The sequence below is a fragment of the Argiope bruennichi genome, chromosome 8, assembly GCF_947563725.1.
Source record: "Argiope bruennichi chromosome 8, qqArgBrue1.1, whole genome shotgun sequence".
In the NCBI taxonomy this organism is placed as follows: Eukaryota; Metazoa; Arthropoda; class Arachnida; order Araneae; family Araneidae; genus Argiope; species Argiope bruennichi.
In genome coordinates this window covers 30,001,843-30,062,790 of record NC_079158.1, presented here as the reverse complement: position 1 = coordinate 30,062,790, position 60,948 = coordinate 30,001,843, and the positions used below count along the sequence as shown (strand labels likewise).

The 60,948-nt window shown below is 28.1% G+C and overlaps 2 protein-coding genes across 2 annotated transcripts; both read right to left on the bottom strand.

Annotated features, from left to right (window-relative positions):
* Positions 1-4,063: 4,063 nt before the first annotated feature.
* Positions 4,064-25,015, bottom strand: LOC129981850 (prostatic acid phosphatase-like). The gene is made up of 10 exons (XM_056092885.1): positions 24,715-25,015; positions 22,949-23,044; positions 19,877-19,957; positions 17,687-17,836; positions 14,795-14,890; positions 13,627-13,716; positions 12,804-12,924; positions 12,631-12,716; positions 10,326-10,649; positions 4,064-4,172 (listed from the first exon to the last, which is right to left on the bottom strand). The coding sequence occupies exons 1-10, from the start codon at positions 24,922-24,924 to the stop codon at positions 4,077-4,079; spliced, it is 1,350 nt and encodes a 449-aa protein (XP_055948860.1). The 5' UTR covers positions 24,925-25,015; the 3' UTR covers positions 4,064-4,076.
* Positions 25,016-31,376: 6,361 nt separating this feature from the next.
* LOC129981441 (cyclin-K-like) lies at positions 31,377-47,736 on the bottom strand. Its single transcript, XM_056092280.1, has 3 exons — positions 47,672-47,736; positions 36,748-37,115; positions 31,377-32,710 (listed from the first exon to the last, which is right to left on the bottom strand). Exons 1-3 carry the CDS (start codon positions 47,699-47,701, stop codon positions 32,239-32,241), a joined length of 870 nt encoding a protein of 289 aa, XP_055948255.1. The 5' UTR covers positions 47,702-47,736; the 3' UTR covers positions 31,377-32,238.
* Positions 47,737-60,948: the final 13,212 nt, after the last annotated feature.

Genomic DNA, 60,948 nt, shown 5'->3' with positions numbered 1-60,948 from the left:
CTGCTGATATAAAACTCTGAAATTTTATGCAATTATTTATTTCCAGTGATGGTACCACATTGTTTTCAACTAAATTTTTTCCAAGATGAATGCGAATTTGCAAAAAAAAATTTCTTTACAGATTTCTACAAAAATTAAAAGAGTAAATTACGAAGTATATCGGAGATTAAAAAGTAGAAACTAATAAAAATAAATGTTTTAGAAATGCATTCTTATTGATGTATATTAATCCCGAATCTAGCGGTGAAAAATTTTTTAAAGGCATGAAGTATTAAAAGGGATATCATAAAGAAATTTAGACAAATATGGTAAATAAAAAAAATTCTAAAAATTTATTAAAAATTTATATTACGCATTTTTTTTAAAATTCCTACTTATTTAAAATATTTTTGATAATATCTGGTTCAGTAATGATTTTTGATTTGTTCCTAGGATTTTTCATAAAAAATGATTTCTGACTCTTTAATTATAAACCAATCTTTATAATTTTTTTTAAATATTGGCACGTTATCATTTGATTTAAAAAATTATATACATATTTTTTTTTATTTTGTTGTAAACTGATTATTAAAATTGTGCAAACTGATTATTAAAATTATGCCAAGTAACATGAATATTTAAAAAAAACAGACTATTATAATTAAATGGAATATTCGAAAGATAATTATCTACGCGATTCGTGTACTTAAAGTACTGCTCATTCATTTCACAGAATAAAAGATTTATATTTCTATGAAAGTAACATCGCTAAGCTTATATATCCATAATGATAAAATATGCAGGTATCCAGACTGTATCCTAACGCATTATTTCTTAATTATATTTAAAAAAATTAGGAAATATTCATTCAAATATTATTGCATTGGAAATAATTATTTTTTCTATAATTTCTTTTTTTAAAATTATGTGAAAATAATCATATTTTTTTTATTCCTAATTTTATAAATTATTGTTTGAAACTTTGAATTTGGTAATTTATCATATAATTCTTGTCACTTAATTATTTGAACTAACATCATTTTCTGATCAAAAACTTTCTTTGAATTAGGAAAAAAAAAAAAAAAAAAAAAAATGCGTGAAGAACTCTTTCTTTGTGTTAGCCGTTTCTTATAAACTTAATCTTCTAACACATATGGGTTTTAATCCCCAAGTCCTTATAGGAATGAGTTGTTTATATTTTAATTTACCAACTTTTATTTGATAAAGAAAATTAAATATATGAGAAAAAATATCTGGCTGAAAATAACATATGTTGTATTGCTGTATTTATAAAGAATTAAAAATGTAATGGAGATCCTATACCCCCCTTCCCCCCGGGTTTGAATTTTCATGCGAATCTAGTTACCTTCAGTAAAAAGCAACATTAATATATAAAATGATATTTCCTTCTTTAATCTTAAACGCCACACCAACTTGAAAATCTACGAAATCTACGAAATATTCAAACAATTTTCTATTGAATTTTCTCGGACATCAAGCACATTCATAGATTTATTAACAGGCAATAATGCAATTATGATATTAAATCCATAATGAAATTTCTCTTCCATTAAAGTAACCACTTGTTTTCTATATTTTTTATCCAGTGAGAAAAAATTATATCTCCCTCTTCCCTCCGCTTTCAGCATCTTTCAGGACATTTGCCTTTCTTTTGTTCTGGGACGCAGGGGGAGTTAGGAGAAATACAGAGATATTTTGAGAAGGTTTTCTCAAAGTGTTAATCTTCTGCTCGTAGAACAAGATGACAAATGTAGCGGAAGATAAGGAGGAATGTCAGAGATTAACCACCTGTGGCTTAGGGCTAACCACCTCGAAGAGGATGCCAGTTCAGAGAATTTGTCAGTAATATGAATGGATTATGTTAAAGGCAGCAATCGGCCATTACAAATCTTGTCGATACTGCCTCGTTCAGTGGTGGCGGGGTGGTCGGTTGTACACAAGAAGAAAAAGTATCTTTCAGAAAAAAAAAATGTTTATAATTGCTCAAATCTCTGACTTCCCCTTAGTTTTTTTTGTTCTTTTATTTCATTGGTTAAAGTTTTTGTAATTACAAAAGGGCACCAAAAAATTCCTTTTGATTAATAAATTTTCTGTTTACTCAATCGTCATTTTAAAATGGAGGATAGTTTAGGAGGAGCATAAATTATTTTGACGAAGATTTAGAAAAATTTCACAATTTTGAATTTCAGACGTTCAGGAAGTTGAAAATCATGTTGCGATCAAAATAACGCAGATTCTAGATGTCACAAGATAGTGTTTCTGATTTCTTATAAAATGCACCAATCTTTGTGAAAATGCTGCTAATGTTATCTAAACTTTAAAATTTTATTACTATTTTTTATTTGTTAGCCTTTTTGCTTTATCGAACAGCTGAAAAGGAAGTACCAATGATATAAAAAGAAATATATATTGTTTTTTCCCAGTTAATCTTGATAAATAATGAAAAATGACTAAAACATAAATTTTATAAGAAGTATATTTGCTGACTTATTCAACTCATAAACATAGTATATAAAAATTTCAATGTTTGTATAAAAACTTATTTATTTGTTTTGACCATGTTTAAATTTTATTTTGGAATTTTACTGTACTACGAAGTCAACTAAGCAAACACGTCACGACAACAGTTTAAAAAGTTAAATAAAATTGAAAATATTTTTTTATAAGTTGTGGGGTAAAGTTGTGTGAGTAAAACGAATATATACGGAACTTAATACTGAATAATATTGCTCTTTATTTTTTGATATTTATAATATAAAAAATATAATTAAAATAAAGAATGTTATCTATTCTCTATCTTATTATGAAACGATAATAAAGCTCAGACCGTGGGTCAAAAATATATTTAAGTCTTGTAAAGATGAATAAATAAAAGTAACAAATAAATTGTTCATTGAGAAACTAAAGTAAAATATTGAATTGATTATTCTGAAAATTAGGTAAAGTGTCTTTTTTATTAAATATCGAGATTATTATAAATTTACAGAAATGAAGCAGAAGCAGCTAGAGTTATTCAAAAATAAAACGATTGAATTACATCAATGTCAGATATTTTATTGAAATATATTTTTGAACGAAAGGAGTTTTAAAGTGCAAAAACATTGAAATGTGTGACTACTGTTTAAAAATAGTATAACTAAACTACAGTTATACAGCACAACCTAATTTCTTCTTATTTGATGCAGAATTAAAATAACGAAGTAAAATAACGAAGTATTAAAATAAAGAAGATGGATATCTTTAATTTCAACACTCTTCATATGCTGGCCGCGGTGGCCTGGTGGTAAGGTCTCGGCTTCGGAACCGGAGGGTTTCAGGTTCGTGACCCGATTCCACCGAAGAACCGTCGTGTAAGAGGGTATGTTGCACGTTAAATCCGTCATGACCAAATGTCCCCCCGCTGGTGTGGCGTGGTGTGGAGAGGGGGGTGCCAGCTCAGGTGTCGTCCTCGTCATCTGACCGCGGTTCAAAATTACGAGGTCCGTCCCAAAATAGCCCTAGTGTTGCTTCAAACGGGACGTTAATATAACCAAACCAAACTCTTCATATGCATGTGTTCTCAAACGAAGTTTAATTTGAACTCGGTAGAAAAATAAATTTCATATTTAGAAAAATAATTTTTTTCTAAATACAATATTTTGCTTTAATATGTATAAAAGAGGCTAGTTTTGCAATAGTTGTGTGTTGCAGCACAACAATGAATTACAGGAAGCTGCATATTGAGATATGTTCATAATTGTACAGTAACCACTTCGCCAAATCTGGGTTCAGTTATTCATTTATATGTCATTGGCAAAAAATTATTTGAAGTACATACTAGGGCATCGTGCCCACGAAGTTAGATACTGGCAGTTTTGTGGTATAACTTCGCACTTGATTTAAATGTAGAAAGTGAACTCAAAATTTAATATTTTTCGATTGAGTTCTGTACTTCATTTCCAGTTGATCTATTTATAAAATGGAATTTCTTAACAAAAGAGCTCTGTTCTTAATGCACAAACCAAAATTTTGAATAGTTCCAATTCTCTGAAAGGGCATAATATATAAACAAATACACAATAAAGGCATTATTTTTTTTATTTATTGTTCTGAAGTAGTAAAACACAAAGTAAGAGAAAGACAATTGCTGTCCATTGAATGCCAAGTTTTTCAGAAGATGATAGTCCAGGAACCTGTAAAAAATATAATACATTTCGATTATGAATATATTTTCTTCACGATATACTTTAAATGCCATTAATAAATAGGAAGTGCTATAAATTATTCCTGCATTAAAGTATAACATGTCATCGAATTTTTAATACATTTGAGATATTAAAAGATTTGAATCAGAAACATTCAACTATAAGTCTGCTGAATTATGCCAAAATATTAAATATCTGTTAGACATTAAAAATCACCCAAGAGTTTTGAAAAAAATACATACGATATATATTTTTAATATATTTTATTGTTATATATTATTACTATGTATCGATCATCATATGATAAAAAAAGGAAAGCCTATAATTTCAGTTATACTATTATCTTATTAATTTAATTGGAGATAAAAATTGTATATTTTTATTGAACAGCGTTTATTGTGATTCACAGGATAAGTTGATATTTATGAAATACAGTTTTCACATCTCATTATTAAACGATACATTATTTATTATTTACGGCATCTGAAACAAAATTAAGGCATGAGTTCACAAATTCTGTGTTCAAAATATTTGATTTCACGGTAAATTGGACATCTTATTGGAAGATAGAAACCATAACATTATTTGGTATGAGATGATTGAGCAGGTAAATAAATATTAGATCATCACATCGATTATGTTCATCACGTGACAATTATTTGAAACATTTTGACGCATTTGCCATTTTTATTGAACTAAACTACTTCTTCCTGACATAAAGCATTTGTTCCGATGTAATTCATTGGATTTTCAAGATTTTTTTTAAATTATATATTCTGTAAAAGTATGCAACACATTTATCACCGTATATTAATTGTGGAACGATATTGTTTTAAATCTTTTATTATTGTTAAAATTGTATATTTAATGATAAATTTCTTGTTAAAATTGTTTATTGTTTTTTTAACCAAAACGAGGTCAATCATGAGATGTAATACAATCGGTCTGCTAAAGGTAATATGTCTTATACAATCTAGTGATGCCCATTCTTTTTCGTTTTAAAAATTCGAAATGATTTCAATAAAATAGAGAAACGGACATGAAATGTTTCAAAAGATCCTAATTTTACCAGATAATTTTTTTTTAATTTACAGCTTTTGATCAAATAATAAATAATTCGATTTTATTTTATTGGTTATATCTGAAAATTAAAATAAAATCTATGTATAATAATTTAATTTATAAGTTTGTTTAATATAAAAACAACTTATTAAATTACTAAGGTAGTAAATTCTATATATTTTAACTTTCTTTTTTGGCATTTTCTCAAAGAATACATAAACAATATTATTTGTTTTTAAGAATAAAACACGCGCTTTTCCAATTTATTCTCATGAGGACTGTGCACGGAAAGTGGAACTCATACATAAATAATCCGAGCGAAATGAAATGTTGGTTGCATGACTGAATGATATCACGCAATATTCTATGTCATTTATTCTATGTCATTTATTCAATTAGTAAATTAAAGTCACCAAAAATATAAATAATAGAAATGTAGCTCAGCATTATCAAAATTGATCTCACAAAAACAGTTAATGAAACTGATACTGCGCTTGCGCTAGCAGTTTTAGCTTATTTCCGTGTATTAAGATAGTTTTTCGTTTGTCTAGAACATGATAAGCAGCGCATAAAATGAGTCAAAAATTTTTCAAGACTGATAGATATTACAAAACTTCTGTTTTGACTGGCGCAAAGTTTCATTTCGTGTCACTTTTTGAATTACGAAGGTAGATAGTCCAGTCTTGTATTTGATATTCAAAAGAGAACCTTTGTATTGACTGACTTTTGCAATAATCATTGCTCGATTTGAAAGCTAAAAGAAGAAATTTTTTCTCTCCATCAGTCGGAAAACAGAAAAGTTTGGTAATTAAAGAAAGAAGTATATGAAACTTATAGAAAGTACAATTCAGTGTAAGGATTAATCTAGACGAAGTTTTATAAATCGAATTTAGTGTATTATATAAGTCATAGCTTCTAAAACTAAAATTTGTTGCTTAGCAACAAAATTTTATTAATTTTGTGAAAGAAAGTTAATAACAATTATTTTGTAAGGAAACACTGCTAAACTTTAAAAAAATTTTAGAAGAAATTTCCATTATTATTTTTTTTTATCTGGAAATACTGTTACGATTGCAAAATTTCCTAAAATTTTGGATTTCTGTAAAAAAATTTCTAAATGAAGAAGATAATTGAAATTTATAACTTAAAGGACTGATAATTACTCATTTAACTATAACAGTGTATAAACAGAAATTGTTAAAAAGATCTTCTGTCTTCACAATTGCTTAGAAAATACAATTTTAAAGATTATTTTATCTCAGAAAATTTCCAAAAGAAATTTCGATCTCAGACTACTCAATTATGGAATTTCATAATAAGCCTACAAATGACTTTCCAATGCAGAGAAGAACGAATGAAGCTCCACGTGGAAGTATCGATACCTTTTCCTCTCAAGAAGAAAATGAAGAAAATAAAATCAATTTAAGGTCACTGATTGAGAGAAGATTAAAGAATTCTTCTGTTTATGCTGTTGCAAAAATCGGACAATCTCAAAGCACATTAAGAAGATTCATGTGGCTTTTAGCAATAATTATAGGTCTCATGGGTTGCGCTCTTCAAATTTATCGATTTCTCAGCTTATACTTCAAGTATCCCATAATTGTGAATTTAGAAGTAGAGCGCAAAATAGTTCTAGATTTTCCTGCTGTTACTATTTGCAGTTTAAATGCTGTCAGTTACCATTTAGATGATTGTGCTGGCAGGGATGCTTCTAAATGGTACTGCAAGGAATATACCGTAACAAGCAACTCTCTTCAAATATCAAATGGATATATAAAATTTGACGATTCTCCCTTAGATAAAAGTCTCAATAATTCTATTATTGTTCTTGAAAGCGATGATCAAAATAAGAATACTGAGGGGATTAATTTGGAAATTACTGCTAAGATTACACCAACCAATATATTTAATAAAACTAATCAATATCGGAGACAAAGGCCAAATTCAAAGTATACTCGAAAATTTAGCAAAGGGAGAAGTGAAAAATATCAAAAAATACTTAACACCAAAGTTTTCATTCAAAGCTGCTATTTCAACGGCGAAGCTTGTCCAGCTAAATATTTCAACCGCTTTAGGAGTTTGAAATATGAAGATTGCTACACATTCAAAAGTGTGGATAATCGTGGTGAATCATTGAAAATATCAAAGACTGGAATTAATAGTGGCTTAGAACTGGAACTGAATATGGAATATGGATATGAAACCCAACAATCCGATTCGGTTGGAGCTAGAGTAGCAATCCACGATCGCACAGAACTTCCAGATCTTGAAGGTAATGGACTCAGTTTAACTCCAGGATTTGAAACTTCAATATCTTTAAGACAAACTCTTATTCACAGGTTGCCATCTCCGTTTAAAGACAAGTGCGTCCATTATAAGACAGGATCTAGATATTACCAAACAGATCAGAACGATTGCATGTTTTCTTGCATGCAAGAATGGAACAACAAAATATGTGGTTGTTCTGATCCAAGCCTTCCGATGAAAAGTGACTTCGTGCATTGTGATACCACCAATGTGTCCCTGTCCAGCTGTTTGAAATTCATCTATGAGTCTGCAACTGTTCGTGAAACCTGCGATTGTCCTTTGCCATGCATTTCTAAATCTTACGATGAGATTATGTCAAAAGCCCTGTGGCCAACTGAAAATTTACTTCGGATGAAGTCTTTTCAAGAGATAGAGCAATTTAGAAGAACCCATGCTAAAGTGAAAGTGTATTATTCAACATTAGAGCAAAGCATTTTCCAACAAAAGCCTATGTTTCAAGAATCAGAACTTTTTAGTCATTTAGGTGGAGAACTCGGACTGTGGCTTGGACTTTCACTTATTGCATTGTTTGAAATAATGGAAAGTTTGATTTGCTTTCTTAGATTTCTCGTACGTTATTGCTGTACATCAAAAAAGGAGCTGTTTTATTAAACCATTTTCTTTTTTCTTTCAAACCTTTTTTTTTTGTATTTATCATAGATTTTACAATAATCCTGGATCTGTAAATTGCAAAAAAATTATTATCAAAATTATTATATATATATATTTTAATTTTAAATAATTTTCTAATATTTTTTGGAATTTTTTCTTTCAATTTCAATTTGTTAAATAAAATTAAAAGTTCTTATGATTTATTATTTAAGATACATAAATTGATTAGAAGTCATAGTATAATTTATACTAATTGCTCTTTTTAAAATTTGTGTTGCAATTGTGGAATATCTGCACTAATTATTTCTTTTTACTAGCCATAAATGAATGAGGTAAGCATTTTTTAAATATAAATAAGCATTAATGTAATAAAACAAGTGACTATGCTATTAATCATTTTTTCCAGTTCATTTTTTTCACTGTTACTTCAAAACAGCTTTTTGTGTTTTCCATTGTGAAAACAAATTATTTGCAAGTTACTAAGTCGTACTTTGAATACTAATATAAAAAGAAATTTATCTTTTAATGAGGATCTTTGGTGTGGAAATATTTTTTTATTTCATTTATTATTTCGTAACCAAAACTCACGATAAGAAGATTTTTTATTAATTCATATTCTTTCTCTATTGCATAAAAGCTTTTAATTTATAATTCGAGTAAATTTGATATCAAAATAAATTACTTTGGCTATTATGAAGCTATTAAGTTATTTATCTGCAAAAATAATGTAAAATTGAAAAATATCTTTGCATTCTGTTTTTTATGTATTAAATTATATGTTTTATTTAACGTATATTTGAGTGCAATAATCCTCTAAGTATATTTCAACTGAAATATTTTTAAAAATTTATATATGATTGAAATATAATGTAACAAGATATGTAAAATATTTAATAAAAATTATCTTAGTCATATTCAAGATATAAATAGATCTTACCGTTTATTTTCTATATTATTATTATATTAAAGAATTTTAATTCTTCTTCTAGATAAAAAAAAATTTAATTCTTCTTCTAGATAAAAAAAATTTAATTCTTCTTCTAGATAAAAAAAAAAAAATAATTCTTCTTCTAGATAAAAAATAATGTAAAAACATTTAAATGATGTTATTTCGGTTTCTATACAAATATTTTAAATGTTCATTATAAAATTTATTTTTATGCTTTGATACTCTGATTTAAAAAAAAGTAATTTTTAACTAATTAAAATGAATCTTATTTTTGAATTTTTATATGGAAATAAATTAAAATTGATGACGCTTTACTTCCTTTTGAATCTTAAAAAACTATTCTTTATTTTTGCATTAAAAAACTATTTCTTAATGTGAAAGATAAAGTTAAGGAATTTAACCTAAGAAGAAAAGTTTTTCCAACTTAGACTGTGGAGACTATTCCTGTTTAAAAGATAAATGAAAGAAATAGACACAATATGAATTCAAAATCTTTCCGATTGATCGTCAAGTTAAGAAAAACTCCTTCATGATATGAAGTAACCATTTCTTTATTTATTTTGCCTTATACTTGTTTGGTTTGAAATAGGAACTAATTTTTGTATATATTTTTTTGTAAATGAAACTCTTTCATTGGAAATATTAATGATTTTTTTCGGCTTGTTTAATTTTTTATCTCTTTCGATTTGTATTAGAATAATTCTTTAGCAACATTACACTAAATAATACAAATTGCTTTGAAATTTGAAATTTTTTGGTTTGTATTTTATTAAGTATATTAAAATCAATTATTACATTAATTCAATTTTTTATTTTTTGTGAATTAATAAGTGTATTAGAAATAAATTTGTTTGTTTGTATTTTATTAAGTATATTAAAATCAATTATTACATTAATTCAATTTTTGATTTTTTGTGAATTAATAAGTGTATTAAAAATAATTTTAGGATTAAAAAAATTTAAACATCTAATTTGCAAAAATCTAAAATATTCTTTCCCATGTGGTGCATAAGGTAGATACCTCTTATAAGAGAAAATTGTTAAGGGTGAACTTAGGATGGTTCTATGAAAGTTATTAGTTCACCGGGAAAGTCAAAAATGAAATGAAAAAATGAATGAGGCACGGTATTAATGCATATTCTGAATAATCGTTTTAAATATCAAAATGGCTTCTGTAATATTTAGAAGCTGTCAGCAATCTCTCGACTTACATGAACAGGACTTTCAAAAGGCTGGAACTTAAATTTCTCTGCAGTATCATTGCACTCTTCCCTCCAGTTAACTGGAATCAACCTGTGGGTGATATTTTTGTACTTCGACAGAGGACAGAATTCACTGCCGCATCCATCCAGTACGAGAGGGACGGGCGGGTCAATTTGCTTTTCAGGGTTAGTTGAGTTGTAGTAGAGCCATCGGATGGAATAATCCTTGTCTTCTTCTTTCCATAGTTCAAGGATTATGGTTGAGGCATAAGGAGGACCTTTCCAATTGTATTGATCCAAGGCAAGAAGCAGACAAGCGATGTTACTACCATGCTGATAGATAGATCAAAGAATCTGTCAGTAATTAGTAATTACGGAATACAAATAAGAAAACTAAAAATAAACTCATTATATTTGATAACTAATGAGAAAAACTATAAAAAATTGCAGGCATAGAATTATTGGCATTTAAAGGAATGTTTGAACTCTTCCTCTTTCTTTACTAAGAAAGTTAAATTGACCATTCTCAGCGAAACTTTTATATATAATTTAGGGGTGTTGACGACACTTTTCTTCAAATTTAAATAGGTTGTATATCTAAAAAGTTTTATACAAATAAAATATACCTTTCTTACTATTCTGTAATGAGTTGTTGACAATATTATAATAACAGTATATTATATATATATATTATTATATTTGTAATATATATTATTTTTACATTAATTGTAATTATGATATAATAATATATATATTTTTTATGTTTGTTCAATTAACAACAAACATAAAAAATATATTATGTAAAAGGGTTATTTTCAGTAAACAGGGTGATAAGAAATTCTTGACATTTAAAAGGGTATTGGAATCCTTTTCCCCTTTATTGAGAATGTTAAACTGACCTTTCTCGATTAATTTGTCTCAAAATTTATATAGACATATATCTAAAAAGTTCCATAGAAATAAAATATGCCTCTCTTACTATACAAAAATGAGTTGTTGGCAATATAATAATTATATATATGTATATATATGTCTATTTATATATTCTATTTTTACATTAATTGTAATTATAATATAGTAATATCAATTTACAACAAAGGCAAGAAAATACATTTATATAGCATTCAAAAAATCAAATTCACATCAAAATTTATATATCATTCTGTATATTTTCAGTATACAGGGTGATAAGTAATTCTTGATATATGAAAGGGTGCTGAACCCTCTCCCTTTTTATTGATAATGTTAAATTGATCATTCTCGACGAAATTTTTCAAACAATTTAAATACATATATATATAGATATATATCCTAAATGTTTCATACAAATAAAATATACCTTTTCTACTATATTGAAATGAGGTATTGGAAATATTAAAATAACAATATATTATATATATTATATTATTATTACATTAATTATAATTATAATATAATAATTATGATTATATGAATTCATAACAAACACAAAAAAATGCATTATGAAAGTGGTTAATTTTCAGTATACAGATTCATAATAAAGTCCTTTCCTAATATGGAAAAATTGTTACAGAAAAAACATTGGATATTATTGCAAAATTTTTATGATGGGATGTCAAGTTTTTAATTTTTTTAGTTCCAACAGATAATATAATTAAAGCAGAAACAAGGGATTCTACATTCTATTGTTATCAAAATAGAGTCAACGATGAAGAAAGTTCCATGTGTTCTTTGACTTCATGAACTAGTATCGACAATTACTGTTCTGCGTCAATTGTCGATATTTTAGCTTTTTAAGTCATTTTCCATCCACATACATCTTAAATGTATTTTATATATTTCAGGTGTATAATATATGTATTTTTAGTGGAATTAATTTTTGGGTAGTGATTGCAGACCAAATAATTACTCTACCTTGATATATTTTAGGAATGTTAGAAAATATTAAATTGCTAGTTCTAATTACATGATAATAAATATTAGAATAGTTATTATCATGTTCTAATATTCAAATATTAATTCATATTCTAAAAAGCAATAATTATTCTAATAAATATTAGAATATTTATTGAAGGAATAATTGATTTAGTACTTATCCAAAAAATAATCGAAATGAGGTTTTTAATATTGGCATCATTAAATTCTTTTTTACATATCAATATAAATATGTTAATTTAAAATAAAAGTTAATAATGAAAGTTTAAAATAAAAGTTAATAAAGTTTTAAATAAAACCTATGTCATCTGCCAATTAACACAGTTTAATTGGTAGGTGATATATTAAGTCACGAAAGTTTTACATTTAAAATGTGCGCGAAAATAAAAGCTTTACTCACAGCTGAGTAGATGTACACTTTCTTCTCTGGTATTGTTTGGTTTATTCTATCATCTATTTTTTCCAACATATAACCAAGTAAAGGTCCTAGGAAAAATCATGTGTAAGAAAAGCATAAGTTTTTATTTAATTTCTGAAACAAACATTTTGTCAGTTGATGCCTCGCTTCCTTACCTATTCGATATTTCTGAATAAGTTTAGTGCCATAATTGAAGTAATAAGCAATTCCAGTCTGCATTGAAAACTCGTCCCAGTATTTGAGGCCCCACTCTGGAATGGTTAGGTTATATTCTTTCTAGTAATAAAGCAAATAAGAGAAAGAATATTGTTAATAATAATTAATGTGAGGGTAATTTTCAATAATTATTAATTGTTAAAAAATGTCTTCATCACAAAATTAAAATAACAAAATACTTCATAGTAGTAAAATGTCTTTTAATACATTTACTACTATGTAATATAATTTTCCTAGTTATATTACATAGTAAAATGTAATATAACTGGCAAAATTATATTCTTGCCAGCTATATTACATTTTAATCCAGAGTTTTCAGTTAAAAAGTTTTTTTCAGTTTTCCTATGTTGATTGCGGTGAAATAACGCGATTTTATATGCAAATTTCCATTTAGTAATCCATTATTAATTGTTATTAACATTTGTTTTAGACTTTATAAAATTAGAATTTATACAATAGATACAATTAGAATTTATACAATAGATACAATTAGAATTTATACAATTAGATGTTAATTAATATTCATTAGAAAACTAACTTGTACTATGAATTATGCGAATCACTGGAAGATAAGTTTTGAGTAAGGCTATGACATCATGCGTGACACTTGTAAATAACCAATCAGCGTGCTCGCAATTCCTCCATGATCCAAATTTAATCAAATAATTTTTATACAACTGAGCTGGATTGGCCTAATGATTGTTTTGGCCTCTAATATTCCAGCTAGGTATGAAGAGAAATGGTTATGAGGTGGAAATTTACCTCACAAGCCAGTGTTTTTCCTAAATCTGAAGCCAGGACCCAACTATCTATCAATCGTCCAGAATTCCTTGACCAAAAATTGTAGAGGTCCTAAAATTAAAAAAAAAGATTCCACATTTCAATCTTTTTGTCTATACTATTTTATATTACAATAAAAACATTCATTCATTTAAAGGTCTCATCTGATGTTTTAATTATAAAGGAGAGTTAAAAAGATTTTTAAAATTTTAAAATACCCCTCTTGCCTTTCAAGTGATTCTGAAGTTCCAAAATTAAGATTCGATGAAAATGGAAAAATATGACAAATGTATTTTAAAATGCAAATGCATAATTTTTGTTTCAGTTATCTGGAATATAATAATAAATTATCATCCATATTACTTGCAAATATTTTAACGTGAAAAAGCACTATATTAAGTATAATTTGGAAAAGAGTATTTAAGTAAATGTTTTCAGAATCAACAAAACAGTTTTTAAAATAATAATACAAACCAAATTTAACTTCTAAAAACAGAATAAGAATTTCAAAACTCAACAAAATCTTAATGAACTTAGCCAAAGTGAAAAAGAAATTAATAAAAAAAATACCAATATTTAGTAATTTGCTTACGCATATTCTTTGCCAATAAATATTTATTATTTTTTCTAATTCAAAATTAAGTTCCTTTTTAAAATTATGTATAAGGAATGATTTCCTTTGAATATCCCCTCCCCAATCAGAAAAAAGTGTATAAATCCATACAAAATATTAAATTAACAGATGAAACCATGTTTTAACCCTTTAAACGGCAATTTTTTTCTAGTCATATTATGTTAAAATACTTTTAGGCTTGAAATTAGAATAAGAAAAGGGATTAGCTTAACTTATTAGATACATTTAATTTGATTAATTAATTAATTTGTAATTAATATTTGTAATAAATAATTTAGTAACAAATCAAGACACATCATTTTGTGGAAGATAAAGAACTGAAGCATCTAAGTTTTTGCCTTTCTAAAAACATTTGTCAGAACTTATGCCAACCTACGTAATTTCATACAAAGATTGATAAATTTGGTGGGAAGCATACCTCCCACGGCCTTAGAAAGGGTTAAATTACATTAAAACAATTATTAAAAGATTAACTGAATAAAATATTAATGAAAAATAAATATTAGTATAGCAGACATGGTACTTCTCTTTGGTTCTGTTGGCTTCGACGCTGCGCTTCAATGCATATGATTCCTCATCAGAAATCCTGCATCTTCCTCTTGTTAAGACTGCCTAAAATAACGATTTAATAAATATAAACAAAAACTATTACCAGTTTATTAGGGGAATGAATACCAAAACTTTTATTTCTTTTTACTTCTCTTATCTTGAAATCTGTTGTTTCTCGAATTCAATACCGAGATGTGAGCTAGATATTATTCGTTATTTAATTTAATTACTAATTGCAATTATATCACTGAAATATTACTGTCCTTTTATTTGGAAATCATAAGCACAAAAAATTCCGTTCCTCTAGCAAATCTGATGAAACGGATTACGAAATTCCATCTTTTAAAAAATGAAACAAGACAAGCTAAATAAAGCATTAAAAAAATCTTAAAACTGCCTTTTCATTGAGTACTAAAGAGAGCCGGCGTCCTAGCATAGGGGTAGCGCATCTTCCCCGTGATCTGGGTGTCCCGGTTTCGAGTCCCGGTTTGGGCATGGTTGTTCTTCCTGTTCTATCTGTGAGATGTGTGAATGTGCCCTCCTGTAAAAAGGGGTAGTGCAAGCGAATGAGTGATGCGTGAGTAGCAAGGTCGTACTCTTGGCCCTAGTTGGCGCTACGATAAAAAACAAGAGGCGTCCGTCCCCCTTAGGCTTAAAATCGGCTGTGTTTGAACAGCAGGCTTGTCCGTGGCAAGTGCCATAAGAAACAAACAAACAAACAACTAAAGAGATCCTGACAATTTTTTTTTTTTAAATTTTAGAAGTTTAGAAGAATGTGTAGGGATGAAAGGACTTCAAATATGCTACTCATCTAATAAATTTGGGATAAATAGGTAACATTTTTATATAAAAGTTGTCTAAGTTAGACTTTTACTGCATAAAATATAAAAAAGTAGAAAGTAGCACAGTGAGATGAAAACAACAAATAAAAAGGTAATATGAAATATTTTCATTGGTACTAAATCTTTTTTCAAACAGAAAATATATTATTGCAAAATAGTACTGCATCGACTAAATTTAAAATGATTTTTTTTTCACTTTTTATAAACCTTAATTTGAATTTTATATTTATGTTCTCTACGTACAAAAATATTCATACATCTTACTTTCAAATTATTTGATATATATTATTTTAATTTCAGTCTTTTTTTTCAGCAAATTTCACAAAATCAGGAAATATTCGTAAAGTGCAGAAATCGGCAGAATTCGAATAGTAATAAAATAAACTACTATATGTTTTATGTGAAAAAGGTGTTAACAAAAAATTAAATATTTTGATTCCTCTAAAAGGTAAAACTTTTAAATCAGCAATTAATTGTTGATTTTTAAAATAATGAATTTCATATCACAATACAGTTGTTCTCAAAGTGTGAGCTTCGGAAAATTGTGGAGTCTCAATTTCCTCACAGAGATATTGCAATATATGGTATAATTTTATTCGTATTTTTTACACATCTTCATAGATTTAATTCATTAGATTTTAAATTAAATTTAAATTCTTTCTTTCAAGACAATCATTTTTTGGTTAAAAATTATAATTTGTCATCTTATTTAAAACTAAGTTCAAAATGATGCTGTCGATAAATTTATCTACGGCATCCTTTTCTTATACCTATAATACCTATTATCATGTGAGAACACAATGTTGTTTTGGTTAGGAGGTTTTGAAGCTCAAAATTGCGTAGGCAATAAATATTGAAACTCGCAATTTTCATCATCATCTTTTAATCGCATATATTTTTTACCTGCTTTTACCAGTATTGTATTATTATTATACATGCTTCGCTGAAAGTAGATGTGTTTTTAAAAGGTTGACCTGTTTTTTACTAATATTGCTTTATTATCGTGTATGTTTCTTTGACAGCAGATGCGTTTTTAAAAGGTTGATGTAGAAGTATGACATCATAGTTGTTATTTTCGAAGTTGTTGTTGTTGTTAAGTGTTATTGTTGTTGTTAAGTTCGAAATCGCATAGGCAATAAATAAAGCATAAATGACAATTTTCATTTTCAATTTTTTCTTGACTGGCAAAATTTTTGGAGCTCTCTTTGGAGCTCAAGTAAACCGGTTTAAAACTGGTTAAAGACTTAAATTAATTAAGACAAATAATGACTTAAAAATAATAATGTTCTCACATGATAATCAGAAATTTGCTATAGTAGATTTCATTTTTTTTATTTACTTATTTTTTTTATCTTTATCTCTACTAATGCCATTGTTACATCTGGATTTATTATTACTGAAGAAAAGAATTTGATTGAGTTGCTTTGTAAATATTCATTAAAAAAAACTTAACTTGTTGAAATAAATTAAGCGTTCTTCGTCAGAGAAAAGAATACATTTACACCTTTAGGTATTACAGTTTAAAGAATTATATTCCTGTTCATTGCTTTCTATTTGCGGGAAATTAGGATTTTATCAATTACTGACAAATAATAGTGGAAAAAGAAATGTGAGTAGCAACATTCATTTTAATTTTATTAGTTAAGAAAATATGATTAACAGATTCATCCAGTTCACTAATTAATGTATTTATTAAATATTTTTCAATCACTTCTTATGAGACCTAAAATTTGTTTCATTTATTTTAATTTAAACGACACAAAAATAAATAACTTTTAAACAAGAAAAAAATTGGTTAGAGTTCTACAAAGAACGTTATAGATTTACATTAGAGCCTAGAGAAAAATCTGCATTTATCAGTCTTGCCAAATATAGAAAAAAAAAAAATTTGAAGCCCCGTCTTTCCATTTTCCCATTACAAAAATTGGTAAACAAGCCCCATTGCCCATGCACAAACATGGATTCTGTTTTTTGAAACTAGTGAGAGAAACACAATAAGTGATTGAATATAATATACCTTTCCCTTGTAATCGGCTTGTCTACTGATGATTGGCTGCCACCTAATCTCATCAGTGAAACTGAATTCTTTGGTTGGCGCATACATCCCCGCAATAAAGCAGTACACACCGTATTGGCATCGGAAATTGTTCGAGTTAATCATTTCGACCTGGGAAAAGAAATACAAATATTCTTATGTTTAGAAAATTTTTCTTCCATTCTTCTCATTTCAAAAACTCTAGGTTATCATTTTTGAAAGATTTTAATTCACACATTAATGATAAGCATGCAATGAGTTCAAGAATGTTGTACAAAGAAGAATGTTAATACTTAGTGAGTTAAAGAATTTTTTTTGTTAGATTTTGGATTTCGTCTTTTTAAGTATATTAAAAGATATTTTATTTTAGTTCTTTTCTTCAGGTTGCCAATTTGAATGCCACTATATTATTTGGAATTTATTTACACCTCTTGTTAACATGGCTAGTTCAATTTTGCCAGCTATCTGAGTTTGCTACATCGCCTAGTTCTGCTAATAGTCAGAGTTTATTACATGGCTAGGTAAAATAGAAATATCTCCTTTTCCATATTTCACCGCATTTTTTTTAGGTGAAATCAACATTTTCTGGCACATGCACTGAAGCGCTCAAGGTTTCCATATCTGAGATTGGATAGTATACGTTGATAGCAATTTATCTATGCATGCTAACTTAATACTTTTTAATATTTATGTAACATATATTATAAATTAAAATCTTGAGTTCCATTTTATAAAATATGCAATTATTCTTTCGCTAACAAAAATGCAAGCATCAATTGAAATTTCATTTTTAAGTTTATTTGAAAGTAGCCATTTCCCTATATGGCGTTTCAAAGATTCGAAAACATGCTAAAAAGATTAGGATTTGTTTTTTTTCCCATTAACTTTTTAGAATGTTGGCAATATTGTATTCTCATAAATAATAAGAATATAATCCGACAAATATAATCAATTTTTATAGTATTTCTATAGCCCAATAATTAATTTCTAAACAATTAGTGACAGATATATATTTACACGGGGAAAATTGAATGATACCTCAAATAATTTTAGGAAATCGAATTTTATATTATCAATAAATAATCGGATCAATATATAAAACTTTATGGTGCCTAACATTTTTTACTGGTCTTCGGTCTTATTAGCTTGCTATATATATACATAATATATATAAAATACTAAAGAAGTATTCCACAGAAATAGCTTTGATTGCTTATTGTGTAATGGCAACAGTCAAAAGTAAATATATCATTACATGAATTCCACATTGCTTCATCCAATGTTTTTACAAATGTGTTGAATTCCACGCTTCGCTTATCTGATTAAAGAAAGTGCAAAAATTATCAGATATGATAGGTATAGGACTCATCATGTTACCAAAAATTCCATTCAATCAGAGAAAAAAAGTTTTGTAAAAGAATTACATGAAAGATTTAGGCTTCAAACAGAAAGTTTAATCGAATACAAGAATAGGTTTAACAGTCTCCAGGAAGGAAATCTCTGATAATTTCTAAAGTAATTTTTGTCTATTTTATTATTTAAAAAAATGGTTTTTGCATTATCATAAAGTCCAAAAAATTACTTTTTTAATAAAATTAATTTCATTTCCTCCTTATTAGATCAGCTATGCCTTTATGCAAAAGGAAAAGTAAGAATTGGTAATATCAATCAAAATGTATCGCACAGAAATATTGTAAATTTCACTCAGACAAACTCACAGGATAGCAAGATAAAAAAAAATGACTCAACAAAAATTTAATCTGTTTTTCTATGTCAATTAAATGAATGAGAAAAATGCATCTGTCAAAAACACTGTGTATATCACAAGCATTAACTCAAAATGGAATGAATCTTTGAAACTTGATGCATTTCAAGGATCCAGTTACCTTCAAGAGATCAATAAAACACTCTTTTAGACTGCTTTAATTTCATTATAGTAATCTCTAAAAGGGATATTCACACTTTGCATCTTATCATATTCAGACTTAGATTTAATGTATTTTATCTCGCAGAAAACACAGAACTGTTTTCTTCATTTTCATTTGCAATATTCAACTTTTTTTCTTTTCTACAAAATAAGGTCATAATTTCACATCGAACTGATTTCTTAAATATTTCTGTTCTGTAAGTATGCAAATAGATATTTTTAAATAAAAATATAAAGCAACTTACCTCTTTAGGATTGGTTGTTATGAAATCTTTATATCTATGCTGCAAGTGAACGCCCATTGCATAATGTTGAAGTCTTCCTAACTGGCAAGAAATAAAAAAACCCGTTCTTTTAATTAATAAAATAGAAGAATTTTGTTAAAAGAGATAAAATATAATCGTGTAGCGATATTCGTGCATTCATTGAATGCTGTTTGTTTAACTTTTGGCTTAACTCCATATAATTGTCGAATTATAAGCTTACCGCTTGTCATTGGTGAACATAGTCAATAGGCACTACACTTTTGATGATAAATGATATATTTTATATTACACATGACATCTATAGCGATAACTAGTTTACATATAGTCAATATATAAGTGCTTTTTATTCTAACGAAATCTATATGAAAATTTAAAATTTTACTTTGTGATTAATTGTTCACACCTTAGACAAAACGAGAAAAATCCTCCTAAATTATTAACACTTTTTAATCATGCTATTGAAGTTAATTCAAATTAAACAAATAGCAATCACAAATTTACTAACTTTTGACCAAGAAAATGGTTTAATATTTTTAAATATTCAATAATAGGGAATAGAAATAGGGAATAGTAAAAATGCAAGTAAAATAAATAAGATAAAAATAAATTTGTTGGGAGATATATACTTTATTCAATGTATATTCCACTGTTTCATATTGTCATGGATACAAAATTGTTCATAATGTAAATTAGATTGTGTAATGAAAAGCGCAACGAAACTACATATTTAGAAATATATTTATTATTTTTTAGAAGACATTATAGAAAAATTCAAATGTTGTATTTGAAAAATTAATTATTGTAGTGATGCGCCACACGTTGTGATTGGTACAGTTTTTATGTAATTCACTTAAACAATTTTCAATGCATAGCTCCAAATTAAAATATATATATATATATATACAGGGTGGTCAAAAAAAACTTCCCCTATATATGAAACGCTAGCGGCCTATCCATTGAACCAATCGAACCAAAATTTCAGACATGGTTGTTTGAAGGTATACGCTGGAGATTGTGATGATTCTAAACAACGCAGAGCTCACGGTTACGGTTACAGTGAAAGAATTTCGAAATTTTCGAATGGCAACACCCACTTTTTCCTTGCGCAAATTGATCAGCGTATTGAAAAACCACAAATGACGTTGGAACGATTAACGTGTGACAAAAATTGCTGGCATAAAGCATTTGCAAAGAAGAGCATTATAAAGGACTAATGACAATACAGAGAGGAAAGAAAAAAAAGCTTTTATTGGAGTGGAAAGTTATAATTACGGGTTTTCAACGTGTTCGCCTTTGCAGGTGACAACGCATTGCATTCGGAAGATTGTGGACAATAATGTCGAAAGTAACATGAAAGAAGGAATCTGCATAACTTCACACGTGTTATTACATCTTGCAATTCTGACACATCTCGTGGACCAGGCGTGTACACCTTAGATTTCAGATAAACCCAGAAGCAGAAATCCATAGAAGTGTGGTCGGGGATCGCGGTGGCCACGAAACCGAGAGATGACTCTATCACCAAAGTGTTGTTGCAGCACTGATCGAACAGATTGGGTGACGTGTGGAGGAGCCCCATCTTGCATCCATACAATGCCACTAATGACATTTCGTTGCTACTATTTAACCCTGTGAATTATGCAAGGTGCGTCAAAGTTCCTCCTCTCTGTGTTGTCATTAGTCCTTTATAATGCTCTTTTTTGTAAATGATTTACGCCGCTGATTTTCGTCACACGCTAATCGTTCCAGTTCCATTTGTGGTTTTTGTCAATTTGCGCAACGAAAACGTGGGTGTTGCCATTCGAAAATTTCGAAATTCTCTCCCTGTAACCGTAACCGTGAGCTCTGTGTTGTTTAGAAAGAGGCCAGTTTTAATTCAAAACATTATGCTTATTTTTAAATATTGCTGCTTAAACTAATCGTAATTTTCAACATTAAATAACTTTAACAATATAGTAATCCATGCTTCCTATAAGTACCCATTATTGGTAAACTTGTAATTTGTCAGCACATTCTTGAGGTATTTTTGGCTTCATCGTTTCTCTTCTGTTTAGAGGTTTTAGGAATTTATAGATGATGGAAGTACAGAAGCTGGAAAAGTAGATAAAATAAAGGAGGCAAAGAAGTTATAAAAAGAAGGTAAAAGCATCACAGAATTAGTAAAACGGGGTATATCATGTTCTCTGGTGCGCATGTGTGTGTCAAATTGACCCGTACATGTGCTAGCGTTTCAGATTCATTGACCATTATGGCTATGATAGTTCACGAATAGGAACAGCAAAAACTCAAAGCCATGTTGCAAGTGTTCCTACTGATAATGAAAATGATGATACCTTAGATTCAAGTGATATTGATGAAACTTAGGAAAGTGATTATGATAACGATTCGGAACAAGACAGAGATTCTGAAAAAAAATAATATAATTCTGAATGAAGAATGATAAAGGCGTTTTTTGAGCAATTAAAAAATTAAGGGTGAATGTTATGAATTTCCGAAGTTGAATGTTTAAGCCTCTTTTCTTTCGTTCTAAAAATTGCATATGTATACTATATTTAAAATATCGATTTTATTGTAATTTTAAAATTTTTATGAAGGAAAAAAGCTATTTATTTTAATAATACTAAGTATAAGAATATATTTTATAATGATACTAAGTTTTATATAAATGGAATGAGTACAGGAGAGTTATGGGGGAAAATGAAAGCTCGATTTTCATCATTTTTATTAAAACTCACAATTCCGTTTTTCGTTGAACATTTTGGCATGAAAAATATTCTTTTACTCTGATTTTAATTTATTTTTAAAGAAATAGCTAATAAAATTAGAAGCAAATGTCTTACAATTTGGAGGGAAAATGATTCAGAGAGAGTACTAATATTCCAAAAATGGATCCATGTTCTTAAAGGGTAAAAAAGGATTACAAAATACCTATAATTGAACATGAAAGCAAAGAAAGGAATGTTTACTCTTATCACAGACAATTTTGTGAATTTCAGATGCAAGTTTCAGAAATTGCCAAGAACATCAATAAGCAAATGCATGACCACTGACCTGCGTAAGCATTCCCATTCCTTCTTTCCAGTCGTCTTCGCTGTTGGGATCGTATGGGTACAGCATAAATGGGGCACGGTGACCGTGACGGAACAACTACGATAAAAAAAGATTTAGAGAGTCATTTATCCCATTAGAAAATACATTCGAGTTTCAAAATTTTTGAGTTCAGTTAATTTATATGAGATTTTTTTTACCAGAATAAAAATAATGTAAACAAACTATTAAAAAACACACAAAATTATGTAAAGAAAAGGAAATAATAAATAATTATTTAGCACAGAAAATTATTGAACGTTAAATACATTTTTATATAGATGTGCAACTTTTATCTTATTTGGAGAAAACATATGTGCAGATACACAGATTTAAATCGCAGATTTATTTGCCAAAAATACAAAATTAATTAATAATTGTTAACATATGTTAATGTTTTATATATGTTAACATATTTTTATGTTTTTAACATATGTTAATTTAATGAATTGTAATGAACGAATACAAATGTGTATGTTTTAAAGTTAGAGATGGAAAAGATTTTTAAGGGAATAATAATTAATACACACAAAACTATGCAACTAATACGAACATAACTTCATTTACAAAAGCAAAAATATAGTCTGTGAATGATTATTGCAAGGAATAAAATCAACAAAATAAAACAAATCAAACAATAAAATTAAATAAATAATATGGATATATGGCTTTAATATATGAAACTTACAGGAGTGCTCCTTTGCAATTACATTTCGTTATTTACATTTTCGTTTTTCATGATGTATGCCAATGTTAAAACGAAATTCAAATGCCGTTTAAATGGAAGCATTTCCCTAGTTAAACACGAGTTTCATACATCATCAAAATTGTGTAATTTTAACGCCTTAAAAATGATAAAATGCAAATTCGATTTGAATTAAATTCAAATTCTAAGACTGAATTCAAATGTCGTTTAGATCGACGCTTTTCCATAAATATTCTTGTACGTCAACAAAATCGTATAATTCAAATTATTTGCAAATCGGAAGTCAAATGTATTTATACATGGAAAAAATTCATTTCATTTGTGTAATAGAAATTTAAAACAACTTCTGATCATTAATAAATTCAAATAATATTGACAGTAATGAATTATTGAAATGAGTTCGGTAAACTAGAAGACTTATTATTGGTAAATTGTTTCATTTGTGCAGAAATTCATATAAAAATATATGGAAGTTTCAAATAAATTTTACGAATATTTAATTTCACAAGTACTAGAATTAAATGTTTAGAAAATAATTTTCACTTTGAGTTAATTTTCTTGCATTTAGAATGCAATTACGTATAAACAAACCATATATATAATTTTTGTTTTGTTTTTATTTTATCCAGTAAGTTTTGTTTTTAATTTCCCGTTTAAAGTGATGATATAATGAAATAGTATCATGGAATTTATTGCAATAAAAATATTTCCATTCATTAATTTCGATTTAAAATTGGTCCTTAAATCTCTAAAATCCACACTAGCAAATAAGCAACTTTATTATGCAAATTCTGTGTGCGGTAAAATTAAAAATAAATAAATAAATATTGCACGATGGTAATTACAATCTTCATAAACACTGGTTCTTATTTATTTATTTTATACCAATAAATAAATTAACACTTTAAATCGAGTACTTAAGAACTGACACAAATAGCTGGTATCTGTAATATCCTATTTCGAACTAAGAAATCAGAAATAATAAAATAGCAGAAATAATAATAATAAAAAAAAATGGAATTACCATTTGTACAAGCATTAACTCTCGTTTCGTCGTACTTTTCCCCGTAGAAGATTGAGTTGTTGAAGCATGTTTATTTAAATCATTGTCATCTGGAAAGAACGACATATCAGTCAATAATTCAAAGAGGTTGTCTTTGATGCAAAACAAAACCACGACCGTGATTAAAATCAACAAAGAATTCCTGATGAGTGGCCGTGGGAACACAAACATGGCGGAAGCGTGAATTTTTTAAAAATAAAATTTGTGAAAGGTGAAAATCTTTTACCCACTGTGATTTGAACAGAATGGAGAGAAAGGCGATGGATATCGAGGATTGTGATCGTTTGCGCAGCTGTTTTAGTAGGTGTAGAACGGTAAACAATCGTTTAATATTAACGATAAGTCGTTTGCTCTTTCCGTGATAGCAAACGTTCGATCATAAATCCGTCACATTAAGTAAAGAAAACGGTTCTACAAACAGAATTAACGAAAAAATGTATTCAAGAATCAGCTGCAGTTTCTTTCTAGAAAAATCTACTATAAAAAATGTATTTCAAGGCTTTTGGCAGTTTGCAGATATATTATACGATTACGCATGTCTCAATTTTTCATTATTTAAAAATATTTGCTAAGGAAAAAAATTTTTTAATGGGAAAACTTGGAAGCTTTTATTAAAAAAAAATACTGAATTATATATTTTTTAATTTGTAATATAAAACACTTTGTGTTTAATGGTAAGAATGTACTCTTGTTGGATGGAATTAGTATTTGTAATAAATAATATACGAATATAAGACACCCAATATTACAAATACAAATGCCGGCGTCCTGGCATAGGTCCTGGCCGGCGTCCTAGGCATAGGCGTCCCGGGTTCGAGTCCCGGTTTGGGCATGGTTGTTCTTCTGGTGTTCTATCTGTGAGATGTGTGAATGTGCCCTCCTGTAAAAAGGGGTTGTGCAAGCGAATGAATGATGCGTGAGTGGCAAAGTCGTACTCTTGGCCCTAGTTGGCGCTGCTATAAAAAATAAGAGACGTTCCCCTCAGGCGTAAATCGCTGTCTTCGTAACAGCGGGCTTGTCAGTGGCAAGTGCCATAAGAAACAAACAAACAAATACAAATTTAAATTGATTAGTTACAAATTAATTAAGTTTATAAACTTTACAAACAAATTTAAGTTAATAAGAAAGAAGACATTGCATCGATTTTCTAATTCAGAAAACCTATGAACCATTATCTAAATTCTTTAGTCTTTATTCGTTTGTGAGACAAAAATGCAGCAAGATATGACATTAAAAAAAACGAAATTCTAAAATTTACAAAATATGTTTTTGGTGAATCGTATACTACAGCTCTCCTTCCACTTTTTGTATTTCTAGTTTCTTTTATAAAACAAAATAAGACATTTTCTTTCAGCATGTTTATCATATCTTGCAATAGCCAACGTACTCGTAAAATGAAAGAGTAAAACTTACAGATTTCATCTATAAAGTCCAGTGTTCCAATGTTATATACATACAGTAAATTTGACAGGTAAATCCGTATTCTCTTTTAATTAATATGTTTGGAGCAATAAAAAAAAACACCACTGGGATTTGAAAGAAATTGAATATCTCCTTGAGAACTCAAAAGTAGATATGCAAATGGGGCAAGAAAAATTGTATGCATTTTTAGCATTTTCAAGATTACTTTTAGATACTTTTAGCCATTCTTAGCGTATCTGACTAATTTCCCTGGTAATAAAAAATTATTATAAGAGTCATAGAATATGATACTATGGAATACTCGTTTTTTTAATTTAATCTTTATCCGATAGATGGCGCAACTAATGTACTGATACTCTCAAAATTAGGAAATAAATGCTGTGTTCAGTGTAACAGATGAAATATTATAAAAATATTTTTTTAATTATTTATCTGTATTAATTAATTTTTAAAATTATTTATCTGTACTAAGTAAAAAAAAATGAGCCAAATTAAATTAATTCTTTTACAATATTTTTTTTTTTTTTTTTTATAATAAGCGAAAGTCTTTATGTCCACTCTGCCGTGGTATTATGTAAATAGTATCAAAGATAGACGATGATGAAACTCATGCAACTTTCTATGGATGGTAAAATAAATCCTTGCTAAATATTCAATGAATTCCTGTGAATTTAACAAACCTAATAATGCAAAAGATTATATTTTTTATTATATTTATGGCGTTTACAAAAAGAAGGGAAAAATAAAAATATTGCTGATTATTTCAATGGCGTAACGATCGAAGTGCAAGGGGATTTTATATGTTCCTGGTGGCAGATTTAGAGGCTCCCATGAAGGCAAAACGTTTATCTATGTATGCATTTTTTTTAAAAAAAATTGAATGTGATTGGAATCTAAAAATAACACTATATCCCACTTTAATCTTATTAAGCCATTGTTTGACTAGTTGGAAGAAGAAGATAATCATTGTAAATCCCGGATGAAACTTACCCTTGCTTTACTACTGGGTCATTCAAGTAATTAAAATTGTCGCCATTATTCATTCATTTTAAATATAAATAAACAATTCATATCTGATCTATGAGAAATAAGCAACTAAACGACCAATGGAAACCTTATATTCATCATTTTCATTGGTTAAAGAATTGTGACATAATTAGGATAATTTTTTCTTCCAGTAAATTTTCTTACTATTGTTGTTTCTTATCATTCATTTGTTATTCTATGAACATGGTGAAACCATATAGTTTTTTCCCCTTCGAATTATAAGCAGAATTGCTAATAGTGCTTATTACTAGATAACACAAATTATCAATTCATGAGAACTTTATTTATGGCCATTTTCTCTGAAATTTTAATACGTAATTTACAGAATTTAATTCCACAGAAAATAAGAAAATCTTATAATAATAAAAGAGATTAAATTATCCGGAGAATTTGTGTTGTGGCCTTAATGTAGAACAAATATTCAACTAGCTTGTTTGCAGTTTAGATCCAAGTATTTTCTACCTTAGCTGCAGACATAAACTATTAAAACCCGCATTTGTGCTGCCATCTGTAGAAATAATATGTAACCATAACGATAGTAAAAAAATTTCGGTTATACACTCAAATGGAAATTGCTGTTGAGGTTATAACTAATTCAATAAAAATAAGAATATAAAATATTCATAAAGATATTAAATAGTATAACTAGGATGTAGTAGGTAAGGCTAGTGCTTAGAGTGTCATCAGGGTTAAATTTTCACCTGGGCAAATTAGGAAAGTTCTCCAGAAGTTTTAGTCTGAAAGGGGGGCTCAAGCTAGTCAATTAAAAAGCTTTTTTCCCCTTTGTAGAAAATAAGCAAGCTTGGGAAAAAAGGAATTCTACGAATTAGAAAATATTAAGATAATAAAATACCTTATCAAGTATAATTAGCCAGATTCTTATATGTTTTATTACGTTAATTTAATGATTAAAATATTCATAAAACAGAACCTTTATTCAATAAATTCAAATATAATTCCATTGGAGTCATAATATATAAATACCAACAAATACATAATCAGAAATTGATTAAAAAGCACATTTCATATTGCGCACTGCCTACAGCCGCAAAAATGCCTAAATTGGCTGATGAACTGTTATTCAGGTTATTTGTTTATGAAATATTATCCAATTTATATTCTTATTGCTTGTAGTAAATGATGCATTATCCACAACGGATACAAAATTTTTAGCTTTAACTACATCAATTAAAAATTTAAACTGAATTAAGACTGATTGATTGAAATATTGCAAATAATTTAGGGAGTGAAACATGAGATCGCTGAAGATTATGTTAATTTCAAAATGATATATTATTATTATTTCGATTTAATTTGAATTTATAACTTTGTAGCATTGAGGAGGGAGGCAGAGATATGAAAAATCTAGTTAAAAATGGAACATGCGGCATTCTTTCGTTATTTATCATAGGCTCCATTTCATATAAGTACACTTCTCATAATACCTTTTTTTTTATTTTCTTGCTCTTTTCCACATTAATATGTCACTTACAACTTGTAAAAAAAATTTATCCGGTTTATGAGTTTTACAATTCAATATTTTTGATAGACTCGAATGAGAAATCGTTTACTATTTAACGAATAACACTACTAAACTATTAAATGTATTTGATATTTCCTATTGATAGAATGGCAGCATCGAAACAAATTAATGCAATGATTAGTATTGAATATTATGTTTTTTTTTTGTTTTTTTTTTTTTTGTGTGTGTGTGTGTGTGTTTGTTTAAAAGAGCAATATTCCACATGTTAAAAAGGTTATGCAAATGAATTTTTTTTAATATTTTTTAGTATTTTTTTATGCATTATTTAGTATTTATTATAGTAGTATTTGGGCTTACTTGGTGATGTTATGATAACTCCAAGATTGCAGCTACGAGTTTTTAACATTGCAGACTGCAAAAGTTTTCTCTGGCTTGCATCACCATCTTTGCTTTGCGATTGATTGGGATTTAATCTTGGAGATTGACACAATATTTAGGTATCATTTTTCGTTTTCAGTGCCCTGGAATACATTATTTGGGATAAAGCCTTTATTGGAAAATTTCCAAAAAGGTTTTGGGGTGACAGCTTCTGCTGGTCATTATATTGTACCGAAAAAGATCAGTTATCGATTAGAATAATCAGTTTATATGCATGGAGTTTACAGATATTTTATAGTAAACATGAATTAGAAATGCCTGAGTAAGTTAAATCTACCAAAAAACGTCTCATGGTGTATTTTAATATTAGATCAGTAACTTTTAAACTAGAAGTGTACAGAGAAAATGGTGAGAATAAGCTTATTAAGTAAATAAATATATTGTTTATATAAAATGCTGTAATGAATGAGAAATATTTTAGCTTATAAAACTAGCGGGATTATACTCCTTAGAACTTTATCGTAATTCTTCAAAAAATGTGCTATTCCCTTTTCCCACCATATTAAATTAGTGGACAATAGTTTTATGAAATATGGATCTTTGATGTGAATCTAGCATATTTTCTTAAGTTATCGCTCAAATATGTATTTTGGGAGCCTTGATTTCATTCGATTGAAAAGAAAATTTGACATTGAATTTCAGCTGTAATCATATGCTAACATATCGAATTTCTTTGATTTAAGTCTTTGAGTTTACATGCTTTCAAATGTTAACACTAACTTTGATTCAAAATATGATAAGGATCTACATTTTAGATGCTTAATATGTGAATAAAATTTCCATCTATTTAGCCTTTTTACGTTTTGTAATTATCGTGTTCGCTTAGTATTGAACAGGAAGACATAAAAATTTCCTCTAAATGAATTTTATTCAAAATTAGAGATAAATCTGCAATTTATATTTATAGTCCATATACCAAATTTCATCAGCCGAGTGGAAGGCGTATTTGAATTCACGTGTTCGCAAGTAGACAAACATGATGCCTTTTTTTTACTTGAAAAGTTCTGTAACGTGGATACTAGTTGAAATATTGAGTTCAAATGTTTTGTGATTACAAGCATCTTCTATGCTTCACAAGCGAGAAAATAAAAATTTCCTTATGATTCTTTTCAGAAAATGGTCGGTTTGAAAACTTTTAAAAGATTTGTAAACAATTAAAATTATTAATCAAATGTGACAAACGTACTTATTACAGAAAATAAAAAAAATAATTTTTGAATAAATTAAAGGAGTTTTCCCAGTATTGATTGTTTGTCTCAAGAAAAAGAAGGCGTTGTCCATTCATTTTTACTTTTTTTATGCTTCGCATTTTCTTACATGCTAGTATGAAGAAAGTATTTCGAAAAATTCGATCTCGAGAGTTTCATAAATCTCAGATTCTGCTCCCCAAATTTTTAACTTCACAGAATTAGAAGACTCATTCAGAGAAAGTCTGTCTGTTCTGCTGTCCAAGTATATATCCATATGATTAATTAAAAAAAGTGATTTAGACGAATAAAGTACAAACGAAGTGAGTTATAAGTACACAGATTTGATATCTAAAGAGTAGTTACCTATTAAATTTGAAATTGAATATGATAGGTCATTGATTTTTTGTTGGTCTATGCTTTCACAAGCATATAAATGAAATAACTAAAAAATGCAATGACATAAATATATATAATTTAACTTCTGACTTTATGACTACAATTGTAATTAAAAGTCAAATTTTGATTTTAGTTGATGGGAAACAGCAAGATAGAATTCGATTTTCGGGTACCTTTTATTAAATGCTAGGGATAAATTTCCTAAAATTTCACCAGTGGTCATACGATAGACTCGATACAAAATAATAAATTCTCTTCAAAGATCACGATTTCATTCAAAGCTCACAATTTCAGGCAGGGGAAATGGGAGTATGCGAGAAAATGTTGGGAGGCTACACCCACTGGTTGATTTTTTTTTTTTTTTTTTTTTGTAAAAGGACTTAATTTTAATAACTTAAATCGTTTTCAATTTATACGCCATTGAAAATAAAATACATTCAAGGCATTTTAAAGTTTTTTTTTCAAAATATTAGTAAAATTATGAATTTTTACGCTTGATTGCGCATAAACAGGCAATAGATCTTCTAATGAAGTAGGAAAATGAATTTGTAGCCAATACTTTGTAATTATTTTCTCATATTAAATGTTACAAAATAGTTTTCAGTATTTAATACTCAGAATTTTCTTTATAACAGTCAATGATGAAGAAACAGAAAAAATAATTTTTTATTTGTTCATTACTTATACAATAACTGTGACATTTAACAGATTTACAAGAATTCTTCTTTAAATTTAATCATTAAAACATCATATTCATTACAAAGGGAGACTGAGTCCACTCAGCTCTGCCATGGAAGATATCAATCTCAACATCAGTGCAAAACAAAACACACACACAAAAAAATATTCATTAACCAAACTTATTCAAGTAGCACACCCCTGTGATTTATGAAATGTACACGCCAACAAAACAAAAGAAAGAAAGGTACTATGCTATTCTAATACCATAAAAAGAACGAAATACTGTATGATATATTTAAATGTCATCATTATGTTCCTCTACAACAACTAAATAGGGTCTCAAAAATTAGAAATATTGCTTTCAAATATTAATATCTGCTTAAGAACTTTCATTTCATTCTTTACTCACGCCCTTCTCATAAGAAAGTGAGTAAGGGCATTTTTTCTCTCTCATCATCAGGATGAGACTTTTCTCATTCATATCTCTTATAATTGTATTTCGTTCTTGGGATCAAAATTCCAGATGATTTCATTTGTCAGTAGGAAAGACGATAAAACTGGTTGAAGTTTGACATAAATAAAGCAATGATCTGGGATCCATCCTTTATCTAAATCCAGCTGTATCCCAAAACAGCAAACCTGCAGCAATTATTTAGGATGACATGCGCTTAGAACGTGGTCCAATGTTTATTGAAAAGCAATATAATGGCTTATCAAGAGATAGATTCCAAAGAAATTCATTGTCAGTTCTTGAGGTACAAATAAAAAGTTCACTTATAATCAGTATTTTTTATAGATTTTCCTGATATCAATCTCGCCACGCTGAAATTACTTGCTACTCGATTTACTCTCCTTTGGGGATGGATTAGAAACAGATTCTTTTGCCTTGTCTTCTTGGTCGTGGAGGTATCTTCCATGGTAGTACCTTGGAGGTAACAGAGATTGGTGTATAGGAGGAGGTGGTGGTGGTTGCGGATGAGGGTCACTGAATCTTGCAGGTGGTGGTGCACCGAATTGATTTCCATAAGCCCCAGCAAATGAATTCATGTTTGGAAATGAAGGCATGCTGGGGAAGGGTGCTAAATCTGGGAACTGATTTCCAAAAGGTGTCATGGGATTGTGATGAAATGGATGAGGACTGTAGGGTGAGGGGGCAGGGGCTGGGTTTCTGGCTGCCAGCTGGTTGGCTGCCTTCACCTCTTCGCAATCGTCTCCTTGCTTGCAGCTGTAACCATATCCGTGCCCATATTTGTCCTTTCGGTAGCCAGGACCAAATCGAGGAGCGTGGGGCGAAGGATATCTATTTAAAATAAGGTAAAAGGAATTCATAAAATAAAACTTACTGCAACACTTGAAAGAATAAAGAATTTGAAGCGCAATTTTTCTCCTTAAATAGGTGTTTGTAACTTATTAAGAATACCTTTAGAAAGTTTTTAAATAACTTTAAAAGGTTATGAAATGATATAAAAAAAAGGTAAACAATTTGAAAAATAATAAAATATTGTGATCAAAACTTAAAAAGAAAAAAAAAAGACGAATTCCTTTACTTCGAAATAAAATATTTTCAAAATTTATAATTAAAAAAATATTTTTTTAAAAAAGTGGAACAAATTTATAACAAATACATCTTTTCATACTATTTATTCGAAATTTAAAATTTATTTGAAAAGAAAGGAAAGATTATAGTCTATAGGGAATGTTAGATCCCAAATAAAAAAAATACTAAGAAACGATGCTACTGAAATATCCAATGCATCTTGAACTATAAAATAATTTGATTATAAATAGCAATAATTTGGGATTTATTTATTGAAATATAAAAATGATGGAGGGATTGATTTTACGAAGGTCTCAATGAAAAATTCTCTTTATTTTATTCATATTTGCACAACCCTTTCATCTCTAAAATTTTTCGAGTTCAGGTAACTGAGAGTACTGGAATGACTGCGTTTATCTTTCGACGATCATCTATTCCCCCTCAAAAACCGTAATGACAACCCATGCTGTTAAGATGTTGGTATGTAAAAGATGATTCCACTCAGCTAATAATTATTTTTTTAAATGTATGCTCGGACATCCTTTGAGAGATCTCATAAACTTTTCTGACCTCCAAACCCATCTGGGCTGGCGTCTCTAACGAACAAAACATGCGCCTCGGGTATTCAATCCATCACAATTAACACAAAGGAGGAGAAATTTCCCAGAATATCGACGCGTCTCGTGTGCCCAAAGCAGTTTTGTTTGAATGGGCGTTTGGGTCCTTTCGCTGGCTAATAACGTGCTTATGATCCAATGTTTTTCTTCTTTTATACATTGAATATTATGATAAGTATGATCATTTTCTAATTATGAATTTTTTCAAGTTAATCATATATATTTTAATCAAACTATAAAAATGGCAGAAAGAGATTTCCAGAGATAATTTCTGGGAAAGAAGTGGAATTATTTATTTTTATTTTATGAGATCTAAGCAAATCCTATTAATATTTTCCAATTAGTTCTCTTCGATGCACAAAAAACTAAAGCCTGTCATAATTACATTCAATGTAAAACTTTTTCAAGCCACACTAATTCATACTTGTAATAATATTCTTTTTGTGTTTATAGTTAAAAAAATTTAGAATAACTAATTTTGAAAAAAATATTAAATGATTAATAAGATAAATTACTAAAGTTTCATTTTCAGAAGCAAAGAGATTTATTACTGAAATATTATAGTTAAAAATTATTATTATAAAGATTTTATAATAATCTAATTTTCAAATAAATTAAATGAAAATTAAGAAGAAAATAAAACAATTTTATGTATTTTATTTCTACATTTACTTTACGCTTAATACCGTAGATTTACACATGTTATGCTGAATAAAAGAGATATTCAGCTTGCGATAAAGTTTATGATTTTAAAATCTCTTCATGAACCCGAAATGGTATTAGAAAGGAAATTATGTAGTAACATACGATAAAATTGTTTCGGCCTCAATTTTAATAATATAAAAGCATTCCTACATCAATTTAAAGATAAAAGAATTTCTACTTTAACTTACAATTTGCTTCAATTGCTTTACTTTAACTTACAAATTGTTTTACTTTAACTTACTAATTGCTTATATTTTTCACGCATCTCTCAAAATCTAATTATTGTAACTTCTGCTATTTGGGCAATTTGGCAGCTAATTTCCTTGGTAATCAGTATAAAAAAAACCCTTCCACTTCTCTTAATTGCCAAATAATTTTTTTTTCATGGTTCCCACATTTAAAAAGTATGAGAGCCAAAATATGGTTTTTGCTCATTTTTCGTGCATTTCATGAATTGAGGAACATTCCAGGAAATGTGCTGCTTTACGCTCAGCATTTCCAGACAATTGCTATCGTACGGGAGCATCTAAGAATTTTAATCTTATCAATTTTATTTTATCCGCAGACTAGAATATGTGCCTTCTAGACGGGCTGTTAACCTGATAAGCAATATCTCAGAACTGACTGTCACAGATTAATTAATTGAAGTTGTAGTGGAAAATCTCATGCTAATTTGCTTAAGAAATAATCTTAAAAAAAATTATTTAAGAGATCTATTTCAAGTGTCACCACATCAAAAATTTTGGTCTCTATGACTGCGGGGATGTGAGTAATCAATTCCATGCCACTAGATCTCCCTCTGACCTGACATTCAGCTTAGAAAACCTATACATGATATCTGGTGGAGCTTTATAATGAAAAACGAACTGTCAAAGCAAGAAAAATGGAACTGCGTTTTCAGAATAAAGAAGATTTACTTTCTTATAATTTGCATTCTTTATTTACTTGCATAATATTTTGTATCATCGATATCGCTAAACCGTTCTTTTAGCAAATTAAATTCCATGTCAAATTTCATAAATTCATATTTTTAAATAAATTTACTCTTTTTTTGTAATATCGGTATATTGAATGTAATTTTTAACTTTTTTTCAATAAATTTATTCAAGTGACAGGGAATCTTAGCGTTTCCAAGTTTGGAAATGTACTGTCTTGAAAAGAAAAAAACAAAATATTCACCTTAGATAGAAATATACAATAGCAATAGCTTTTTATCATGTGAGAACATGAAGTTGTTTTGGTTAGGGGGTTTTGAAGTTCGAAATCGGGTAGGCAATGAATATTGAAGCTCAAAATAACGTAGGCAATGAATATTGAAGCTCAAAATAATGTAGGTAATGAATAAAGCATAAATATCAATTTTCATCATCATCTTTTAATCGCGTATATTTTTTGCCTGCTTTTACCAGTATTGCATTATTATTATGTATGCTTCTTTAAAAGCAGATGCGTTTTTAAAAAGTTGACCTGCTTTTATCAGTATTGCTTTATTATTACGCATGCTTCTTTGACAGCAGATGCGATCATAAAATGCTGACGTAGAACTATAACATCATAGTTGATATTTCATCTCAAAATCGAGCTCAGATAGAGAAGTCTCGTGATGGCTTCAAACCTGTTAATGACTTAAATTAATTAAAACAAATAATGACTTAAAAATAATAATGCTCTCACATAACTTGAGATTTGCGATCGTAGATTTCATTTATTTATTTTTGCAATCAGATCTTCGCTATCCATAACGTTCATGAGCATACAAATCGAACTTAATTTCTATTTAAATCGGATTGGACAAAATAATGTTCCGTTAATCGAAAAAAAAATCGAATATACGCAATCTTGAATTTGAACTGAGAGGAAACAATATGTTAAAACATTGTAAATGAAAAATAATAAAAATTGCTACCATCAACTTATTAATCTTTTCTATTTGTTTATGTTTAGGATTATTTTCACAGCGATGAAGCAGTAAAGATTGAACTTCGTATTCATATGATGCAGGCCTAAAAGTTAGAATTATTTTTTATCTCCACCCAGCATAACAATGTTTAATTGCGAGGGTCGCGGTGTCCTGGTGGTAAGGTCTCGCTTTCGGAACCGGAAAGCTTCAGGTTCGACACCCAATTCCACCGAAGACTCGTCATGTAAGTGTTAAATCCGTCGGGGCCAAACTTCCACCTGATGGTGTGGCGTGGAAGCTTGGAGAGGGGGATGCCAGCTCAGGTGTCGGCTGGTCATCTGATCAAGGATTAAACTTACGAGGGCCGTTCCAAAATAGCCCAAGTATTTCTTTAAAACGGAACGTTGATATAACTAAACTAAACTAAATGTTTAATTACGATAATACATACTAATTTTAAACATGATTTTATAAAGCCACTAAGATGCATATTTGTAATTTTTCAGGTCTTTATAACATTAATAAACAGATGCTGATATTGTGCAAACAATAATATCATATATGTAAATGTTAGTTACCTGGGAAAAGAATTTCTGCTGTCATAGTAAGGGAAATTAGGATCGAATCGGTGAACGTTGAGGTATCCAAAGTGCCTTGACATGAAATCCTGTTCAGAAGCGGCTGGTAGAGCACTTTTTTCGTGTTCTTCGAAATTTCGATTGGGTACATTCAGGTCAGGTGTTTGCGGTGGTTGCTGGTTCGGCTGCTGATTGGGTCCGTCGGGCTGACTGGTGGACACAGACGGCTGGTTCTGCTGGTGCTGCATCAACATCTGTGGCCCGAAAAGAGATTGGTGCCATGAGCGACCGGATCTCTCGCTCTGTTCCTGAACATCGGATTCTGTTGCGCTGCTAGTTGAAACCCAGAACAGTACCAACAACACCAACTAAAAAGAAACAAGAGCAAATAAGAGATTTGCAGATGCTCCAAAAAATATAGCGAAACTGAGAAAACTTTGGTCGAAATATTAGTTTGCCCAAATGAAAAATGGACACTTGCAATTGCTTCATAATGACTGCAGCTATAGCAGCGCCACCAAACAGGGACATAAAGGGTGGCAAATGGTGTCCGCTGAATGCGGTGTTCAACAGTAAAGGCTATTTGTGGTAGAGGAAATTAATCGAAAGCATAGTCGTAGTAGAGATAGATGCCTTCAGATTGGAACAACGCGCATTAGTAAGGTTTCTGATTCTTCGATTGTCGTAGACTACTCATGACTGATTTCCTATTCCAAGGAAGCTTTGTCGATTCAATACAATACTGCAGTACTCTGACGAAACTGTGGAAAGAAATCAAAAGCAAACGGCCCGGCTTTCTCACACAAGTGATCTTTCTCCATGACAATGCCCACCCACACATCTCCCGTGAAACCCAAACGGCCTTATAAAAAAACCCGTTGGAAACTGTTGGAACACCCTCTGTACAGTACAGATTTGTCACTTTGTGACTTCCACATCTTTGGGCCACTTAAGAAGGCTCAAAGATGGGGAAACTTACAGTGGGCACGTTTCCATTCGGATGACTAAGTGAAGGGAGCTGTGCTGGAGTTCCTCAAGAATCAATCAGCATCTTTCTACGACAAAGGCATAGATTTGTTATTTAAACGACGGGATCTGAGTTAAAACGCTCATATCAATTTTTTTTATTTTAAATAAAGGTGTTCATTTCACTCAACTTGTCCACTTTTCATTTGGGCATCCCACATATATTAGTGAAAAGGAGATAACTGCTGTTTATCAGTGAATGACTTTATTTTGAAATTCAAACTATCATTTTATTGTGTCGATCTTTTAAATAAATATGTATTAAGAAAATTAATTTTAACATAAATTGTTCCATATAACTCACTGTAAAAAACTATACCTTAAAAATAATTTAAAATAGAATAATGCATATTTGGATATAGTATTTAAAAAAAAATCATTCTACTATTTTAAATAGAGAAAGTTTTACTTGAAATATTCATTTATCCGATTGCAGTTTAGAAAGTTAGCCAATTATAAACCAACCTGAAATTTATCCAGTTTCACCATCTCGAAAAGAACATAGAGATCTTTTTAAACATTAATTTTTTTATTTTCCAGACAAATTACAATTTAGAGATTGAAGTGTTTGAGATTTAATCAGTATTAAATAGAAATTTTAAAATACTTTTTTCTAATTTATTAATTTTTATTCTGCTGGATAAATAGAAGATTCTATGTGACAGAATTCAATTTTATAAAAAATTAAAATACAGACATAAAAAATTTTTTATATGAAAAATGAAATTCTTTTACAGTTTATATCAAATTTATTTTACAGTTAAGTATCCAGAAAGAATATTTAAAAATATTTCTGAATATATTACCTTCAATGCTATAAAATGAGTTTGTTTATTCATATAAAGGAATTATTAATATTTTATTACGATAAAATATTTTTCATTAGGAAATAATATTTTTTATTTCTATTAAAGAAATGATAAATAATATTAGAAACCTTTCTATAACAGAAATAACGTATTTGTTTGTAACATAGTTCATCAATGTGTTGTTATTGGCATTGTATATCTTAATGGAATACTTCAGAACTTCTTATAATTTTTTCCTACCATTTTAATTCATATTAAACTTGTTTATAAGTTTTAATAACTTCACTTAAAATTTGATAGATTGGAATTTTAACAATTCAAAGTTTAAATAATGGAGTACTTTTTTAATTTAAAGGTATCAATATCGTCTAAAAGTTCTCAACTCTCTAAATTTTTTAAAGTTTTCATTATTATGTGACTCAAGTGCTCAGCTAAAATATCACTTTGAAATTGGGAAAGAATAAAAGGAAAAAGAAAGAATATAGTCTCTCAACAGAGTTTGAGATAAAGAAAAGTAAAATGGAAGATGGCATGCGTAGATGAAATTTGTGATGTAAGTGGAAAAGACTTTATTCCTTGCTTGATCAATTCTCATAATCACCGAGGAAAACTCATCTCATTTCATTTATACTGTTCCATTTTTCAATTTTTCGTCAAAATATATAACTAAATAACAGTACGTTACATAAATTTAAATAATTTTCTGGTTGTAAAAGATTCACAAATGGCTTATAAGATACAGCGCGATATTGATTTCACGGTCTGCTTTTCAATTATAGTGTCTGGAGCCTTGGTCCTGTCTATCTACTGTTATTTAGTTTTTGTAAACTGTAAAGCGGTTAAGTCCTTTGCATCTGACTATCGACTCTTTAAGGCGTGGTTCTCAATGTTTAGAAAACTGAATTTGAAATGAATATTTTGTCAAGCTTCAGAGTGAACCATTTTTAACGATATATTCTTTTGGGGTCCAGTCTTGTGGAAAATGCTATCACAAAAATGAGATCTATAGCTATAAAAAATTTCTATGCGTAGATGTATTGTACGTAGTCTACCTTCACCAATAGTTTAAATTATCATATAATTTTTGAAAAAAATAATCATGTTCTTTTTTCAAAGAATTCATAGGGGGCAGATATTATCTGCTTTTGAGTAAGAAGTTAGGTACCTAGTTTGACAGTCAATGATTTATAATGATTTGAATTAGTGCAACCCTTTTTAAAAGGGTACGTTAAAAATCATATCCAAACAAAAGATGATGAGCAATAGATTTCATACACAATTACTCAAATAAATATAAGACTTTGTAATGTCATCTTGATAAATTTAAATGACTTAGTTATTGAAGGCATATGCAAATACACAGATGAAATATTTCTGCAATGGTTGTTGTATTTGCCAAATCAGTTTGATCGAAATAATTAATGAAAATTAAATTTCTGGCTTTATACACTAATAAAAACTTATGTGAAATGTAATTTTTTTAAACAAATTATAACTGATTGTTAGAATTTCTTATTTTTAGCTGAATGACATATGTTTCAGATTTTTATCACCTGTAAAATTTGAAAAATCTTAATACAAAGTTATGCAAACTGATAAACGCTTATTAACGAGAAAATTGCACATTTTATTTATTTAATAATAGAAGAAGACAATAGAGAGAAAAAAAAAACTAAATCAATCGCATCCAAAAATCTGAAAACTCTCCACTCCAAGATATCTATTCCGTCAAAAAGGTTATACACAAGCATTGCTAGAACAGTTGCTGTAACTAATATGTGAATAAATAAAAGCAATTTAATTCCCCTTTGCACACAAAAAAAAGGAGAATGGTCCTTTCTAGTAAAACATAAACTATAACACTTGGAAATACAAAATGCATAGATAAAAATAAGAAGTATAAAATGAACATAAGAGTCTAACAAAATAACTCACACAGTATACAAAGGTTTCACAAATATACATGTGCTTTTAACAACTGATATGTAATATTTGTTTTTATTTAAGAATAGGATGAAAAGGTGTGAAATTAAGAAAAAACAGATATATATATATATATATATATATATATATATATATATATATATATATATATATGAATAACATGTAAGAAAAGGAAGCCCACCAAAACTCCAAAAACAAAACCCAGTAAAAATGAAGTATAAAAAAAAGAGAGAAAATATCAGGTCAGATGTTTTGATTGGAATTTTTATGAATTTTCATATCTTAATTCATAATAAGAGTAGAATATTCGAAATCTTTTAGATATCAGCAACTTTTTATTGTTATTCTAATTTTCTATTCTCTTTAAAATTGCAAAATTTATTAGTACTTAAGTATATAAAGCGTAGGAAAGGTATTTCTCTTTGTATTAGTTGATTAGCAATTTCTATCATTGTTCACTACTTACACCTCAGAAACAAAATTTGCAATACAGTTTTTATCAATGCGACTACAAATATTTATAGAATCAAGGCCCTTGAATCATAAAATTAAAAAAAAAACTGTTTATAAAATTTTGATTTGCACAATTTCTCTATATTCTATTTATCGATTATTTTCTCAATTGCGTTTCTTTTTTTCAAGCAAATGCTTTTTGCATCTGTTAAAATGGTGAGAAAATTAGAAATTTAAGTATTTAAGTAAGCAAATAAATAAATTAAAAATTGTGTTTAATCCAATTGGATTCTAAAAATATACTAAAAGTATATAAAAGTAAGAAAAATAATAGAATTAAGTAACAAAGGAAAAGTTTTATTATATAAATCCTTCTATAGAATAATATTGTGTAACAGCTAAAATGTTGAAATGGTTCTTTTATTCAAAGTTTCATAACAGACTAACCTTGCAGAATAAGTCTTTTCTATTTTTAAATAAGAAGATTTAAAATCAGCAACAATGATGTAAACAAAAATGATGAACAATAGCTTTATAAATAATCCCCTGGAGAAATTTTTAAATCTGTAAGAGTACAAATACGAGGAAATCACTAATACGAACAAAACATAATTCAGAAGAAACGAAATTTCATAGTTGCATTATTACCGTATGTTAGTCCATTTCTCTACCAATTATTAGAAAATAACTGTAAAAGCCGGAAAGATTCTTTTATAATGAGAGAATTAGCGAGTTAATAAATCGTATCCAAAACAGCAGACAAAAAGAGGTGATGCCATTCTATGGCAGACAAAAGCTGGAAGTGAAATTTAACACTCCATAATACCATTTTTATAGGTCATTTCCGCTAAGCGGAAGAAAAAAAATCCTATGGACTTTAATGCTTTATGTTTTTTTCGGAAAAACATAAAAAATACAGGAAAACTTTAGTTTACTACAAAAGTAATCCCAAATTCTTCCTGCTCTTTCAAATTTATTCGAACGTGACTAAACCGCTGCAGTAGGGGGACGAGCAAAAGTGAAGCGAGATTTTTTTGGGGAAAAAAGTACTTTAGATTTCTGTTCTTTATAATGTAGTTAACAAATCAGTTGTAAATTATGTTTTCTCATTTTTTTTTTTTTTGTATAACCAATAATTAAAAGGAACGGTTTCTTCCTTACTGCTTTTTAGAGTGTTTAAATACTTCAAATCTTTAGATGTAAACAAAATTCCAGTACATTAACAAAATAGAAATAGTAACAAACAAACTAGAACAAAAGTTAACAAACTGTAATTTCGAAGCTATTTTATTTCATCTTCTTATTTTGTTTAATTGTTACTAACTACAAGACACAGTTTAAATTTCAGAATATTAGATTTGTGAAAGAAGAAGTTGCTTCATTGTAATACTCGGATAAGTTTGAATTTTTAATTCAATCGCTACATTTTATATTCTAGAATATTTGAAATATTTTACTGGTATAGTATTATTTGAAAATTTAGGACAGTTTCTATGAATGAATATTAACAAATTTCTAATGAGATTATAGTTTCATGATATTGAAGTTTCTGCTTCAGGATTGTATTCAAGATGCAAGTGGAATGTAATATTAACTCGAGTCAAATTACATTGGCTAAAATATTTAAAATCCATCGCCAGAATTCTCACGTAGACGTTCAGTTTTTTGCAGATGATAATGGACTGAAACTTAATTTTCGCCAACAATGATAATCTTAAAAAACAATATATAAATATCTGATAAATATGTATATCCTTTTATTCAAAGAGTAAAATCTGTCAATGTGACATTTAGATTACTTCCTTTCAGAATGCCTATTTTTCTTACTTCAAGTCTAATAGTAATAGATAATTGGACATATAATCAAGTAAGATCCTGATGCAGTTTATTCTATTTCATTTTTAATGATTTCTTCAAGTATTTTGATTTGTTTCATATTTGTAAAGACTGTAATCAATGTTTGACTTCCTGCTAAACTAGAATTTTGTGTACATGTGTATTCTCAAATGCAGTAAACTATTTTAATGTTTCTAGAAAATTATCAATTAATTAATTGATTTGATTAAATATTAATTCCATTCTAGCCGCATTATATGGTAATAAATTTGAGAAAAAAAGTATTCAAAAAGTCCTGAATCTTTACAGGAAAAGGATTGTCAATTAAATGATAAGATTTTCACGTTTATTATTATGTGAATAGTGGTGTATTTTGAAAACTCTTACTTGGAGGTAGGATATATTAATAAACTTCTAAATCTTTTCTTAACTGATGGAATCCTGGAAACCATATTATTATATCTGTAAAAGAATATATATATAATATCCTAAAACTTTCGAAATATCATTATATAATTGAAAGAGTGCATCAGTCATATAATCTAATTTACCATATTGAATTACACAAGACTCAATTGTGCATGTATCGGCATTTTCTAATATTCTGTTTTGTTAAAATCTAAGGTATACAGCAACTATGAAGATTTTTTTTTAACTCTAGTAGTTTCAAAAGCCGTCAAATGATTTTGGTATTCATAAGAATTAAGTGAAACGGAACCATTTTCCACAAAATCATTGTTAAATATTCTCCTTAAAAGAATTAGAAAAAAGAAGGGTAATTCAACCACTAAGAATCTTTTTAAAATTAAATCAATCAATATCCTCAGAAAAAGTATACTAATACGCAGATTAGTATGGCTTTTGGCTCAAACCTTTTGGCTCAAACCAACAGATACCATCAAAAAACAAACAAACTCGGAATATAGATGGCGACTTTCTGAAAAGAATAACATGTTCTGTAAAATTTAGAAATAAAATTAGACAGGATAGGAAGACATTTTCAGATAAACAAAAGCTCAAGAAGGATTTCCATACTGGTGAAGATATGATTTATGAGATATATTCCATCGACAATTAAGAAATACTAGGAAAAGAAATAGTGTTTTTTTCCTTGGCGCTTCTTAGATGAAGAAAAATCTCAATACAGATTCTTCGATTTTATGGAGAATGGTTTATGAGAATTTTTAATTCATTTGCCCAATAAAATCAGAATTCTAAGGGCGCTTTTTTAATCTTATTCAATTTTCAGGAAATAATAAAAACTGTTGGAATGTTTTAATTATTTTTGTAAATCAAGAATATTAAATTTATTCCATTTTGCCATTTTGTACATTTCATATTCAATATAAGTAGCTCATGAACTATATCATTATGCGAGAAAACACAGATGAAAATTATGATACGTTATGAAAACACAGATTCCTTTAAGCATATATCAAATACTATATCTGCATTTGATATATATCTGCTATCTATATCTGCTATCAAGTACCATGCAATATTCCGGGCCCTAAGATCAAAAGAAGTGATAGGAAGAGAGAAACAGAAACAGTTGCTAGAGAGTCGAGAGAAGGATGCCATAAATGATGTGTTTTTGTAGCAGAAACAGAGTAGACTTCTAGATATAATTGTAGTAATTATAAACAGTTTTAAATTTGAAAATTAAATGTATATATTCTTATAGTTCCTATTTATTTAAGGTGATAAAATACATTGGTGTGAAACAAAGTAGAATTATTGGAATAATATTCACATTACATACTTTATCAAAATAGCTCAAATCAAAAGAAATGTGGGAAAATTTCAAAAGCATATTCAGGAATTAATATGCTGACAGTTAATGGGAAATAAAACCTAACATGCTTATTTAATCCTATAGTAGAAATGAGAATAATGTTTAATGTAAATTTATATGAATATTTCAGAAAGAAATCTTATCATACAAGTCTCCATTGGTTGATGACATATCAATATTGATTAATATGTATATCATAGGATACATCTTCTCAAGAGATCTATAATTAGCATGAGAATATTTAAGACTAGGTAGATTAAAATTCAATCTTAGAACACATTAGATTTATTGTTTCTCCAAGATTTGACTTTTTAATATTCTATTGCAAAAAAGTAATCTTTGCATTAGGAATGGTTCTTTCACGAATAAACTAAGAAGAAACAAACCTTTGCATAGTTTCCAAGCGTTTTATGATGCGGCATCATTTTTACTTTACTATTAAAAATTTATTCTGTCAAAAGAAATTATTTCGAAAAAACAAAAATCTTTACTTAACATACAAAGTAAAAGAAATCTGTTTAAGATATAAATTGCACTTCTATGTAGCTCAAAAAGTTTCTTATCTATTTTTAAATATTGCATAGAACAAAATTCTCAAAGTAAAAAAAAAAAAAAATCCTTATAGTGCTTTATTTTTATTAAAGAAATAAAGCACTATGAGGTTTTTTAAATAAGTTTCTAATAAACTTTCTATAAGCGAAAATCATTCAGTTTTCCAAAATGATAAATGAGTTAACATATGCGTTTTTTCTGTTATTATTGCATCCTCAATGCTTTAGTGCCTTTAATCATATTTCATTAGATTCACATTTTATTACAGTTGCATTATTCCTGGTTTAGTTGCTTCCTGGTTAGTTAGAAGCTTCATAAAAAATGCGGCCAATAAATTCCTGAAGCTAATCCAATATTAGCAAAATATTATTAATTATAATTCTTTCATTTTAAATTAAAAAATATTTTTGGAAACTTTAGCGCTGTAAATTAAAATAATTGTGACTTTTAAAACTCTTTCATATTCATGTCAATTTTTTATTATAATGGCAATTATTTTTTGGTGAAATGTATACTGAAATATTTTTCTTATTATAGCAAAGTAATTAATTTTTTGGGCAAAAATAATTAATTCTGATGCGGTTTCGATTATAAGCACTGAGGATATCACGAACAATTTTTAAAAATATTAGAATATGCTTTGCTACGTTATCGATTATATAAAAAGGCTATGATTTTTAAATATTCTAAAACAGAGAAATATAATTTTCGAAAAACTAAACGACAACAAACAGAATTTCAATTTTCCAGCTGATAATCAAGTATTAATGAAAAAATATGAAATAATATAGAGAAATATTTATAGTAAAAGGATTTCCCTAAAATAAAATTTAAAACATTGTTTGATTGATTTATATAAGAAGCAAAGTGGGGTTTTTTAGTTTTATGCATTTCGTTTACTAACAAATCAGATGTATATTAATTTATTTTTCCAATAATTTATAAATTTCCAAGATTTTTGGTAATAAATTCAATAGTATTTATTCGATGTGAATTATTGTTGATGAATAGATAAAGAGAGAAATCATTGTATTTGATAAACATATTAGCAACAAAAATTTCCATTTGATGTTATTCCATCCAAAACTGACTATCTAGAAATTTGGGAAACGAATTCGAGACAAACTTATTTTTATTTGGTAGTATATCATAGATTAGATGTAAGATTTCTGGTTAACTTCAAGATGGCTTGCATTCGAAATGACTCTGACATTTTTTTCCAAATATAGCTGATTATATCAAATGAAATTGAATAAGGTTACAACTGTTGTTTTTTTACGTTTCCCAGTTATAATTTCATGTAAGAATAACAACAACGAGATTTTTTCTTAAAAAAATAACCAAAAGAAATTCAAATACATGCTTTCATAAATCATATTTCATGGATTAATGGTCAAATAGAAAAGCGCAATTGAATTTTGGTTAACAACAAAAATATATTTAAATTAAGATGTCTGACCATTAAATGCTAAACGTGCCAAAAAGTTAAAAATATTTTCATGAAAATTTGTTTTGTTGCATAAGATCCTCATCAAAATATTAGTCCATTGAAAATTTTAGCTAAGGAATCTAATATGTTTGCATATGCTAAGAGTGCCTGATAAACTTTCTAATACTTATACACTAAGATAGTGATTTTTTTTTGTAACAAATATATTTTTAAATCTCGACCGTTATAATTTAGCCATTAAACAGACAACAAGTAAAGGTTTTCCAATTTGGAAATAAAACTCCTATAAAACAAATTAAAAATTAATAGATTCAAAACTCATCTGATTTGATTGCTAGCAATTGATCATCAAGCTATAAGTACTATTATTATATATCCATTCTGAGTTCAGTTATATACTGCGATATACAGCTGCAATCAAATCAATACGTAGTGCTAAACTTTATTTAAATGCAGTCAGTTTTGGCAAATTATGGATATGCATATAAATATATAGCATTAAGGTAAGTTTATAATACTGAATAACTGTTGTGGACGATCCCAAGGTTCGACACATAATTTCTTAATGGTTTTCACATTTTATCTAATTTATGCAACATTATCCATTAATACTTTTTTAGGAAACAACTAATTCCAAGTTACTTTAACATCCACTCCACATTATTATTATAATTTAGTTTAGATATTTTTTTCATAAATTTTGTTTTTATTTTATGCCATCTTCTTTGTTAAATATAAAAGACATTATTCTATTTTTCCATATGTTAAGACAAGGTAACTGTCATGAATGAATCGAATGAGTAAAAATTTCATTCAGGTTCTTATATTCTCTCAGGTCATTTCATTTGATGCATTCATTTTTTTTTCTAAACAACATGTTTGTAGATAATTATAGAATTCGCATCTCAAAATGATTGCATTTCTGTTTGTATAACTTTATTTCCATCTTACTTTCAAATTAGCATTAAATATAAAAGACAAACATATTCATTCCTCTTTCAGAATTCTATAAAAACTTTGCCACGATTGCTGGATATCCATATAGAAAAGTCTACTTACCGCACACATTTTGCTAGTTCCGTTTTTCATGGTTAAATCCGAATTGTGGTGCGATCGCTCTGCGAGCCACTGATGTGTCAAGAGAAGGCATTGCATGCCCCTTCCTTTTATATGGGGTTAGTGCAGACGGTTCATTGCAGGCAGTGCGTGACCTCCACCCGTTCGTCTTTCGACCGCCACTTTATTTTTTTATTTCTTTTTGCTACGCTTCTTTTGTTTTGATTTTTACCTTTCTCTCTATAATCGTTTGCTTTATTTTTGCATTTGATTTTTACTTTCAAACAAACAAAAAAATCAATTCACCACTTGCTGAGTTATTTCTAATTGCTTTTCGATGGAGAATTTATGCTTCCGTATATGGATCTAAGAGGGTATGGTGCCAGGTCACTTGAGCGATGTTGTTAAAAACAGTATTCTCTCTAATTCCCTCAGTTTATGAAAGAGTTGCTATTTCACAGATGCATATTAGTCGATTTATCCAATTGGTAAATAGTTCTATTAATTGTATTTTAAAATACAAGCGATTAAAGATTTCGTCGATTTATTTCTTTTAAATAAAATTCTTCAACAAATACCATCTGAGCTTGAAAATAATATAGATAACTATATTATATATCTTTGAAAACAGATGATGAAGAATTAATCCAACTGCAAAGGTCAATAAATTATATAAAATTAAAGGCAATTAATTATATCATGAAAGATAATTAATTTCATTTGCATGTTTTCCTACTGCTCCGAATGTGATGTACAGTTGCCTCAAAACAATTTACTACTACTTTTTCAAAGTTCGTAAATTTTTCATTTAAATGCTTTACGTGTTAAACATGTATAGTAAACAAAATTCAGTAATATGTTTAATTGTGAGTTTAACTTTCAAGTATAAGCTTTAATTAAAAAGCTAATATGTGTAAACTTCAAAAATATTAACTTTCGAAACATGTTTATGCGTTTTGCTTCTAATCTAATACATATGTGTGGCATTTTGTATTATTTTGATATAATTTATGGAATCTATAACCTTATTTTGAAATATTGACAAAATATTCTCATCTGAACGCTGGTGATGCAGTAGATACGATGTTTTAAATCTGATAATACTATTATGCTAAGATATTTTGAACTAGAGTTTCGGATTTCCTTTGGTTTTCTGCATTTTTTAACATACAGAATTATTTTTAAATGCGTTACGTTTTTGATCATCAGCTATTTTCATTGATAAAAGTGGTTCTCAACATTATTTAATGGAAAACTCAAATGTCGCAAGTATCTTAATAATACCAAGAGAACTCTGTCTTCAGGGAATTCTCCGTTTCGGAAGTTTAAATTTCAAAATACAGACTAGCTTCCGGTGTCAACTATAAAACAATTTTTGTTAACAAAATCTATCTTCATGGGTAAGAATTCCTTATTGGTCATAGCTTGGAAGTACCTCAAATATCTTCTAAGTATTTTTAAACAATCCTTCATGAACTTAAAAAAAATCTTCAAACTTAAAATTAAAAGAGTTTTGTGTTTTACAGATTCTTCAAAACCGCATATACACTCTTAAGTAAATTACTCTTTCATACATACACACACTCAAAAAATAAATAAAAGTTTAAAGATTTCCTTTTACATTGCAGGTGGAAGATAAAAAAATTATAACTTTTTTTCCCCACCATATTCATTTTCCTCATTTCATTCATAATTCGTCCTAATGTATTTTGATTTAAATTAATAATGAAATCACCCACATGTTGCCGATGATCATCTCGTGGCATGTTTCTAGGTCTTGTAAAATATAAATGGTTTTAAAACATCGAAAGGGAAAATTCTTTTTTGACTTCTTCCAATATTTTGGATTTTTTTCTTCTCAAGAAATATCAGAGTGTCCCGGATAACTAGTAAACATAAAGTGCGTTTGCGGCAAGTAAATAATAAGATGTATGGAGCAGTTATTGTAAATAAATAGCGATAGACATTTAATGCTGGTTTTTTTAGTAGCCTTGAACTTTCTTTGTTTTATTATATACTTGAACAACCATGATAAAGTCAAGTGACTGCTCAGGTTATCAAATATTTTGCAGCATACTGTCGATTTCTTCACCACTTTCTAATTCTTTACACAAAATATGCTTTTCATCCTAATATTAAAACTGTGCTACACCGGTTTCCATATTAGTTAAATTAAAGCATGACGATCAAAAAATCAAAATTTAGTAATTATAATCTTTGAATTTAACTGGATCTATGTTTAAATATAAATATTCAGAGCTAACATTCCTTAAAGCTATTGACTAAACATAAAATAACAATTAAAGAATACGAAAAATAAACAAATCATCTTTACCTAAGCTTTCAACTATAGAAAAGATATATGTTATTAAATATTTATATAAACAATGACATGGTTTTGAATTTCATTATAAAAATAAAAGGTATTTTGTGAATTACACATAAAAATAAACTAAAACATTTTTTGAGAGTGTGAGAAAAAAATAATGGAATAAAATCTAAATTGATATTACTTAAAAAAATGTTTAGATTTAAAGCTGAGTAAAAATTACTTTAAGTAATTGTATTTTCAAAAGCCATCTTTAAAAAACGAAAAAAAAAATGCTTCATTTTTAATTAATCAAATTTCTAATTAAACAGTTGTAAAAATTTCAATGACATATTCTGATTCTCTAAAATATTTTTGTTCAAATTTTATAATTCTTGATAAAAAAAATCGGCACTCTAGAAAAATGCACAACTATCAACAGCGAACAATCAAAACGCACACAAACATACATATTTTTTTATTATTAGTAGAGATTATACGCTTCTCTAAATAAACATATCAAATTTATGAAAGGTCAGTGAAATTTTTATTGAGGCGATTACTAAATTTCAAAACAAAACACTATAACTCGCCACGGCCAGTACACGTCGTTTTATTCAATGGAAAATCCAAACTGAATCGGTGGGAATGATTCCGGAATCCCTGAAAACCCCAACGTCATGCTCCGGTGAAATAACAAGAGAGAAACATCCGTCTTTTTCGTCTTCGAATTATTTTCGCATGACCTTACCCGCAAAATTTTCAAAATAGGGTCCTGAGAGTGATCTGAATACATAAAACATGTATAAAATCTCATTTTTTGTGAACGAATGATAAGGCGTTTGCCTTGACATCTTGATTAGCAACACGAAAAACATACAACAGAGGTTTAAATGCACATTTCATGGAAGAGTCACACGTGAATTTGATTAAAATACTTTATAGCACGAAAATATTAATGATGATGTATTTGTGATTATACATTACATCACAATTAATTTTTCGGATTTCCCTTACGATTAATTAACAATATTCATAATTCAATTACAATTAATATTTAGCTATACATACACATTATTAACAATTTGCATCATTCCATTTCAAATAAAATTCTAGCTTTTTATACACAATCCCAAAATTATCAACATTTCAATTCGATATTTACATTTCCATTACAATTAAGGTGTAAGTACACACTAGAAGATTTTTTTTAAATTTTAACTTTAAAAATAAAATTTTTTTACAGTAGGTCATTAATATATGTTTAAACTCATTTCAGTGAGAAAAAACCATATTACACTAATTATTAATTAATTAAATAATATTTAATGAACTAATTAGCCTATTTTTTGAAACATGATATTTTAAATTCCAATTTGTACAGGCACACAATTCTTGTTGGAAATGATGCCTCATATTAGTCTTCATGTTGTCTGCCTCAATCAAATTATAAAAATATATAGTTTTTTTAAACAATTTTTTAATAACGATGAATAGAAAAAGCGAGATTTTTTCTGTAATTTTAACTTTTAAATAGCTATTAAAAATTTATTTCTATAAATATAACTTTGATTGAGGTACAAAACATTCGCTATTTCATACAGATTATTTTGATATATAAATAACTGTATTTGGTTAATTTCTTGTTGAGTTATGATTGTTTGATTGAAGGAACATAGTGGAAAAATATCATTCTTCATAAAATGAGTTCAAAAACACCGTAACTAGAGTTTTTAATGAAAGCACCTCAAGAAAAATAATTATAACTCGAGAAATATATCGAATATTGACAACATCTTGGTATCGTTTGAAAGCTAAAGGATCAGAGAACATTATTAAGTAATAAAAAAAATTCGATATTTTGAACGATTTTCGAAGTTTTAATTGTGTACATACACCTTAAATCAACAGTTAATTCAGATAGCCAATTGTAATTTGCATCGGCCTTAACTATAGAAAGAAATGGCGTTATTTTCCACGGTCAAAAATGTTCAGATTTTCTTGGCCTTTGATTGGCTTTCCATATCTAAATATCGACTATTTCCAGGTAGCAATATAAAGACAAACCAATCAGACGGCAAGTGATTCTGTTATTATTACGGCGCAAGTGATTCTAACTACTGGTGATGTAGCAAACTAATCCAACGGCAATTGATTCCAACTATTAGTAATTGTGGCAAACCAATCCGACGGCAAGTGATTAGTGATGTACAAATCAGCGCTTTGGTCATCTGTACTTAAGAGATGCTGTCATAGCTGATCCTAGGAGGCGGGACCAACTTCTTATCGACTTCCGCTGAATTAATATGCATTAGCATAAGCTTTTGTGATCTCTCCAATAGATATTTCAATCTCGGGAGGATTCCGGTAAAATCTGATAGAATATTTCCTGCTAATTTTACATTTAAATTTTCTGTAATGATTTCCATTTAATCTGTAATATAAATATATATATAAATACATTTTATCATAATGGAAAGCTTTATGAATTTATGATTTTAATATTAAATATTTGGGCTATGAGATGGATTTAAGTTTATGGAAAATAGAGAAAATTAATGATTTAGTAAAAAGGTATTTTATTAATAAATAACATCCTGTTATTTTATTGATTTCTTTTAAATACGGAAAGAAATTGAATATGATCTTAAAATATTACTGATATAACGTCATCATGTATAATGATCTATAGCTTTGTTGCATTATAAAAATCATTATCCGTAGTTAGTACAGTGTATAACGCATGACTAGGGATTGCAATACCGGACCAAAATTTCAATACCGGTATTCGGTATTTTTTAGATCTTAATACCGGGATACCGGTTTTAATACCGGTATTAGAAATTTTAGGAAAAGAAAGAAAACGCAGGTGTTTCTTTGTTTTATTTGCCAGTTTTATAAGAGAGTGTAAATATCAAAAATAATATGTAACTTATAAATTATAACAGTATATAAAGAATCACAAAAAAGTAAAGGAATTCAAGTTTATTCAAATCACAAAAAAAGTGTAAATATCACTATTCAGTCTATGGTACTATTACAAATTTTTGAAATGTGATCTTGAAAAAACATAATGCATTAATTGTACTGTCATTAATTTGAAACGTAATTTTGTGTAAAAAATTACCAGCTGTCGAAAACGCTCTTTCGGCATCTACGCTAGTTGGTGATACTGTTAGCAATGCACGATATATTACCTCTAAATCCCTCATCTTCAAATAAATCGATTTCTCATCGGATGGTTTTGGATATAGATGATTTCTGTATTGTATTTTGGTTCGTTGAATTTTTTTTATTTATCACCAATTCTAATTTTTGTTCAAGAGACAATTCCTTTTCACTATCGACATTCAGTTATCGAAGATTATCATAATCTTTGATAACTGAATCGAATTTTTCTGAGTGTTGATAGGTTTGTGGGTAAAAAATTTTAAGAAAATTTACTATAAATTTAATCATATTTGAATTATTTTCTTTTTTTCTTTTTCATTTTCATTTTTAAAATCATTATAATTATGTAAATACCATAAGACATTTTCTATTTTAGTATGCCTTTCTTCTGTGTGATTTTTCAATGTAATATATAATTCTTCAGATAGTGATGTGTGTTCTTTCATAACTGCAACATGAAATTTATTGTTGCATTAGCTGTTAATAAATTAAAACTCTCCGACATAATGCCTATAGTCAGTTTTATTGGAAGTAGAGCTGATATAGTTCTGGATATTAAGTCGAATTCACTATCTGAAAAATTAATTTACAGGTTTAAGTCGATTATTGCTTTTTGGATTGGATTTCTAAATTTCAAAAATCGTTCCCTCATTAGGAGTAAACTGTTCCAACGTGTCTTAGAATCTATTATTAACATATACTCTGTTTTATTTTCAGTAAGCATATATTTTAGTAATATGTCATTTTTTATAGGAGAACGTTTAAATATCAACAATTTTTCGAACTTTATAAATTATAGGAAGCAATTTTTGATGGGTTAATATTTCATCCTCATTAGCAATATCTTCTTCAACAATTACATTGTTCATTATCTTCATTGTCAATATCACTCTCACTCTTAATCTCTTCAATGTCGGAATCCAAAGTTTCTATATCCACAGTATTTGAATTCTTCTGTTCTTTATTTTTTTAGTATAATACATCTATTACTCCTCATTGAATACCATGAGCATAGCATAATTGCTGATTTGCGCCAATCAACTTTCCAACTTTTTTCATAAATGTTGCTGCATTAGTAGTTATGGATACTATATCGTCTTTCAGGGATAATCCATGTTTCTCTAATTTAGATTTAAGCAACTAATTAAACCATTAATTAGCTAATTAATTTCGCCCGTTAGGGAGACATAAAAACAAAAAAAGTATACTATTTTGCTATGTTGGCGATCCCTGAACATATAGTGGAGACAATTTAAAAAATTTCTAGTAAATACCGAAAAACCGGTATTTAAACTTGTGAATACCGGTATTACAAAATTGTACAAATGGCTCAAAATACCGGTATTCGGTATCCCGGTATACCGGTATTGCAATCCCTACGCATGACTTATCAACACAAAGATATACAACAACAAAAAATTGATGAAATCGATTTAATGGGAATACTTAAAGAAAAACTAAGTATATTCTGTTTTAATTCCTTGCCTCTCCCTTTGGTTACAAATTGCTTTGCTTAATAATTGTATTATAAGATACGCAAGATGCTCAGTGTATTTAATATAATTTTGCTGAAAAACACACTGTATAACTATCGATAGCATCTCCCTGTAGATTTCTTACATATACCTGTGCATTATTAACTTCATACCATTGATGAATAATAGGCATGAAACAGGCTACAAACGCAAGATGTCTGGTGATTTTTGATGATTAATCAGTGAGATGCGATTAATACACAATATTAGAGCACTAAATATCACACAAGATGCGGTATTAGAACACCAAAGTTGCATTTTGGCGACTTTTTCCTCAACCGATATAAAACAAATTTTGATACATGTCTGCAATTGTAATCACAAGATAGCATGCAAATTTTCATTTATTTAAATCATTGCATTTTTGAGTTATTGCATTAAATGCATGTAAAGTTAAAGAAAGATATGCATTCAATCGCTTGCCGGACTTGATTCAAAATTTGACATTGATCTAAATTTTAGATGCTAAATCAATATTCCAAATTTGATCCAACCAGTTCCATGTATTTTGTGGTATAATGTTATTTGTATTCAGACAGACTTTCTTTGAATGGATGTCGTACAATATATGACAGAAATCTGCAAATTGAATATAAAGATCATTTCCAAATTTCATTTGTCTAGCTGACAGCGTTGTAAAGACAGAGAAGCAATATTCTAAAAATGTGTTTTATCAAATTAGAGAGTCATGAAACATGAAGATTCGACAAAATGTCGAGTTTGAATTTTTTGATAGTATTTTCTATTTGTACACTTTGTATCCGTAAAACTAAAAGTGCGTTCATCTTACGAAAATTTATAATTACATGTGCTCAGTATTAATTATAGAAACTTTTCTTTATAAATAAAATCAAAGAATAGTTGGTATAGAAACGGGATTCTAGATCAAGATTTAATAGAAAATTATTAGAAATAAAAATAATGTACAAATTAAGAAAATATATTATATTGTAATAACAGTTATAATCCTTTTCCTGTCGTAACTTATTTGTGGAATAAAACATTTTTAGCCAAATTCCATGCATCTATGTATGAAACGTGGTTTTCCGTTACCGAATTCATTCGAAAGTCAGATGTCCATAAATTTGAAAGACTTCCTGTAGTACTTTTTTACGGTTTTGAATTCGAAATCACAATTGCGGGTTGCTTAAATTGTGGTAGATGGCAAACATTCGTAAAAGAGATATTATTAACTATTGAATTGAAACAGTTCATTTTAAATATATAATGTTACTAAATTCTGAGTATTTAAAAATTATGAAATCAAAGATCATTAGGAAAGATTCGTCTTGTCAGAAATATTTATCATTTCCAAACTAACTCCCAAAGTAATTTTTTTAAAATAAAAAATAAAAAAAAATGTGATAATTTATTTTCTGAAAAACATTTAATCCTCGTATTTATTAGAAGCAGGAAATAAAGGTTTTTCAAACAAATAATTACGTAATATACGACAGGCAAATGGACTGAGATATAGAAATAGTTTTATTATTGGTTTTTTTTTCTGATGCAAGAAAGTATAACAGAATCCTAAAACATTCTAGAAGTCGAATTTTTTAAAGATTACATCACTTCTAGTAGCTGAAATTAGTATAATTCAAGTGTATACATAGCACCTATCTTGCCATACTTTTAGCACTATTCGATTTATAAGCCAAATACACCTCTATAGGTGTGAATGATACGTTCTTTAATTTCTGGTCTGTGTTTCATATTTTAATTAAATCAGTTGTGATCTTATTTTACCGTGTTTTAATATGGTAGCTTAAACGTAAAAGGATTGCTGCTGCATTGGATGAGCTTGAAGAAATAGTCAAGTTTTGAGAGTGATGCGATAATGACAGATATTGAAAACTTCAAGTCAGTTCGTGATGCTTTTCAAGAAATGAAACATGTCTCTGATGAAAATTAATTTACTATTGTTAATGGTTTTTTTTCCAATCCATGAATGTCATATTGTAGAGTATTCGAGGAAAAAAAAGTTTATTCCAAGATTCCAAAATATTTGTAAGATAATCCTGATTATATTCCATAAATTTTTAATAATGAGAGGTCAAAATATAAAGATTAAAAAAAATGAGAATAATTAAAATAAAATATTCTCACATTTTAATGCAAAATAAAAGTGCATTTTTAAAACTGTATTTAACAAATGTATTCTAGAAAAGATTGCTTTTGTTTTCTCTTTGTATAGAATTGTTCTGAAGAATAAAAAATATAATTCAAAAATATTCATTAAAATAAAAAAGATTTTTTAAGCACTACTTTATTAATACACTTAAAAGTGCAAAAAGTATTTTATCAAGATTTGAGACATCAATACAAAAAGCACAAAAAGCCTGTGTCCACTGAAAGAAATATTCTATAAAAAAATTGAATTACAATCACACTACTAATACATTTTAATTTTCTATGAATGTACTCGAAATTTCTTTCCTCCCTCTTTTTTTTATTTATTATGGTATGCTTAGCCTTTTTTATAACTGCCAACAATTGTGTTTCTTAAAAAAAAAAAAAAAATTAGGTTTTTGTGTCTTAAAGTTTTGATTAAAGTGGTTATGTCAGTTATACTATATACTTCATTAAATCGTGACCTTTATAATCTTTTACAATTTTTACTTTTTTCTACTTTTTATTGCTGTATATATTTCGCAATTCATCATTATAAGCATTACGGAATCTTCAAATTCATTTTTCTTAAATTCATACCAGATGGCGTTATATATATGAAATTTAAAATATGATTAAAATTAATCAAGTTTAAAAATAATGTTCAGAGAATGAATTCGAAATTTCTTACTAAATTTCTATGATTAAAAATATAAAAAAGACACTTAATGGCTGACTTTATGAGGCAAAGTAATAAAATCCAACTTTTTCATACACGATTTCGTTTAATAGATACTCGTTTTTAGACAGAGAAAGAAAAAACAAAGATGACTTAAAGATGCATCATTCATTCGTTGAATCTTTTCGACAAACACATAATGTAATTCACTATCGAAAAAGTTTTTTCTGTCATACCGGAAGTCATTCTGACCATGGAGAAACCATTAATCCCTCTTTTCTATTTATTTATTTATTTTTATGGTTATGAAAATAGTGTGCTTCCGAGATTTTGCTTGGAGGAATTTTTCAGCCGGTTCAATAAACCCGTAAAAATATCTACTCCTCGCTCAATATGTAATTCTGACCGAAACTTATTTATACATACATGCTATGGTAGTAGCCCTACTCCTCTTTAAAAAGTGACTACAAAGTAATGAAATTTATATGAGAAAGCCTCATTATGTCCAGGGGCGAGGAAAAAAAATCCTCAAAATCTTTCTTGGAAAACATTATATGAATGTTAGTAGCATTATATGAATGAATAAAACAGATTAATTCCTTGCATTTAATAAAATCTTGACATCAATATTTTATTATATCATTATTAGACCATCAATTTATTTTATATGTTGCTGGAAAAAATATGAGGAAATGCAATAAAAAACTACATTCGAATACATTATTTACTTCAGCATAATAAGAATTGGGAAGTTTTCAGCCAGAATCGGTAACGTCAGGAGTCCAAATTAAAAGGCTTCGAACTAATACGTTTTTAACAAGTATTCCGATTGTTAAAATGCATTATATCGTTTGTTAAAAAAAATGACGAAACTAGCCAAAAGTAGAAATGTTTTTCTATAAAATTTAAAATATATAAATAATTGATAAATTTGTTACTATCTTTTTTATTATTTAATTTAACTATATTTCATTGCAAATTTATAAAATTGCAACTTAGCTCTGAAAAATTCCAAAAGAATTTTATATATTTTGTTCATGTCAGTGAGCCCTTTTTATTACAGTTTAAATTTGGAAAAGTAATAAAATGTGCCACATACTTGTATTCAAATTGGTTTTCGAATTGAATAAAATATAAGCTCTCATTTTTATGATTTACTTCTTAATACAGCTAAAACTAGTGTGTCAAGGTTTTGATTTAATTATTGTAATTAGATACAACAGATTAAAAGTAAATACAATAGATAAAACTAATCGATGAAAAATTCATTTAAAAAAGAATAACACCGTGTATTTTAACTATTTTGGGTAATAATAAAACACTTTTTAAATCTTCGGCTAATAAATAAAAGAAATATATAAAAATTTCTATGAAATTATTTTTTGAAACAAAATTAAGATATTAGATTTGAGAACTTGGAATTTAAAGGCTGTAACAAAGCAATTTGTCAATTAAAAAGAATATAAAAATGAATTAAAATTGAAACCACTTGAAGTTAAAATTTCACATATTATTGTTGTATTATGAGGAATCAAATTCAGTTATAAATAAAATGGTTTTTATTTTATCAGCAATTCACTTAGGAAGGAATCTTTAAAATAATTCTTCAATTGTTACTTTTTTTTTGTAGCCTGAATTGATTTTTAACTCAGAACAGTATGCTTATAACCGATAACAGCATAATTCTCATGATTTAAACATATAAAATAAAACAGAATTACTCTTATAAATAGTGAACCTTTTTAACTGACTAGACCACATATAAAATACTGGACAATAAGTAAATCATCTTTCATACCTATTTCTTGTATTTATTATTCAACAATTCATCCACTAATTCTAATACAAAAAAATCTATATATCATTTTAGTATTCTCTACCAAACTTTAAACCTTCGCCATGAAGCAGAATCATTTTGAAGATGGCAAATTTTATCTTTTAACCATTAAATACAAAATAACATCCAGCTAATTTGACTGTAAATATTAAAATATAAAGCTTTTAAATTGATGTAATAAATGAAGAGACGAATTTTTAAATATGTTCTATCTCTTTACATATGCATCTAAATATTATTCAATCTCGGATTCGAAAACCCACCGGGCTTTTGAATATACATCAGGAGTTGTTTATTTCGTCAAAAGAGGGCTCAGAGGAAAGATGGAAAAGAGGAGATAGTTACATTCATCAATAGGGTGAACGCAGATTATTTACGGAATTAGGAGATTTAATAACCTCTCATTTTTCTGCGTACCACCCCTTATCGAAATACAATCTTCGAAAAGTGTTAGTCTGGGAATCCTAAAACAGAGAATATGAAAAGACATCTAAACATTTAAAATTTTATGCTTCCTTATTTCAGTTTAAATAATTATTGAAATATTTGAATAACATGGTTATTAAAAGAGTGTCTCTCTAAAATTGTAATTTGTCACAAAACCCATTATACAACACACGGAAATAATGGATGTATCCTTATCTTGATTACAGTGGGCCATTCGGGATAGTACGAGTGACATGTTATTTTATTTCAAGTCTTCAAAACAGGATAAATAAGACGAAACTATTAGATACCTTTAGTTTTAATCTATTTAAAGTCATTGAATTTTTCTTCCAAAGGTTCCATTCGATAAGAAATCAGTTATACGGAAAATCCTTTTTAGATACAGAACTTTTCTAAAGATAATATGCTAAGATTGGTTTTTATTAGGGCATATTGAAAATGAAAAATTAGTTTCCATTCTGAAATGATGAATCCCAAATAGGATGAAAAATGGAGCATTGAAAAATAATTTTAATATTTATAAATTAAGAATTAGCGCACTATAAGTGTTTCCTCCAACCTTAATATTTTCCATTTCACACTGAGAAATATACTATATGACATTCGCATTTTTCCAAGTGAAAATAAAGATAAGCAATATTTAAATTGGCGGATTGGTCTTTTGGTATTAAATTAATCACGTGCTTTAGATACATGTATCTAAAGATGAAAAAATGTTGCCGTGTCTGCTTGCCCAAACCTGATTGAGCTGAAATTTGTCTGTGAAAAAGATAATCTATTAAAATATCTAAAAACCAAGCATATGCCTCCTTATCGATTTTATCGTGTTCTTCCGAATACATTGAGCTTTATATAGAGCTTCGTAATTTAATGAAATGAATCAAGTATCCATTTTGGAAATATGCAATTATTAGTTGATTGGTGATATGGTTAGAACGCATTAATTCTCTTTTAATCAATTTCCATAAAAATTGATAGAAATGTATAAAATTTAGAGAAATAAATACGAATTGAAATCATATTTATAATTTGTTGTGTTTTTCATTTCTTGTAATATATTCGTGTAAAGAGAGATTATTGCAATCAACAATAACAACAACAACAACAACAAAAAAACTCGATCTTGAGATTTTAATAAATCTCCCCTTTTCAGATTTTCCAGAGTCCGAAAAACATATTTTAAGAATAATGTCC

Coding starts and splice junctions, on each gene's coding strand:
- LOC129981441 (XM_056092280.1), bottom strand. CDS start 47,701: ATGAAAAACGGAACTAGCAAAATGTGTGCG. Junction 37,116..47,671: donor GAACTAGCAAAATGTGTGCG/GTAAGTAGACTT, acceptor GTTTCTTTTTAG/TTGGTGTTGTTGGTACTGTT. Junction 32,711..36,747: donor AGCAGAAATTCTTTTCCCAG/GTAACTAACATT, acceptor TATTTTAAATAG/ATATCCTTCGCCCCACGCTC.
- LOC129981850 (XM_056092885.1), bottom strand. CDS start 24,924: ATGTTTGTGTTCCCACGGCCACTCATCAGGAATTCTTTGTTGATTTTA. Junction 12,717..12,803: donor TATTCAGAAATATCGAATAG/GTAAGGAAGCGA, acceptor GATTTTTCCTAG/GACCTTTACTTGGTTATATG. Junction 10,650..12,630: donor AAGTGTACATCTACTCAGCT/GTGAGTAAAGCT, acceptor TCTATCTATCAG/CATGGTAGTAACATCGCTTG.